General features: G+C 37.9%; 1 protein-coding gene and 1 long non-coding RNA gene across 4 annotated transcripts; one reads left to right on the forward strand and one right to left on the reverse strand.

Annotated features, from left to right (window-relative positions):
* Window positions 1-16,191: 16,191 nt before the first annotated feature.
* On the reverse strand, window positions 16,192-17,559 carry LOC145555953 (uncharacterized). The gene is made up of 3 exons (XR_014091636.1): window positions 17,319-17,559; window positions 16,750-16,804; window positions 16,192-16,565 (listed from the first exon to the last, which is right to left on the reverse strand). It is a non-coding gene; the product is annotated as an uncharacterized LOC145555953 (long non-coding RNA).
* Window positions 17,560-24,203: 6,644 nt separating this feature from the next.
* On the forward strand, window positions 24,204-43,134 carry LOC145641785 (nodulin homeobox-like). Of its 3 annotated transcripts, XM_081692744.1 has the most exons (17): window positions 24,204-24,350; window positions 25,230-25,355; window positions 25,919-26,077; window positions 30,319-30,396; window positions 34,051-34,179; window positions 34,341-34,559; window positions 35,779-35,910; window positions 36,082-36,177; window positions 36,939-37,100; window positions 37,420-37,711; window positions 37,818-37,943; window positions 38,030-38,099; window positions 39,915-39,978; window positions 40,077-40,269; window positions 40,348-40,625; window positions 40,721-40,755; window positions 42,267-43,134. In XM_081692744.1, the coding sequence occupies exons 2-17, from the start codon at window positions 25,239-25,241 to the stop codon at window positions 42,835-42,837; spliced, it is 2,721 nt and encodes a 906-aa protein (XP_081548870.1). In that variant the 5' UTR covers window positions 24,204-24,350; window positions 25,230-25,238; the 3' UTR covers window positions 42,838-43,134. The 3 variants fall into 3 exon arrangements, with proteins under 3 accessions (XP_081548870.1, XP_081548868.1, XP_081548869.1); XM_081692742.1 differs by having other exon boundaries at window positions 40,077-40,625; XM_081692743.1 differs by having other exon boundaries at window positions 30,319-30,363; window positions 40,077-40,625.
* The last annotated feature ends 28,955 nt before the right edge of the window (window positions 43,135-72,089 follow it).

Consider the following 72,089-nt stretch of genomic DNA (forward strand, 5'->3'; position numbering starts at 1 on the left):
TGTTTAAAGTTAATTAAACATAAATATATGTTTTTATTGAAGTTTTAAGTGTTGGAAATAGTTTCTAAGTACTACTTTTAATGTTTTATAAAGAGGGTTTAATCACCCATTAAAAAGGAAGATTTTTATGGGTTTTTATATAATTTTCAGATTTTTATTAGACTTTGAACTTGCTGTAATTTCATGTATAAGAGTGTATTTTAAGGTTTTTATGAAGAAAATTTAAAGAACTATATATAAGCCTTTAATTTTAACTAAAGGGAAGGTTTTAAAGTGTTGTTTGATTTGGATTTTGAAGGTTTTAAAGTAAGTTAGTATTGCTGTAAATTTGATTGATTGGGTATTGATTGAGATGTTATTATTTGGCTTAGGAGAGGAGTTTATTGAAGGTGATTTCTAGTTAGTAAAGTGGCATACCAATTCGTTTGCTCAAGGTACGTACAAGTTACGAAACCTTTCTTTTAGGTGCATGTTTAAGGACGACGGATCGAGAACTTAGTATCATGTATAGGGATGACTGAGTTAAATTGTTTGGTTATACATTGTGAATTTCGTATAACGTGCACTATTTTATATTGCAAGTATTATTTGTGCTCTAATTATGCAAGGTGCTCTTAGAGGCAAAGGTATATTATTGGTGTAATGATTAATTTATTACTCATTCATGATTATGCAAGCAGGATGAGTAAAGGAAGAATTTAAGTCTTCTAAGACGAGGTTAAGGTTTTGGGGTGCCTTATGCACTCAAGGTGTTTATACACCGAGGTAGTAAAGGAATAAATAATAAATGTTGTTTGCCACTAATAAATCAAGAATTGAAATTGAAAAGTTGTTTTACTTGATTGAATTGATATTGGATTGATTGTATTGTTATGCATATGAGTCATCACCAAGTCTAAACCTGTAAATCACGTAAAGTGCAAGATGGATGAGCAATAAAACTCTGGATTGGTGCACTTCTGGAGTAATGACAATCAGGGGTTGGGGTACATGGGGTATTAGTCGTGTACTTTTCTCGAGGCCGTCTGATCTACGAGTCTCTTATTTCAAATATTTTTCAAAACTAGGAGTTAGGTGAGATCTCATACTAACTACGGTCACGGAGTCGCGCCCGTGGTCGTTGGATGTTTATTGATGTTTCCGAAAGGAGGCATGGGGTTTTTCTTTTATTGATGTTCCAAATGGAGCATGGGTTGGACAACCTTGTCTATTGCGTAATCCAATGAATAAAAATAATGATTTACCTATTATTAATTAATGGAGTCTTAGTAATATAAATAGTTGAGTTGTGTGTTGAGTCTATAATTTAATGATGCATGATGATTGATTATTAGTAGCATGTTATGGATTTCTTAATTTATTTTGCAGCTTGTATGTACTCAGCTTTGCTGATTGCGTGCTTTGTGTGTCTTTCTTTGGTCATGGCCTTCGCCTTTCAATGACCCTGTGACGATCCAATTTTTACACTTGTAATATTGGGGAGCAGAATTACCACAGGTTCTTACACATGCAGCATTCATCAGGGTTGTGGGATCTTGAGTAGAGAGTTGATTGTTTGCATTTTATTTCTTTTGCAAGTTTGAATTTATTTTAATTCGATTTTATTTGACACTAATTCTTTTGGGTTTGAATTTATTCGAACACTGGAATTAATCACTTACTACTTTTATTGGGTTTTGAATAAGGGCCTTAATGGTTCCAAGTTGTACGATTTAGTTTTTCCGCTGCTATTTTCTGATAAAGCCTTAACGTTTTAACACGTGGCGGTAACATGCCAATAGTTCTCCTCTATTTTTATTTAAAGTAAGTGGTTTGGAAAAGGGAGAATTATTGGGGTGTTACAAACACAAGTCCTTCCGGCGCATTTTGTCCTCACTCATGCGCACCCCGAGAAAACTTCCCAGGAGGTCACCCATCCCAAGACTACTCCCATCCAAGCACGCTTAACTATTGAGTATTCTTAGCAAATGAGCTCCCTAAAAGGAAGATGCACCTTGTTGATATGAGTAGTATATCAAATCCTTTTAAAGCAATCATGAGGGGTATTACAAGATTGGTGTGACTGGAAGTAAGCTGTTGGTGTGGAGCAAGGACAAATTCGATGGCTTGGATAAGCAAATTGAAGAGGTTAAGCAAGCTCTTAATGATAGGAATGGTGTCCTTCGAACAAGTGTATTATTCCGATAGAGGGTTCGGAATTATTAGAAAGATTATTATTCAATGAGGTCAAGTGATCGGAATGCCTAGGTGGAGGTCGCTTCCGATCAGTAATATTAATGAATAATTAATGTTACAGCTTAATCTTGACCGAACCCTTCGGATCACACCCAAGCAACTAACGAACCGACACAACGAATTAATTCGGAAGGAATTAATGAATAACTCGAGTAATTAATATTTAGACGTCGAAAATTCGAGCTTGGAGCGTCGAATCCGAGCGTCGAAAGTCAAGTCAAAATAATAAAGGATGAGATGGTAAAATTACTAATTAATCAAAAATTTACCGAAATACCCCGAGCAAACCGATGCGTAGGGGCATTTGGTAAAGCCGAGGTGGCTAGCAAATGCACCAAGCCGAGCCTAGGCTGGCTAGTGCGTGCTAGCGCACCATGGCTAGCATGGTGCTAGCCACGGCAGCCGGCCAAGGGCAACAACCGCAAGTCGTGCCATGGTCGCAGCAGTTGGGCCTTGGCAGCAGCCCAACCGGCTGCCTTGGTTCTCTATTTGGGGTGCTACGTGGTAGCCGGCTATTGGTGCTTGAAGGGTATAAGTGGCCTGCTATTTGGAGCTCCTTGGGGATCAAGTTTGGTCCCCTCCCCTCCTTGTGGCCCTCACCTAACTCCTTTCCTAAATGTGCCACTTGTTGATTTATTAGTTGTTTGATAATTAATTTTATTTTTGATTTAAAAATAAAAGGAATAATCAATTCTTTCACATTGATGGAAGAGAAATTCTCACTCATGATTTTCCCTATAAATACCCAAGTTGGGGTATGGGAAAAATCACTTGAGTAAGGTGTTAGAAAAGGCATCTCCATTAAGAAAACCTTTAAACACATATAATTACTCAAGTATTAGGTCGGGCTTAGCTAACCTCTAAGCATTGGACTTGATTATACTTGTTTTGATTAAGTTTCCTTGAATTTGAATTATGTTTAGCTTTCTTAAGATTGAATTCATGCTTATATTAGTTTAGTTTTGATGGTTAATTTCCCTTCTCTAGCTTAGATTTCTAGCTAGGGAAGGGGGTGAAGATCATGATTGGCAAGTATTATATTGATGATTGATTGGATATTGCCTTGAGTTGATGATTTTGTGCTTAGATTGCTTGGAATTATTAATGTGCACCTTTAATTTCCATACTCGAGTACTAAATTGAATGCATGGGAATGATCTAGTTTACTTTTGCTTTATTTCATCAATTTTCTTGAGTAATTGCATGGGAATGAATTATTTGAGTAGAATTTGTATTCCTTGGCATGAATCCATGTTAATCATCATTGTTGCCTTAATTGATCATGATTAGAACCCCCTCTCTCTAGTGTTTATTTCTGAAATCTAGTATTTCATCTTCTTAATTTTAGATCCCTTGGTTTGATTTTACTTCATTTACTTGCTTTTATCAATTGTAGTAGTTTAATTTGCTCTTTGAAAACATAAAAAAAAAAAAAAAAAAAAAAAAAAAAAAAAAAAAAATCAAAATACCCCTTGTTACTTGCATAGATTCTTAATTCCATTTTGAGTGTGCATTTCCCCATTTCCTAGTGGTTCAACCCTAGCTTGCCACTATCGACTGTGAACTTGATATAGTAAGGTTAGGAATATAAATTGTTGATTTGATTTAGGATGGTAGACACGACTTATTATCCAGCGATCAGGTACACTATGTGATTGATAAAAATGGGCATCACGCCGTGCCGTGCCATCGCGGGTCGTGTCTGGCCGTGCCGAGGTGGGGCTCTTGTCGTGCCAGATTGGCGGTGGGTCATGCCGTGCCATGCCAAGTTTTGGCACACCCCAGCCCACGACACGACCCACCTGCCTAGTGGGTCGTGTTTGGCCGTGCCGTGTAGGGCTGCGGGCCACCATGATTTTCAACGATCGTGCCGGCGTGTGGACGATCGTGCCCGTGCTGTGCCGTACCAATTTTCAACATTTGTGTTCATGGCAAGGCCCACGGCCCACAAGTGGGCCGCCTCGCCGCTGGCCGTGCCGGGCCAGGCCGTGCCGGAGTCATGTTGGCACGGCCCGTGCCCATCTTTAGTGATTGATTTGCGTTTGAGTTTTTTGTTTGAGTTTGATTCTATTATTCAATCACCTCCGAACACTGAAACTCATAGTTGTTCAAAATAATAACGTTGTTAGTACAGAATATCCCTAGTTAAATAGACTAATCATATGCATCTAATTAGAAGCTAGTTTTCATTCATCTAATCTGGTGCTTTTTTATGATTTTGTTAGACCTTACAATGTATATAGGTCATACCTCAAACGAAATGCTTTCAAAATGAGTAAGCCACAATTACTACACATAAGAATGTAGGTAAGCGTATAATTCTTGCTTTTTCGTTCTATTAGTAATGAAAGTACTATTTTCTTTATTAAATTATTGTACTATGTCTATTTGAATTAGTGCGCTCAACAATGTGGTGGTATCGAATGTGCTTATTACGTAATGAGATATATGTATGAGATAGTTTCTTTCCATAGCGATTGCAAGGATAATTTGAAAGAGGTTAGTGATGAATTTACCTCTTATTTGCAAGCTAAATGTTTTATACGTATTTTGGCTGATATTTTAATTTAGGAAATTTTTGAAAATAACACCACATATTTTCAAAAAAAACTGGACTATAACACCACCTTTTCTCTAATTTTTATTATAACACCACATAATAAAATTAAATTCAGAATTCACCACCAGAAACAGTACTCCGTTATGAAACTGCTAATGGGGCCCACTACAACGGATAGTTTTTGGAAACCTTTATAAGTATCTTCGATTATCTTCATTAACGTTCATATTTTGCAATTGGGAAAAAAATTAAACCCAAGAATCTTTTGAATTGCAGAAATTAATTAACCAAAACTGATTTTAGTACTACGAATTAACATTCATTGAAGAATTCTTGGCTGGGAGAGCTGAAATAAGGTATGTACATCAATTTTGAATAAGAGTAGAACCTTGATTTTGATTAATGGAAATCTGAAATGCTATTTGCAATTTAATCGTTGATATACTCGATTGAGCATGCAATGGATGTATAATTGGAGGTAAACTTGTTTGAATTTCACCCATATCCACCCAATTTTTTAAAATTAGGGTTCGTCCTATATCTGAATTGGGGGTTTTTTATTTCGGGGAATGTATGAGGCTGAGTCCTATTATATGTAATTCCATATTTTGTTCAGATCAATTGGATTATAATGAAAGCTAATTTGTTGCAGGTGATGTCTTTCATGAGCTCATCTCCTTTGAAAGAGAAGAAGTGTCAATGTGGTGTTCCCTTAGCAAAGCTGACAAGTTGGACAAGGGAGAATCCTGGGAGAAAATTCAGAACTTGCAAGTTTTATGATCCAGTGACTAAGAGCAGGGGGTGTAAATAGGGGTGAAACAAACTCGGTTTAAAACCGAACCAAACCGAAAACCAAACCGAATAAGAAATTTGGTTTGGTTTTTTTCGGAAGTGGTTTGGTTTCGGTTTTTTAAAAAAATAAAATTCGGTGTGTGGTTCGGTTTCGGTTTGCAAAAATGGAAAACCGAACAAAACCGAACCACACCGAAATATAGGCCCAAACTAAAAAAAACCCTAGCCCAACATATTTTTACCCTTAGTATATATAGGAAAAAACCCTAATCCCCCCTCTCATTTCTCTGAGTTTCCCCTCTCTCTCCTCTTCTCTGCCCTCTCTACTTCTCCGCCCCCTCTCTCCTCTTCTCAATCTCACTCTCTCTCCTCTTCTTAGTCTCACTCGCTCTCCTTTCGTCTACATCTCTTCTTTCTTCCGCCCTTTCTCCACTTTCACTCCCATCTCCTCTTTTCCCCACCAGCTCAGCCCGCATCACCATCAACTAAGGTTTCGAGGTTTTTCGAACTCCATAAGGGCATAAACTATGGTTTTTCATTTCGTACAACATCAATTAAAGGGTTTTCAAGTCAAATTCGACCATGAAAACTCTAGATCTAGAGTTTTCATGGTCGAATTTGACCTTTAAAACCCAAAATCAACGTTTTTTGGTGGAATGTGAGGACGTGAGGTAGTTCTCTTTTTATTTCGTTTAATTTAATTTGGTTTAAGTTTTGTTTTTCTACATTATTTTTATGGTGGTTTGTGATTGAATTGTGATTTGTGGTGGGTGCGTAATTGCAGATCTAGGTTAGGGCCTTAGGGGTGTGGTTTTGTTTGGTTCGGTTTTGATTGGTGTGGTTTGGTTCGGTTTTTTTTGCTAAATTTGATGTTTATTTTCCTTGATAGGAAAATTCGGTGCGGTTTGGTTTTTTTTAGAAAACCGAAATTTAGGTGGTTTGGTTTGGCTCGGTTTCAAAATTAAAGTGGTGCGATGTGGTTTCCAAAATCTAGAAACCGAAATATGGTGGTTCGGTTTCGGTTTGGGCAAAAAACCAAACAGAAAACCGAACTTTCACCCCTAGGTGTAAAGCCTTTGAATGGGTTGATCACCCTGATGGGACAACATGGAAAACAGAGGTTATCAACAATTTGTTGTTTGATAAGAAGCTGTTAAAGGGTGAAGTTAGTGACTACAAAAGGGAAGTGGAAGATCTAAGTGGCCAAATGAGGTGCTTACTCAATGAGCTTGACAATTTGAAGCTAAAATGTAAGGCCCTTAACTCTGTCAAAAAGAGAATGAGCAAAGATGTTGAGGGCAGGGGATGCATGGATCAGCAGTTTAAACTATGGCTTGTTGTTATTATTTGTATTGCTTTTGCAGTTGTAGTGTCTTTTATCTTTAAGTAGGTGTAGTATGAGTAGGTTACTAATATATTAAGTAAGTTGTAATGGACAAGGGAACACTGGTTGTTATGTGTTGTAAATGAAGTGGGTTGAATCTCATCCACAGTTGCTTTTTATGTATTGTCAAGTGTTTGTTGGAAATGAATGAGCAATGTCAGAAATTACATCAACAACTTATATTAATCAGCAAAAACCATTTGTTTGCAAATGTTGTTATCCTAAACACTTAGCCAATATTTGCACAAAGTTTGCCAGGCATACAAAATACTTAGATCAAGTTATCTGTTCAAAAACTCAAAAACTAACACCACAACTAACTGAATTAAACAAACTAACACTGAATCATCTAAATTATTGTCTGCAGTAATACATATTAGTCACTGAGTGAGGTTAGGCTTGTTCAAATATTGAAGCTTCCCCCTCCTGGTTTGAACTCCACCTTGGCTGCTGGTTGCTTCTTTGCTTGCAGTTGGTTGACTAGAAGAAGGTCTTGTTTGAGTTGCATCCTGGGATGGTTGCTGTGATACTGGAGCCTTCCTTTTGCTCCAAGGTTCCCATCCCGGCCTCTCTTGTGGAAAAGTCCTGTTGCCAATGCTGTTTGGGCCAGCTCCAATGGCACTCTGTCAAGAAACAAAAAAAGTGTTATAGCTGGCCTATACTCAAATAAAAAACATAACACATGTGCTATGAATAGTGATTACCTTCCTTGCAGCTCTTTCCTCCTTCTTCTTCCTTTGATCTAGTACCCAAGGTGAGTTTAAGGGAGGCCTGCCTGCTGCTTTTTGTTCAGATGGTTCAGACACAGCTGGAACTTTGCAAGTCTTTGCATAGTGGCCATACCCTCCACAACTTTTGCATTAGTTCTTCCTATACTTGTTCCTCTGTTGCTGGGGCCCTTTTGATGATCCCTCATCTTGCTCCAACTTCCTTTTTTTCAATTTAGGTCTTCCTGGTTGTATCTTCACAGCAGGTGGAAGAGGTTCTCTGACATTCACCTTGTCCCAGTGCTTAGGACCTGGCATGGGCTGCATAGGGGGGGGTCATAAGCTCTCCTATAGGTGCTCATGCTGTAGTATGGGTGCACAAACTGCTCAATATCAGCTCTTTGGTCCATTACACATGCATAAGCATGAGCACAAGGGTATCCAGTAAGTTGCCAGTGGTAACAAGTACAAGTACCCTCCCCAAAATCCACTACAACTTGGTCATCATTCAGCTTAACTTCATAGGTATCTCCCCTAGATGCTTGAACAATACAATTTTAGGAAACAAAGTCCATTCTCTGAAATATTTTCCTCACATATGGGGTCAAGTTGCTTGTAATGATCTTAGCATCTTCCCATTTCTCATTATTCCTATTCATCATGTACCTCCTCATCCATTCCATTTGGGTGAGGATTGGTTTGTCTCTAGCATCCCTAATGACTGCATTAAAGGTCTCACACATGCTGTTCAACAACATGTTTGACCTGCAAGGGGTGTGAAGGTATGCCTACACCAATGATGAGTGGGAATATTGTCCAAGTATTCATAGGCTTCTTAATTTATTGTCTTTATTGACTCCATTGCAACCTCATACCCAAACTAAATCAAAACACAACAGCTATACTAATTACCATACTGTTTTGCAAAACCAATTTAGTTCTAAAGTAATAACTAGAATAGTGCAGAGTACTTACATGGGTAGTTGATCTGGCAGCACTCCAGAATAACTCCTTGTACATAAAGCCAGTGAATTTGAGCTTGAAATTAGACCAAATATGTCTGACACAGAATCTTGTCTCTACTGCAGGGACAAATGCATTCAAAGCTTCCACCAATCCCTGTGAAAGGAACAGTAATAAAAAAAACAGAACATAAAAGAAAACAAGTTAATTATCAACTCCATAACACAGATATCAAGTGAATCCTTTAAAAAAAAAAGACAACCAAGGAAACACATACCTTCTGTCTATCTGACATGAAGGTGAATCCATCTCCATCATCACTTCCCAATACCTCAATCAATGACTCTAAGAACCATTGCCATGTTTCTCTATTCTCTATTTCCACAGTTGCCCAAGCTAATGGGTAAATGGCATTGTTCCCATCCTTAGAAACAGCCACCAGAATTTGCCCTGGGTATGCACCCTTAAGGTGGCACCCATCCACCCCAATTATAGGCCTACAACCTGCCAAAAATCCATCCTTTAATGGCCTGAGGAAAACAAACATCCTCATAAACAAAGGTGGTTCTGGATTACCAAGGGAATCAACCACCACATTACACCCTGACCCAGGATTATGGTTAATCACAGCCCTTGCATAATCCCAGACCCTAACATATTGTTCACTTGCTGAACCATAAATTATGAGCTTAGCTCTACACCTTTCCATCCAAGCTCTGGAATAACTGGCCTGAATTCCAAAATCATTTAGAACCCTGTCCCTTATTTGCTTCACCTTCCATCCAGGGTTACTCCTAAAGTCCTCAAGATACCTATCTGCAATCCACTCAGTAGTCACCTTACAGTTGTCCTTTCTCCTCATACAATTATGCTTTAATCTCAGATTTCTAATTTGCCAAGTTTCTTGCCTAACCAATCTCCTAGCATAAACCTTGAAATTACACTTCACCCCACTTACACATGTAGAAAGGGGCATCCTGCTTATCCTAGCACTAAACTCATAGCCACATCTATTCTTACATTGAATAGTGATCCTAGTCCTATCATTATGTAAGAAGTAGTATTCATACCTATTTTCATTGGCATGCAACCTTAAAGCTTTCCTTAGCACAATAGCATCTATAAACTTCAACTTTGGAACCAGATTCACATCCTTGGTAAAGTTAACCTTCTCATTAAATATAGGACTATTGTCTTCTTCATCAGATGAACCATGTAAGCTTCTTAGCTCATCAGAATCTCCTTCATCTTCATCCTCAATCTGCACCTCAGAAACATCCAAGTTCTCACTAAGTTTACAGCTCTTTTTCTCTAACTACAAACCCCCACCATCTTTCTGTAGACCCTTTGCAAGTTTCCTGTCCACCTCTTGAAGAATCACCCCTGAATCTTGTATAAACCACTGCTCATCACCATCATCATACTCCTCTTTAGTTGGTTCCCAGTTTATGTCAATGTCACTACAATCATCACTTGAAAACTCATCACTCCCAGATCTCTCACCATCACTATCACTGTCAAATACCAAGCCCTTCTCAACTACCTTCCCTTTCCCCCTACCCTTATCCTTCTTACTACCAGAAGCTGCTTCAGACAACCCTTTGCAACTATCTACTTTCCCTTTTCCCTTATTCTTGGATAGCAGTGTAGATCTAGGTTTGGGTGAGGATTCTTCCGTTTGACTGTCCAGTAGTTCAGTCTTATGTAGTCTAGGGCTCTTCCTAAGCTGCAAACTCTTACATGCAATCTCCCCCTTTGGTAAACCAGTCTTATCTGGAGTGTGTTGGGCCTCAGGAGTAATGGGCCTCACTGTTTCATATGAAGACACAAAAACTTCAACAGACCCCTGCCCATTAACTATTTGTAAAAGTCCCCTAATTTCATCTTCATTAACAATTTCCCTTTTCCCAGTATTAAAGGTTTTTCCTTTTTCTCTATACCAACAACTGTAAACAGGAGGTACATTGACATGGAAGTTGACAAAACCATGTATTGCAGCTTCCCTTATATGAGGCACATCAAGCCTATTAACTTTCACACCCCTCCTCCAATAACACAACCCACCACAGTACACTATTAAACTCTTCTTTTTGTTCACTCTCTTAGGGACAAAAGCACCACCCACTCGAAAAACAATATCAACCACACCAACTGTTGTGGCCATTATCTAGACAATTAAAAAATGAAATAACAGTCAACACCACTTCAAAAGGCAAGATAAGTTAACATATTATATCCCAATTGCACAATCACAAAACAAGCATTAATTCCAACATTTCAGATTTACATCAATTTTCAATTACACTACAGATAACTATGCAACAAACTCATTACTTCAATTAAAACAAATCTCACACAATTAAGTTCAATTAAGAACTAACTAAGAAACATTACACAGTTAAACCTTAATTACCCATAATTCACAGTAATTCAAACACAAGTTTGACTATTTTATAGTCAGCGACATTTATCCCCAAATTAGCCCTAACATGAACATCATTATTGCAAAATTGACACAAAAAGTAATCTAAAAGTAAAATACAAAGTTCATGTGGTACCTCTTTCAGATTCTTCTTCCTGTCGATGTCAGTAGTAACCCAGTAAAGTACAAGCTTGATGTTTGGCGAAGATGGCTGACGAAATTGGCTGAGTTGTATCCCTCAAACACTGACACCTCTCCTTGCAATTCACTCTCCCAACCACACAAATTATCCTAGGGATTTCTTCTGAATTGCAATTTAGGTAGTTGAATGTATATTAATGTAGGAGTAGTTGAGCAATGAATGAGGGAGAGGGAGAATCGAATTCAAGAGCTGAAGAAATTGGAGGGTAAGTTAACCTGTAGGACCCACACACAATTTTCGTAATAGAAACTGTTATCTGGTGGTGAATTCTGAATTTAATTTTATTATGTGGTGTTATAATACAAATTAGAGAAAAGGTGGTGTTATAGTCCAGTTTTTTGAAAATATGTGGTGTTATTTTAAAAAATTTCCTTTATTTTAAGAAAGTATAATAAGCATGTGTTATATATATATATATATATATATATATATATATATATATATATATATATATATATATATATATATATATATATATATATATATATATATATATATATATATATATATATATATGGGACCAGGTTATAATGAGAACCAATCCTATAATAGGAACTAGGAACTAATCTAGACCGTCAAATCTAACACAAAAGGCACGTGATCTAACGGCCCAGATTCATCACGAAACTTTTTCTCACTCCAAATTCTCTCTAGTCAATCTCTCTCCTCCACTGAAGCAAGTGCACTGAATAATTCTCCATTGATGCGGCTTCCAAGCTTTCTCTACTCCATCGACGCAGAATCCGAGCTTTCTCTACTCCATTGAAGCAACTTTTGAGGTAAGAAGTTTTATTTCTCTCTGGTTAGTAATCGTTAAATTTCGATTTCATTATTGAGGGTTTATCGTTAATTCTTAAATCAAACTCTTTGAATTTCTTTATGCGTTCAATTTTGATATCAAATTTACATTTAGTATTACCAGTTCTCAATTAGAGAATGATTTTAGAGATTGATTTTGTTGCTAGATTTTACCTAATCAACTAGATAGGATGTTTTAGCTTACATTTTTGTACTTTTTGGAGCTTCGTTGCTACTTTGATGCTAGGTTGTTGTTGTTGGATTTTGTTGACTTATCCATGAAGGTGGATTTTGTGCTCTAATAAATTTATCAATTCCAGTAGATATAAACTAAGTAAAAGTAAACCAATTGGATTTTAAAGTATGAGTAATTCCTACATAGAAATACATATTAATTAAAACACTCTAAAGTTATTCAAAATAGCTCAAAAGTAAATCAAAATAACTAAAAAGTAAATCACATTAGCTCTAAAGTTATTCAAAATGCATGGTCTACTTTTGCCTAGGTAGGTAAAACCTCTTAGTAATCTGATTAAAAATAATGTGGGTGCTGCAATCATTAATAGGAAGGAAGTGGGTCTTGGGGTGGTTGTGCGGGACTCAAATGGAAAGATTTTAAACACTCTAGTAAGGAGAAGAACTAGCATGTGGGAACCAAGTGTTGCTGCTGCTTTTTGTTATGGGGTTGAGATGTCATGTAGTTTTGGCTATAGCTGGTATGGATGGAGAATGATGCTCTCATTATCGTTGAGAAAATTAAGGGGAAAATGTCAGGGCTTAGCTATTTGTTTCTCTTGACTGGTTGTGTTATTTATTCAATGTCTTAATTTGATGATTTTCGAAGAAGTCATGTTAAGGGAGTGGTTAATACTTTAGCACATTTAGTTGCTAGATCTTCCCAATGATTAAGTTGGGGCATTTTCTATGTCCAATAATTAAGTTGTTTGATCCTAAGCATGAAAGGAATGGTGTCCTTCGAACAAGTGTACTATTTCGTTAGTGGGTTCAAAATTATTAGAAAGCTAATATATTCAGTAAGGTCAAGTGATCGGAATGCCTGGGTGGAGGTCGCTTCCGATCAGTAATATTAATGCATAATTAATGTTATAGCTTAATCTTGACTGAACCCTTCGGGTCACACCCAAGCAACTAACGAACCATAGCAACTAATTAATTATGAATTAATTAATAAGTCAATCGAGTAATTAATATTTAGACGTCGGGAATTCGTTAGAGCGTCGAAACCGAACGTCGGAAGTCGAGTCAAAAAATAATAAAAGACGAAACATGAAAATAATAATAAATCAACAAAGACCAAAATACCCCTAGCATCGGAATGCCCCGAGCAAACCGAGTGCTAAAGGCATTTGACCTAGCATGGTGGCTAGCATGCGCACCAAGCCGAGCCTAGGCTGGCTGGTGCGTGCTGACACACCAAGGCTAGCATCGCAAGACTAGGCACATCCTAATGCGTGCTAGCGTTGCTAAGGGGTAGCCTTGTGCACGCATTGGCTAGCAGCCATGCCGCAACAAGCCGCAGCAGCTAGCACACAATGCGCGCCAGCTGCAGCAGCTAGCAGCAGCATGGCTGGGCCATTGCGCGCATGCTAGCACTACTGGGCAGCCACAACATGGCAGCCCACCTTGGGTGCCTTGGTGCCCAAGTGTGGGTGCCACGTGGCGCAAAGTGAGAGGAGCTTGATGGGGTGTGTTGGACGATTTTTCGAGAGGGAGTGGGGAGCAAGTTTGGTCCCCCCCTCCTCCAAATGGTCCTCACCTAACCTCTCACATGAGCTTGCCACTTGTTGATTTATTACTAGTTTGATTATTAATTTTATTTTAGCTTTAAAATAAAATGGAAAAATCAAATTCTCCCACATTGATGGGAGAGCTTTTCACTCTCTTACTTTTCCCTATAAATACCCAAGTTGGGGTGTTGGGAAAATCACTTGAGTGAGAGTTGAAAAAGGCATCACCATTGTGAAAACCTTTGAACTCATTAATCACTCGGGTTTTTGGTCGGGCCTTGCTAACTCCAAGGCATTGGACCATTTTCGGTGGTCGGGTTGTGGGTGGACTATCGTTGGAGGTCGTCGTATTTTCGAGGCTTGCTTTCAAAGTAAGAGCCCCTTCCGTTTGGGCGAAGCGCGCTCCAAAGGTAATTATCTTATCTTAATCTTGTGATTAATTTATTTATGATTATGGTTTTATTTATTGCGAGTGTGTTCTTGGTTTTGGGTTTGTTTCCGCGGTGAGTCGGACTCACCAAACCCCAACAAAGCAAAGCTGCTGTTTTTAATGGCATTGATGTGAGGTTAGGTGTGTGCATTAGAGATGATGGTGGGAGGCTGCTAGCTGTCGTTGTTAGAAGGGTGCTAGATGATGGTACGGTGAAGCTGGCAGAGGCTCTTGCAGTTAGATGGGGTGCTACTTTTGCTCAACAACTTGGCTTCAGAAAGGTGGAACTAGAATGTGATGCCATTGAAGTTGTTCAGGCTGTTTACTGGAAAAGGCAAGGTAGAACTCCCACTGATCTTATAATTGAAGACATTTGTGAGCTTGGGAAGGTCTTTGAGGTGCTCTCTTGCAGTCATGTAAGAAGAGGGGGAAATGTCGTCGCGCACTTAGCTGCTAGGCTTGATCTGATGGGGGGTACTAAACTAGTTTATACAGACTCTTTCCCGCATGGTATATCTGATATTGCGGAGCTTGATGTAATTTGATTTCTTCATCAGTTTTATCCCCCACGTTTTTCTCAAAAAAAAAATCCTAAGCAAAGCAATCAAGCGTTGAATAAATAATATCATAGCGAAGAAGATATTATATCAACCAAAAGATGAAAGCTCTGCGGAAGCAATTCTAAATGCAAGCAAGGTAAGACTATTAGCAAATTTGTGATCCCTTCCTGCAAATATGCAGAAGAATTAATAAATATATAACACATTAGCAGTATAAAATTTAAAACTTGTCCTCATTAGCATATTGCAGCATTGTATTGAGAGATGATTAGCATTTTAGTTGATTGTTAGCTGATTTATTAGAATTAAGTTGTTGAGATGAGAGTTAAGTTTGTTAGAGAAGCAGGAATAAAAAGTAAATAAAAACGACTCTTAAGTGAATAAAAAAAGACTTTAAAGTAAACCTATTAGCTCAAGTGGTAGAGCACTATGCAGATGCATAGAGGTGTAGGTTCGATTCCTACATAGGTTATCTTAAAAAGTAATTACAAACACTCTAAAGTTATTCAAAATGTTTGAGTTTTTCTGACTGTTAGTTTTAGATAAGTTGTTTGTAATTAACAAGGTTGTATGCAATCAAAAACTTAGTTGTCCTAAAAGTAAATAATATTGAATTTAAAGTAAATAAAAAAAAAAACCTTTAAAGTAAACCTATATTCTCCTACTCCTCTTTTGTCTTGATTCATCTAGCCTTGGGTTTGTGTTAGAGTTTTTATGACTGTTAGTTCTAGATAAGTTTAGTAAATAAAATCGAATTTAAAGTAAATAAAAAAGACTTTAAAGTAAATCGAAATATTCAAAAAGTAAATACGAAAATTTCAAAAATAGAGTGAATAAAATAATAGTTTTATCTAATAAACAAACCTACGTGGGATTCAAACCCACATCTTTTGTGCATTTGCACAATGCTCTACCTGTTGAGCTAGTAGGCTAGTGTATATTCAACATTCAAAGTTGAACAAAAGTACTCAAAAGTAAATCATAATAGCTTAAAAGTAAATAAAAAAACACTAAAAGTAAATCAAATATCGACAAAGTATATTACTAATATTAACTATATTAATTATTAACTCAAAAGTAAATAATATTAACTTAAAAGTAGGCAATATTTACTCAAAAGTGAGCTTGATTGGATAAGTGAGTTAATCTACATGTTCATATATTTAATCATTGGATAAGTGAGTTTGAATTTCTAGTAATAAAAGTATATTCAAAATAATTTAAAGTAAATAAAATATTTCTTAAAGTAAATAGAAAAGAAATTCACCTTCTATACTTCTGAAATCAGAGGAAGACAAATAAGAGGAGCGGAAGAGCAGGCATGTGACTTGCAAGAGAGAAGAAAGGAATTAGAGACGTTGAGAGGGGAGAGGGAACCGGGGTACTTGCCTTCACAAAGAATTCATTCAAAGGGAGAGCAGGGAAAACAAACCATATCACTACCAGTGTCCATATAAACATTGGATTAAACATAAATGATGAAATATTGGTAGTACACCCGAGTCTTTAGAAGTCCATTAGTCTCTAAGGCCATGCCCCATTGCCTGAATCATCATATCTCTCAAAACATGTACCATTCGCTTACCACCTTTTGTACATTATGTTGCCTCCTAAGATTGTTAAAACCGAACTGCTAAAACAGCCGAAACCCTTATTGCCCATCATGTAAGGACACGTTTGGTTTGGAGATTTTGATTCTCTTCTTTAATGGGTGGGATGCAGAGCAAGGTGGTAGGATCCCACCACAAAGGCCTTTGTTTCCTGCTAGATCAGCTAGGTTTATAACCAAAAAAGGAGCATTTAGACAAACTAGTCAATATATGACCAAAAAGGAGCATTTAGACAAACTAGTCAATATATTCTTTTAGCATAACTTTGACATATTATTCTTTAGAATTATACTTGTAATAGAGTTAAATCAGTTAAAATTCCAAGAGATAATACTCACAGCAAGGAACGTATCTAGCCCTTCCATTATAGGGAGTTGAATGTTCTCCATATAGCTAAACATCACCGCCAATAAAATATAGTAAATTAAATTATATAATAAGAATAAAGTATGACAACAAGAGCATACAAATTTGCAGTCTATCAAGCATATATAACTACAATAGAATTATGAAGGTTTTCCTACTCATAATCTTTCTTTTAGTGCGAGACCAATGGATAACAAAAAAAATGCAAACTGCAGGAAACATGCCTAAATCACTACCATTAATGACTTGTCAACAGGACAATCCATATCATTAATAATTGCACATTTTTTCACGCTCCCAATTCTGTTGAACCCTTTTCAAAGGCATCTACCTCTATCGGCTATGGGAGTCTAAAAATCTGAATCATGAGTTTGAAGATGGTTTCTTAGGCATTAGGGGAAGACAAAAGAATTCATGGTGTTGTTTTAGTAGAACATGTAGATTGGTTCTATACATTTAAGGTTCAGATCCCTGTAGTCCCTTTTTCTATACTCTATACATCCAATATGCCTGATATACTACATCGATGTAGAGAAGATACCTGACAAGCAGAAACCTTGGATGGCAGGGGAGCAGCATTAACCTTAGCTAGCAGGGGAGCAGCGGCAACCTTGGCTGGCAGGGGAGTAGCAGCAACCTTGGCTGGCATGGGAGCAGCGGTAGGGCAGCAACCTTCACAAAACAAATACATAGTATCACACTAAAAGTATATAACTAACATTACAATAGACCGTATTGTGAGGTTCAAGCTTGTGGGCATGGTAAGGAGTTTGTGAGTGTGATATAAGCTTCACACAGCACATCAAAGAGGTACCCCATTATGCACCAAATAATCACAAGAGACTACAACGACATAAAACCAAAACAACAAAGAAGTGCTATATGTTACCAATTCTAACAAAGAGATGAGTCACACAAAGCAAGGCACTGTAAAGCTTAGTTGCTCAATTAACCAAGCTACTTTAAGAACTCAAGCATCAGCTATATAACCCAGAGTATATCGCACACTCAAAATTCACTCAAAAATGAATAAAATAAAATTCACAAAATTTGATGATAAAACCTTAAAAGCAAATAAAAAAATATGTATAAAGTACAAGGAGTTTGGAACATTTATAGTTGTTTATATGACCCAGAAAATTGAAGATTGACCTAAAACTGAAGGCCGACTTTGGAAGAGAAAGAAACAAACCATTAATTGGCATAGACCTTCAAATAAACAACAATAAATTAATTTAGAAAAATTAAACAATACATTAGTTTAGAGAAATTAAACGAAAAATAAACAAAAAAAAATAATTTACTTAAACTAGTTTAAAAATCAAATCATACAAAATCAAACTGATTATTATAACAAAAAAAATAATAGAACAGAAAGTACAACAAATTGTGAGGAAAGACAACAAAAATGGCAATAAATCTGCATAATTTAAGCAAAATTGAAAAGACCCTAATTAAAAAAATTGAATTAAAATTTTCACTCAAATAATTGAAAAAACAGTAAGTTCAGCAAATGAAATCTCTAATACATCAATCGAAATCACAAATACTGGAAACTTATTTATGCAATTGAATTCGCAAAATCTTGATTAAAAAATCGCAATAAGTCATTGACAAAACAATAATCAAAATCTTAGAGTTAATTTACCTCTTAATAGATAACCAGCAGCAAAAATCCAAGAATAAATTCGGCGAAAAATGAGAACAAGGTTTGAAATCACAGGAGCTAAGTAAAATCACAGAAGATCGAGATGAGGGAGAAACATAGAGAAGAGAGATAAAGAGTAGAGAAAGAAGAGAAAAGAAAAATGCAAAACAGATCACAAGACATTCAAAAGGCGAAATTACCAAATTGCCATTAATGAAGCAAACGAAATTTCGTCCGTTAGATCAGACAAAATCAACGATTGAGATTGGTTCCCGGTTCTCATTATTCACAAAGGTTCTTACATGATCTTTAAAACAATATAGCACAATTCTATATATCTACTTTTATTTATCCTATTGGTTATTGTTATCACATTCCTAAACTATAAATCAATGGTTTTTTTATTCAAGTTTTAATTGTTTTGTGGAAAGTATAGTTTATTTTGTTGTATTGCTGTGAATGAATTAAAGGTGTGTTGAATTATTTGGAGTGTTTGATTATAATGTATGTTGTGGGTGCGTTTACGTTATGTGGAATTATTTGGAGTACATATTTTGTTGGTTGAATTGTAACAGTTTGTAACCCATTTGATGATGGGTCGTTCGTTAGGATATACTACCAAGTTTGTATTCGAATCAAATATTTATTAGTAATTGGCGTAATCTAATGCTAGTCACTAATAGATTTTTTATATATAAAAAAAAAACACTATTCGTACCTGACGTAGGCAATGCCAGTTACAAATAATACCCTAATTATAACCGGCATAACTTAATGACAGTTACGAATAGTACGATTTCTAACTTGAAAATAAGACTATTAATAACTGGCATTAGTTAAAGTGAGTTACGAATAATATATTATTAGTAACCAATATTATCCAGTTGCGAATAATTTTCACTAGTTGTAATGGTGGCAATAGCAACCAACAATGATGATTACAACAAGTCAATTTCGCCAGTTACAAATAGCATTTTTTTTTCTACTAGTGGGAGTAGTTTGAGTCTTGATATTGCCCTTTATTACCTCTCCTTTTTTTTTTAAATAAAAATAAAAAACTTTCAAAGAAATCTTTCTATAACTGATACAAGATTTGGTGTGCGAAAAATGATATTTGAGAAATCAGAAGGGTGATAGGGAAATTGATACTATACAAATTAAAGAGGTTTATTTTTAATTTAAGATCATTATAAAGTCAGGCCTACCCCAACAAAGTTCCATAAATGGACGATTGTAAGATTATATGTGCCTACGCCCAGTGTATATATACCTTCACCCCTAATCCCCTATCCACCCACCTACCAAATAAAGTAATTGTTGAAAGAAAAGAAAAAAACAATATACATCACCATTGTAACTTCCCAAAAAAATTCAACACCCTACCATTTCTCTGATCTATTTAAAAATTTTTATCCTCCATTTTCTCTCTCCAAAAACCTTCATCCTTTTCATTTTCTCTTGCTAAAAACCTACATCGTCTATTCGTCTTCATAATCTCTCTCTAAAACCCTTCAATATTTTTCCTCATACAAGTTTCATCATAATCTATTCATGTTACCACTTACTCTGAACTTCATCATCAAAATTTCATTGACGAGGTACTACTTTCTCTTCCCTTTCTATTCCCCTAATTTTTTTTCCCAATTTGATTGTCAAAGCATAGAAGGAATTCTTCGAATGTTGGTTGAATTATATTAATATTTCATAAACTCTAATGTTTTTATTTTATTTTATTATTATTTCTCTAGATCTAAAAATAATGGTAACAAAAGATATAATTATGGTTGAATTATGTTAGATTTTGGAATTCTCTAGTTTGTTTTTGTAAAATTAATTAAATTATGTTGTGTTTTAGATTATAAGATTGTTGGACAAAATAAGTTGAAAATTATGTACAATTGTGGAGTATAATTTTCTAGATTGTACTGATTGAGTTATTTCGTAGGATTATTATTAATTTTCTTTTTGATAAAGTATTCATTCTTATTTTTTTTTTTTACAGATTTTCATTCATAATATTAATACATACGATTATTTAAATAGAATAGATTATCCTCATTATTTTTTTAAGGTTTAATTTTATATACTTCGGACTTCAATTATTATCTTTAATTATAGGGAACTTCAATATCTTGAAATAATATTTTTAGAAGATATTAATTTAATTTTGATACATGTTCATTCTTATTTGAATACATGGTCAATCACATATTGCTAGTTATTCATTTTTTTTTTTGGAAAGGAAAATAAGAAGGTCAATCACATATTAAAAGTTGCCCATTTGAATTTTGTGTAAATTTAATCTATCGCAAATTTTCATTTTAGATGGAATTCATGTTCATTTGTAGAATTATTAATATTACTTGTTCCTTTAAATTTATTTGCTATTCAATGAATTTTGAATATGAAATATAATCTATCACATGTGTTCATTGTACTGTTCATTTGTAGAAAGAATAATATTCAAAATTTAAATTACTAAAAATAGATCTATATAGCAATTTAATTTATGGAATTAACGTCAATTATTAATTAATATTGCTTATTTTGTTAATTTTAATTTAGTTGGTGAATGTTAATAGTAAAATTAAGCTATAGTATATGTTCATTTTAAATGGGTTCATGTTCACTTATAGAAGGGGAATATTCAAATTATAATAACTAAAATTAAAGACGAATCGGTAATTTGATTAATGGAATTAAAAATAAAATATTAATAAATATCACTTATATATGTAATTAAATGGTGACTTTTGGTTAATATAATAAATCTATCGCATATGTTCATTTCAAATAGAATTCATGTTCATTTATGGTCTAATATTAATACAAAATTACAAATATATGTTTATTTAAATCTAATTCATTCTCATATTGAAAGATATTTAATAATTCATTCTCATATTGAAAGATATTTCATTGAAAAACTTAATGCATGTTCATTCTTATATAAAAAGATGTTCATTTGCAATCTATCTAAGGGGCCGTTTAGTTGGGGGTATTCAGGAAAGGGAATGTGAATCAACTGCCCCGATTCCCTTTGTTGTTGTTTGTTAAGCACTTTTAATCATTCCCTTCCCCCTCTCCATTACCCCAAATCCTTCCAACTTCATTCCCCACCCCTCCCTAGACTTTTCCATTCCCTTTCCCTACCCACCCTCACACCACCACATCACCACCTTAACACCTACCAACACCACCGGAAAATCAGCCCTAACCACCGCCGACCCTCCCCCGAGCCTCGCCGCCCTCCCCTCCCCCGAAAAAATTCCAGCGAACCTGTTCAATTCAGCCCCTCCGTTGACAAATTGCAAGAATTCCTTCACTCCAATCCCACTGGTAACCCTCAATATCTAAATTCATCTACACCAATTTATTAGTTTAATTTCTGCCATTATTGTTTGAATTCAGAGGCATTTTTAGTTTAATTATTCGGGAAACTAATCAATTTAATTGATTGACCAATTAACGTAGTATCACGAAAAGTTGGAAAATCAAACTTGGAATTAAAATGTATAATTGGTGAATTTATTGATTTAATCCAAGAAATTGTTAGGCTATTGAATTGGATTGATGTGTAAGCTTTTATTGTGTGAAGGAGTGAGGTGGTGTTGGGCGGTCAAGGGAGATCGGGGCTAGGGGTGGTTTTTTCGGGGGGAGGGGAGGGCGGCGAGGCTCGGGGGAGGGTTGGCGGTGGTCGGGGGAGGGGCGGCGGTATTCTGGGCTGGTTTTCCGGTGGTGTTGGTAGGTGTGAAGGTGGTGATGTGGTGGTGTGAAGGTGGTTGGACGGGTGACCTTTCATTCACTCCATTCCTTTGTTATTCAATACAAACAACACCCAAAATTGGGGGATTTTCATTCCATTCCTCGTCTTTCCCTTTGTTCATTCCATTCCGATTCCCCCGTGCGAACCAAACGACCCCTAAACATATTCATTTAGTTTAATTCTTGTTCATTCTCGTATTAAAAGATATTTGTTTAAATTTTAATGTTTGTTCATTCTTGTAATGAAAGGTTTTTGTTTTTTTTTTTGTTTTTTTTACACAAGGTTTTTATTTGACTTTTAGTACGCTGTTCATTTTTATGGTGAAAAAATGTTCATTTAGATTAAAATACTTGTTCATTCTCATATTGAACTATGCTCATTTTCTAGGAATGCGTTCAAATTTGTATTTGTAAATGTTTATTTAATTATCTTATTTTGTTTATGGTATATGTGTTTTAATTGTCACTAACATTTTTTTAAAAAAAAAATTAATCTCCTATTACACAGGATAATGAAATGAAAAAGTTGAAGACGATGATGTATATATATTGTGAAAAAAACATGTATCAAGGAAAATGATTTGGGTATTTTTATACCCGGCCAAGTGGCCCAATCGGAGCCTACCACGTGTCGTTGGAAGAAGCGCCACCTCAGACCTTCAAGATGGTGACACGTGGTAGGTAGATATCCCCTTGAATTGGGATGTTTGATGATCCAAAATGGACCATTAGGAGGGCGACACGTGTCACCCTAAGAGACGCCCAAATGGCCTTTTAGGATCAGTGACACGTGTCACTCATATATCACCTCTGAAATGGCGGCCTTCAAGGGCCCAAACCTTGAGGCGCCGTTTTGCGGCGTGCCCTAATCCCTAGGTCACCAGACCCTAGGGAGGGCACACTTTCCCAAAAGACCCTATAAATAGGGACAATTCCCTCATTTGAGGAGAGAATACGGAACACGAGACAACACGTCACATCCACATTTATTACAGAGCTGTCGTTCTCAGGAAACAGACAGAACCTTACTCGAGCTTGGAATCCGAGCAAATAACTTTATTTCCGCACGTTTTACTCTGAATACTTTACTAACTTAATCTTCGGAGGCGGACCACCGACCATCCGGTGGTCCGTTTGCTTTGCAGGTACAGGCGCCCCTTGCTGGATCTAGTCTTAGTGTTGTTACTCTCCCGAGGGACAAAAAACCCCCGAAACAGAAAGCACACAAATATCATAAGAGTAGAAGGGGTACAACTGTACAAAAAAGAAGATGTTTTTATGTATCTTTTACTTGTACCAAATATATTAATCAAAAGACGATGTTCATTTTGTAACACACATGTACATTTTTGAAGTTTAAGATTTACACTTTATTTTTAAAGCATATCTATATTTGAAAAGTTCTAAAAATGTAAAGAATATCTTTTTTTATTTGAAAGATAAATAATATCTTTATTTGGATAAAAAAAAAAATTGTAAGACAAATTATTAATATAAAAATGTTTAAAAACAAAAATAAAAAATATAATAATAATTTGGATATAGCACATCATATTAAACAAGATTGAACATTTACCTATATGAAAATGAATATTTTATATGTGATCCGAAAACGAAAAAGTTATAAGATGATGTCATTAATAGCGAGAAGGGGGTGCGGGTAATGCAATCTAGCACTGGCAATCTCCCTGACCCGATCCAAACCCGACCCAAAGTTACTAAGAGAAATCCGAACCCAACTAAAACTGAACCCGAACAATTCGAATTAGATTCGATTTGACCCAATTATCATATTTTGTAATAATTTGAAATTATATCCTATTTTTGATACTTTTTAATCACAATCCGAAACCAACCCCAATTCTCTGACCCAAAACCGACATGCTGACCCAAATTAGGCAAATATTTGTAACGATTATGTACAGACTCGACCCATTTATTTATTTGGACGGATCTGACCCATTTATAGCTCATTGAATTGCTCTGTCAGTGTGACAGTGTCATAGTAAAAAAAAAAAAAAAAAAAAAAAAAAACACCAAAAACACGGATGAACATAACCTGATAGCCCTGCCTTGCCTCCTCCTTCTCCATTGAAGCGCACTCAACATAGTACTTTGACGTTCTCCATTACAAACTATTTGTTCTCAGCAGCTTCTGAGGTAAGTTATTGTTTATCTTTAATAATCATCATATCAATTTCACAATCTAGGGTTTAACTTAATTTAATTTTAATTGTCAGTGCAGTAAGTGTAGGGTTCGAAAATCTCGACTTTAATACCAGCGATTATGTTGCTAGAAAAGAAAATTATGAGCCTAATTTGATAATTGAATCACATATCCCTTAAATTATGTGATTTTATAGCCTAATTTGATAATTGAATCACATATCCCCAAAATTATGTGATTTTTCGAGCTTTGTTTGATAATTGAATAAAATTTGGTTGCTAATTTATTGCACAACCTTTTAATGTTAGGATTGAACTATGAAATTAGTCCTCTTCTTCCGCCTCAAGGCGGCCGGCCCTCCCGGCTCAGGGATGGGCTGTTTATTTGGTTGGTTCTGTGCAAAATTATACCCTATTTAGGCTCTAAGAAATGATGACAAAAAAGTATTCTAATTTGCAAGTCTAGAATTAAAATTGATTTTTTTTTAAATGCTACTCTCAAAGTCTCAAGTTTTACTAGCATTAATGGCAGCATTTGTTTGCATGGCTTCGCGACTAACTTTCCAAACTCATAAATTTTAAAGCTTTCTCATCATTTCTTATTTCTGAATCTATTCAAATCAAGGAATGTCTTCATTGATGGTAAAAGACTTCGTGAATTTGTCTGTTTTGCGCGATTATTCTAAATTGTTGCTGGGTGACCTGTTTCAACTTCTCCATTTTTTGTTTGTCACGGGAAAAAAGTTTTTTGTTTTTTCCTTGTTGCAGTTGTGGTCTTTTACATTTTTTCGGTTTCCGGCTGTTGTGTCTTCTTTGGGTAATTCACTTGTTTCTTTGTCCCTTCATAATATATGTCATTTCATTGTTTGGCAGAATATTGACATGATCACAGAAGTAAAAGAATTACAGAGATTTAACTCTCAGGAGCTAAGTAAACTGTTAAAGGACTCGGAAAACTTCTCGCTTATCCACCTTACTGCAAATGGTTTATCTTTGCAGGTGAGTTGACTATCTTAATCCTAACATATTTATGTAAAGTGGATAGGAAAATAAGATAGTGGGGTTTGGTTGATTAAGAGTGAATAGAAAAAACAAGATGGGGTTTGCTCGATCAAAAGTGACTAAAAAAAATAGATTATAAGTGAAGAAAAAGGTGGGGTTTGATTAATTACAAAATTGACTAAAAAATAGAGGTGAAATGAAACTTTTATTTAGGGAAAATATTATTAGGTGGAGTGAGACTTTTATTTGGGGATGGAGGGAGTAATATTTGTAACCTCCCTTGGTTTTAAATTGTACTCGGACATGTGAAGTTGCCCTCAAATTAAGGTGTGGTTCAATTCTTTTCATTTATTTCTATTGTATATTTTATAGCCTTTATAAGAATTAAAGGTAGGACTACATCAAATTTACCATGATAAAGTATTGGTTTTGTCAAGTGACATACGTTACAAAACAATTATAGAAAGGTTACATGCCCTACTTTTTGGAAATGGAGGGGATTTTTCTTTCCTATTTTGATCGCTTTTGTGGATAAGGATATTTAAGGCAGTTGTTCTCAGATTGATATGGACAAACTCGTTCGAATCCTTCCTCCGCACCTTACTGCTGTGCTATTGTCCTCTCAAGGAGACGAAGCCTCGTTGAAATATTTATTATCTGGACTCCGGCTTCTATATTCTCTATGTGAAATAGCTACTCGACACTCTAAGCTTGAACAGGTCAGTAACATTTTGCCTATTAATACATTCAATTGCTAATTAACCTGCAATTTCGTCATCAGTTTGTGTCTAATAGCCTCTATAAGTTCTTAATGCAGTTATTAAATATGCTTCAGTTACTATGGCAAGATTATTTTTGTCAATTGATTTCTCATTTTACTGTATTAATGTTTTGTCTTAATCTATGTTCTTTGATGATTAAAATTATTTATATATTTATTTTGAGGAAGTACTCCCTATGTTTCTTTAGTTTTTCACTATGCATGTTTGCCAATGCACAATTATTTATTTGCAAGACAGCCTTGGGGCACACAATTTGAGGTTGGGATTATATAATATAAACGACCAAATTAATCAAAAGAGGGATACCTGATCCTACCCTAATCCTAGAGTTAAAATTATTTTGAATAAATTTTTCATTTACTTTCACTAATCACCTCCTAAAATTGTGTGTCTAAAGGCTATGTTGTAAGTAAAAGAAAACGGAGGAAGCAGTGTTACAAGGTTCGCGGGAAGTTGGCCCGAACCGCGACCTAGTTTGTTTGTATCGGAACGTGGTATAGACGCAACTTAGGTCGCTGGAGTCCGCGAACCGATTTCATAGCTTGGAAGCTGAACTTTTCCTCCGTAGATCTGTGTATGTAAGGATTTAGTTTCATATTTATGCGATTTTAGATTAAAAATTTGCTGATATATGAAACTTATGGTAGAGGATGGAAGGTTTTTATTTATTTTTTCACAGAGAAGATGAAGGTAAGATGATCGGTCTTTTTTTTTTTTTTGATTTTTTATCTACTATTTTGTCTATTTTTATTAGTATGGCGGCTTGGGTTTAATATTGTTGAATGGGCTTTGAGCCTTTGACCTACAACAATAATTTGGGCCTATTCTATTGGTTAATAATAATATAATATTAATTATTTATTTCGTACCCAATCGTTCCGGATTCACAAATTCACAATTCACTTATCCGTTTCCGTACCACGTTTCTAATCGAACCCCGTACCTTGTAACTTTGGGAGGAAGCAGTGGCAAAGCTAGCAGGGTACAAGGGGGGGGGGGGGCAGCTGTCCCCCCACTTTAAAAAAAATATTAGCTTATAAATATATTTGTGTGCAGTATTAAAACATAAGAACGAAGGTGGTTCAGTGGTTTAATTCTGGATTACAGAGCTTTTTCCTTACCAATCAGCAGTGGATCAAACCCCCTGGCTGTCATTTTAATTTTTTAGCCGTCATTAAATTTTGAACAAAGACAAAGTAACTATAATTATTACTAAACTTGCTATTGTAATCATCTTGGTTAGTGGAATGAGCTGTGTGTAGAGGATTAATGCTCGATTCTTTTAGTAGCATTTCAGGGTTTTTTTTTTTTTTTTTTTTTTTTTTTTTTTTTTTTTTTTTTTTTTTTTTTTTTTCTCTTCTGAGGAAATCAATATATATCCCTCCATTTTTTCTTAACAATTATATCTATTTAAATGTTTTTAATTATAATTGTGCTTGAACGAACCTCTCAAATTACGGTTGTAAATCTTGTAATAGAAAATTATGACTAGTGCATTTGATTATAATTAGCTATATTATCTTATGTTCGAAACCTTCAAAAATTTTGAACCCGGGCAATAAGCAAATATTTCTTGAGGAAGAGTTGGTTAATGATCTATTTTTTTTTTAACTAATTTTTTAGGATTTTTTTGGTTGTAAAACTTTAACTATTTGTGTCATCGATGCATTTCAGCACTGGTTTTTCCCAAGATGTTTTTCAAATTATGCGATGTCTATTTGTCCAACCAGTTTAAAATTTCTGGCTCTGCGCCACTGGGAGGAAGTACTAGTAAAATTATATTTTTTATAGCATTTATTGAGACGAATCAATAGGATCTCACTTGACTACTCCCTCCATTTTTTTATCTTGCCTTTTGCACAATTTCCAATAGAATGTTGTAATTAAAATATCTCAAGCTACGTATTATAAAAATTACATATTTAGAAACAAAAATCGAGACTTATCTTACAAGATCCCACATGATTATGTTTTGAATTATAGAAAACTCATTAAAGTGCAAGATTCCATTTGCTTTGTATAGTAGCAAGATTTTATTTAGAACAAACATGAAATAGGGAGGGTGTATATCTATTCCTAAATAATTAATATAGTCAAACTTGGCAAATATCCCAATATACCAGTTTGACGTTAGATATATATAATTAAATTCTCATAAAAAAGTTTACAATTTTGTAAAGTATACCAGTTTGAACTTAAAAAATATATGCTCATAAAATAGTTGATATTATGAAACTATTTTTTAATACTTATTTGAATGCATATTTCATTATAAAATTTATTTTTAATACGTTACTAATAAATTATGGTTAAAGTGTCAATTATTCTATACTATGACGGAGGGAGTATATTGGGAATAATTTGGAAACATTTACATTGTGTAGAGTGTTAAGATTTTAAACCAGGAGAGCAAAAGTAACGTAAGTACGTTGTAAATAATTTTTTTTAAGGAGGCTACATTCGCTAGCATGCATGTTTCAGTGTTGAAAGCTTAAATTTTTGAGGGTTATACTTCCTCCATTCCTTTAAATATTGTAACATTTACCTTTTTAGGAAGTTTCAGTGTTTTACAAATATTGCCTTTAGGTAAACAAATATTTCCTTTCACACTATAAATACCCAATATACCCCTACTTTTTCATACTTCTAGCTCATCACTTGTACTTCCCCACTACCTAAAATCTTGTGCACTTCCCCTATGTTCCAATATTAAAGGAGTGAGATTTGTGGGGCTCTCTTCCTAATAGCAAAAAGAAGATAATCACAGGCCACAACAATTGATGATTGGTTAAGCTAACTTGATAGAAAAACTCATTAATTCAATTAAAATTCAAAACTGATATCTTTATTAATGTAGACATCAACCTTTATATAGGCATTATAGCCATGCCTATAAGAGCCCTGATGCACTTAGGGAAGACTAAACCAATCAGCAAACCAAGGTAAGATTACTTGCCTAAGACTTGGTCAACACGCCTAGCATAAAGCTGTTGATGAAATCTAACTCCAAGTAGAATCCTAATCCTACAAGGATTCTAGTTACAAAAATAACTTTGAAAGTAAAAGAAGTGCTAAAGTGCTTAAACCACAAAACACCTATACCAAGTATGATTTTAAACTGTTCAAACCAAATTTGACACAAACACTAATTAAACTAGGATATGAAGCCTCCTGTTAGAAGTAGGAATCAACTTGGAACTATCCAGCAACCTTTGGTGCCCATGTAACCCCAAGTCTGCCACCTTTTAGCTTGTTTGACCTCCAAGAGATATCCAAGAAGGAAAAAACCATGTATGCAATACGTCACCTTTGATTCACATTTCACAATGATTAAAGAGAAAGGAAAGGAACTATCAAGAATTTGATGGCTTTTTGGGAATGCTGGTTCTGCTGAACTATCAAGAATTTGATTGGTTTTGGGAATACTGGTTCTGCTAGGTGGTTAGCTGGCATTTGGCAATATGTCTTTTCTTTTGCTTTCACCCCACTCTGTGTTATTGAATCTCAAGTAATCAGATTTTAAATGAAAGGGAGATGTCTGAGCCATCATGGTTTTCCATAAACAGGAGAAAAATAGATGAAGAAAGTGAAACAAACATTTAATAGGGAAATCATAATGCTGTCTTGTTTTTCCCTTACTATGTCATCTCCAACATTCCAGCACAATGTTGCCTTGTTTGATTTTGGGTACTATCTCTGCAGTTGCAGTATAGAACATCAATTCCACATCTGTGCTGATCTAGATTTTACTTTAAAGCTAATATGAAGTTAATCCTCTTTACCAAGAATATTACCCATTAAGTTTTTTGTTTATATCTGACCCTTTTGTTAAAACTTAACAGTTTAAAACACTTCTTTCATTTTAATCAGTTTTGGAGGGAAATTAAGCCGGTTTATATTTTTTCAGTATGTTATTCATACTAAAACATTGAGTTGATAAAACCTCTGTGTCTAAACATGGTAATAATTTCTCTATTTTCGCCCTGTGACCTTGATTGCCTACTGTTTTCTCCATTTCCAGTACAGCTTATATTTAGACCTTTAATATTCTCTATTTCCTGTATCTGTTTTGAGTTGTGGTCAAGTCGTACTGTAGCTTCTCTACGAATGGCTTACAAACATTTAAATATGACTTTGTTTTCATCCTTATGTGTATTAACCGTTCTTTTATTCTACAGATCTTGCTCGACGATCTGAGAGTGTCAGAACAGCTACTTGATTTGGTGTTCTATTTACTCATTTTCTGCTGTAAACAGGTTCTCTACCTTCATTGACTGAATTAACTATGCTCTTGTAAATTCTACATGTACATCATGGCCAAAATGCTGCAAGGAATCTCTTAATTGTTCCATCTTATTTTTTTCCATATTCTCATTTTGGATTATGTTCCTAACAAGACTCGTGGTCTATGTTCTGCTGATGTTATTAACAGCAATAAAATACAAAATATGTAATGTATGCGATGAAAAAGAACTAAAGCAAATTAGAAAGAAAATCTAAGTCAGTGCATTCCAGCCTCCTGCCTTCTTGTCGCTTCTAGTAATAGTTGTTTCTTTGTGGTAGGGACAAAGGTTACTTATAAGCCAGTGGCAGCTCCCACTGACCTATATTTAGCAAAAGCCTTCTCTTTCTCTCTCTCCTCCTTTCAGGCATTATCTTTAATCAATCTCTCTACCCCCCAGCCATGCTTATCAATTGCTTAGAACTTCCTAAAGCCACTGCCATGGGCTTGGTGACTTGGGTTTGTTAAATGGAAGAGGAAGAACATGAAAGATCTAATCAGCGTTTCAAATTTGCAAGTTTGGGTAATTTGAACTGTAAGTAGACAACTCAAAGTGATGTTTCTACAAGTCTTTGAAAAGTTTTTATGGCCACTTTTGTAGGATAGCGGGAGTATGCATACCTGTTCCCATACTACCTCTGGAGTAAAATCATGTACTGTACTACCATGTAAAATTGATACCGTCTCCTCAAAGCTCCATAAACAGCATATTTGAATGCTAGAGGCAACGGGTTCAAAGACAAAAAAAATTAGCGGCTGCTTCTGACACATGGTTGGTTAGGGACATGGGTGTGTTGGGCCATGGATCTATGTTAGTCAGCCATCAATTTATGATATATCCCCACCTTGTTGGTCCCTGGTTAATTGTATCTCTCTTGTTCATCCATTTCCAATTTGGTCAGCTATTGATTCTTTAATTACTGTTGATGTTGTGGAATAAGGAAGAGGAGGAAGCTATAAGGAGTAGATGTGATGAGGAAACAGGAGAGGAAGATGGTATGATGGTTGCATGGATGCTGCAATTGTCTTGGTGCTGGAAATTATGGAGTGATTGGTTATGAAAGTTTCACCATATGGGGTATCAGGTATACGGGGTGTCGTTTTAATTTAGAACAGCCTTTCTGAAAATGAAATCAAAAAATGCAGCAGCTGATTGAAATTCTTAAATGTTTTGCAAGCTAGATAAAATTTGGAAAAGCTTGTTCTCCATATATCTCGATACTAATTTGACCACAAATTTTTAGCTAGCTTAAATGATTGCAAACACAGCAGAAGTGAACATTCATGATTTCCTTTACTATATACTTAATTTTTTATTGAAACATACTATATACTTAATTAATTCCTTAACCTAGTGGCCTCGAGTAACTTATGCATTCAGTGAGGATAAGCGATTTATATTCTTATCCTCATTCTATGAATCGGAATGAAATGTTTCGTATTAACATCCAGACTTAAGCCAAAGGGACATTATTGTTGGGAACTAAGGTTGTCAGTGTTGTAGCATCTACAAGTCAACATAGTTCTCTACAGACATGTCATATGCATGCCTAGACATTAAATATAAAATATGCCTCCATGTACAAATGTTAGACCTAGGACACCATGTGAATGATGCAAAACAAAAGGGTATGTATAAGACTATTGCCAAAATAAACCCATAACTGATCAGGTACTAAAATAAATCCGTCCATGGCTCCATCGTAAAAGAAATTTCAAATTTATGAAAATCTACTTCTACCATTTTTCTCTAACCCATTCAATTTTCCAATTCTCGACTTTGAGTCATTGCTGCCCCCGTGATCTCCTTCTCCTAAGTATATGTTACTTTCTTACTAACCCACTATGCCATTGACGTGTTTTCTCTCTGCCAAAAGTTGCCTGGTCCATTGAGTCTTAGATTTGGTCATTTGATTTTAAATTCCAACTGTCAAGGGCTCTGTTTTGGAGCTTTGATGGTGAATTTCCACTACCTGGATTCCTAGAACTATGGTGGTTCTATCTTTGAACTTTATGCTCTATCCATTGTTTAGATTATGGGCCTAATAGCTTTGTGTTACAGAAGGCAGATTAATAGTGGTACTATCTTTGAACTATATGTTCATAAATATTGAACTATGTTTCTCTGGACCAGGATGCACATCAAGGTCCTAATACCATAATGTAATTTTCGGGTTGTAGTGGTGGCTGGCATCAGTTGGTAATTGTGCCAGGTGGGGTCTGTTCCCTTTGTTTTTTTTTTTACATATTTTGGAATCATCTGTCTTTCAAAGTGGCTGCTGATGTTGCTAGGTGGATTCAAGATAATGCAAGATTTTATGGTTGTGAATTTGTGATAGGGTAGTGGTGGTAGTTCTGGTGTGGTAGAGTTGGTGTTTCTAGTTATAGAGTTGGTGATGGAGATTATTAGTGATATTGGGGTGGCCTCTCCTCCTACACCACTTCGGATCCACTTTCTGTTATTTAGTACTCCCTCCGTCCTTTTATTATATGCCTACTTTCCATTTTGCACGGGAATTAAGAAAGTTAGAGAATCCTTAAAATTAATAACTAGGAGTACAAATATGCATGTGGGGTTAGAGAGAGATAGATAGAAAGAAAAAAGTGGTTGAGAATTAGGAGAGTGAAAGTATTGGAAATTGATGTCAAAGTACAAAAAGAAAAAAAGGATGGCAAATCATCAAAAAGAGAATTAAGTACAATCTATAAATAGAAATAGACACTTAATTTTGATGACCCAAAAAAGGAATATAGGCATATAATAAATGGATGGAGGGAGTACTTTTTTTTTATAATAGCAAAAATATTTCATTAATTAAAAGTCATACGACATCTACAATAGAGATTTGACGTTAACAAATACATAAGATATTGAATCAAATAAAATTTCCTTCATAAAAACTACGATCGTTGAGTAGATCTTGCACTGTGGAGCATCTCCCGCTTATATCCCTTGAAAATACAGCCTTGTTTTACAGAGACAATCTAACGATCCTTTGTTGTCGTTAGGATGTTTTTCTTCTGATTCATCTGCTTGTATTCAAAAACTTGATAACTTTTTCGCCAACGAAATAATTTCACGACAATCCATTAGATCTAATATTATGGATTCAAAACCAAGAAATTTCACCCCCGAAAAGCGGAGATAAACTTTGTCTTTCGAAGGAGGTCGAAAAACCCTTGTCTTTCGAAGGAGATCGGAAACCCTTTCTTTCGAGGGAGAAAAGTTTCTCCTAAAAGGAGGAAGCATTATTATAAACCTAAAAAATACTTTAAAGAAACAAGAATTGGGGCTTTCCACCGGTTGCTTTCCACCGGTTAAAACCGATGGAAACCCCTTCAAAATTCAACGATGGAGGCTAAAATTTTGGAGAGAGGAAGGAGGAGAGAAATTGAAACAAACTAAAATGACTAATCCTGTTATTTAGTACTTATTGATTGGCTTATAGTGCCTAATTGCCTATTAATCAATCAGTACAATGTTTCATAACTGCAGGGGTGCTGACTGAAATGTTAAATAACATATAGTTGTTAACTAGGAAGCAATTTTGAATGTCTGTATTTATTTATTATAATATTTGATTATGTAACTGATATTTAAAATTGAATTTTTTCTTGCATGATCTAGGGATACAGTTTTTCTGGTGGTATGCCACTTATATACTCGGCACTTGTAGCTTGCAGTATGTATCTAATCACTGCTTTCATTTCATCACAATGGAGTGAACTCATTTATGTTCTCCAGGCACATCCTAAGGTATAATATCGTACTCCGTCAATTTGTTGTTGTTAATCAATGTAAAGCTGGTAATTTATCCCAGTTGTTATAACTTTTATGTGTTCCTCCTGGCATCGGTTCTGAACTAGTGGTTTACCATTTTGACATTTAGAATGGCTGAACAAGTCTTTCTTTGGCAGGTTGACATATTTATAGATGCAGCCTTTGGAGCTGTCCGAATGAATATCAACTGCCTTCAGATAAAGCTGTCAGCAGAGGAAAATGAGTTTCACTCAAATTCTAGTCTAGGCGCTGAAAAGGCAGTCAACTTCTGTTGGCAGCAGTGTGAGGCTTCTTTGCAGTTTGTCCAGTCGTTATGCCAAAATAAGTCTTTTCGCGAACGCCTTCTCAGGAATAAGGTTTCCACTGTTTCTGTATTTTTGTAAAAACATTTGTTATGTATTATATTATGTTGTTCTCTTCCAATCATGCTTGGTGGCTGGCTTTTAAGATGGAGAAGTAGACTGTTGACAATGATCCACATCTAACAAGTACCATCTCACATGTATATTTGGCAGTCTACACGAACAAGGAGCTTTCCATTTGCATAACATTTTGTTTTCATTTTAAAGTAGTTACTTTTTTTCCCCCCCTTACAATAGACATTCTCCCTTTTTGTACATAGTGTGCTGGGCCTGCTGGCCTCTTTATGATGACTGAAGTAGTCAGACTAGTCACATGACCCTTCCCCTTTCCTCAGATTATTGTACTCCAGAAAAAAAAAACTTCAAAATTTGAAAAAAAAAAAAATTAAATGTGCCTCATGCATGAAAGATTGAAAGGTGTGTGCCTTCACGGATCCAGGTATTGCTCCTCGGTGTGCCTTGCGCCATTTGAAACTAAGACATTAGAGACTCTAAGATCTTGAAGTAGTTTAAGGCCTTGATTTGGGCTACTTGTTTCAACAAGCTCAACATTGATGACAAGGTGTAGATTTGGAAACTAAAGGTGTGTGCTCTGCGTCATTAGGATAGCCTATATATCATCTTATGTTTATCTTTGAGGCTTGGGGTTTTCACGGGATAGATTTTTTAGGATGATGGAGAATCTGCAGGTTTATTTACTTCCTATCATGTGCCATGGGTAGGTCATCTATTGAACATCAGTGTGATTCTCTATTCATTTGATTTGATGGTTGCCGAGGCATGTCCAAACATTTAAAATGTAAATGACTAATTGCTAGTTGGGATCTGTGCTATAGCGTTGTGGGTCTAGCATCTCTTAAATGTCACATTGGATGTTTTCCTGGGTTATATTTTGCAAAGAAAGCATGATTAGTAAGCTCATTTTTTTCCAGTGCTCTTCTCTAGTGTACTTTTTGTCAAAGTAACCAGGGAGCTTTGACTGTGATGAAATTTTATACATTTAAATATTGAGGAAGGTAAGAGGGAGCCATGGTTGCTGGATCAGACATCAATTTATTAAAATAATGAATGAAAAAAAAAACTTGTACATTAGTGGCATTTGTAATCCTTATGATATTTGTTTGAAGTGATCTTGCAGATATGTATTGTTATTATATTTGGTTTGCCATGATTCAATTTTTCTTACAAAGTTTTGTATTGTGTATCAATGTAGGAGTTGTGTGGGAAGGGAGGAATCCTTCGTCTTGTTCAAGCCACCTTGAAATTGAATATATCACCATTTCTCAAGGAGCCTCTTGCAGTGATAGCTGCTGTTTCTAGGCTAAAAGCTCGAGTTCTATCAATTGTAAGTCCAAAAAGTGTTGATTTTCTCCAAGTGATCCTATAGAATTGGACTTATTATTGCACTTTAGTTAGTTCAGAATCTGTAGTTTGGCTGAGAATGGTAACCAGTGAACTTCAGAATTGCAATTGCTAAGAGGGCTACTAATTTGACTTACGAATTGGCTTTTTACAGCTGTTGCATCTTTGTGAATCAGAAAGTGTGTCTTTTCTGGATGAGGTTGCCGGCATTCCAGAAAGCCTGGAGCTTGCAAAGTGTGTTGCTGTAGAGGTAAGTATTAACAGAGCAATTCTGTATTCTATAAGTTCTTATGGGAGGAAAAGCATATGTTTTTCATATATTCACTCTCTTTTACAAGATGGTCAATCATATAGGTATCGCCATCAGCGCTTTCTTTCACAAACTATAAATAAAAACTTAATAAAAAAAATAAGAGAATGTTTATTGGTGAAATGTTTACTAGTGGAATCAATCACCTTCCTTTCCCTGAGAACATTGTCCTACTATTTATTTAGGAATCTTTCCTTCTTATTTAATAGAAAGATGTTCAAAATGATATATATTGATATGCTGCATCTTTTACTTTCTGTAAGCATCGTTATGTGGCCCACTTTTCAGTAATTATAGTAAATTTTTCTTGAACTTAAAAGAATTTGAGTATCACCTTCTTCTCCTTCGCTGTATATTATGGATTTTTAACTTAGGAATTTAGGATTCAAATTGGTCGCTAAATTGATAATAATCTAAAGTGATACAAAAGCACAATACTGGTGAAATTGTGAGAATATCTGTTATTTTACTTGCCTATGAGTTGAGATTGTTGTAATTTTAAGATTCTTACTCGAGTTTGGGCTTCATTGACAGATATGAACTTCGACTATAGTTTTTTATATTGTCATTTTTATTCTGGTTCATATCTTGAGTTGAACTTCTCATTCAAGTATTTTTGAAGGAATTTGCTTTACTCACATATGCCTTTTAGAACCAAGGGTCTTCTAGGTAATTCACTAATGATCCATGTATTGATCTAGGTTATTACATTACTGAAGACCATGCTCAGCAGAGATCTTAAGCTGCTGGTGAATCACTCGGGTAAAATATACCCAAGGGGGCTTTTGCAGCTCAATGCATTGCGCCTGACAGATATCTTCTCTGATGATTCAAATTTTCGTTCCTACATTACAACATATTTCGTAAGCTCTCCTGCAATGCCTTGCGGTTTTATTAATTATTCAATAGTGTACTTATCACATGGTTTCCCCTCTACCCTTGGTCATCAGTTTCAGTTGATTTGGCATGTAAGTACACAGTTATTTGCAGAATATAGGGGCCAAATTTGCCATATAACATGTTTCAAACTTATTATACTTACATGTTTATTGTCTTAGATCACTTTGTATTTGTATATTCCATTTGATGCTTATTTTTCTCTATTCGTGTCATGCATATCATTTGTTTATTTTTTTTAAAAAATTGCCATACTTATTGCACAGGCTTTCCATTTTTGTCCAGGCTGAAGTGCTGGCAGCAATCTTGTCAATTCCTTACCAACAGTTTTTGGCTGGTTGGTGCTCATCTGACTTACCTCTAAAGGAAGAAGATGCTTCACTGGAATACGAGCCTTTTATTATGGCTGGGTGGATTTTGGACTCATCTTCAACACTAGATACGATAAATGTAAAAACATATGAATCCAACTTTATTCCAACCAACAATGCCCAAGCATCTTATGCCCATCAACGAACTTCTCTATTGGTTAAAGTGATTTCCAATCTTCATTGTTTTGTGCCTAAGATTTGCAAAGGTTAATTTCTTAAATTTGCTTTTCATGTGCATCAAGCATTCATCTGAAAATGCATCAACTTACTATTATTTGTAATTAACAATCTAGCTTTCACCCTAAATTACAGAGCAGGAGAGGAATTTATTTCTTCACAAGTTTCTTGAACGTCTGAAGATGGATTGGCACGATCCAGAGGCTGGATTTGAATTCAACTCTGCACCTGAAAAAGCTGCTACAATATGCAAGAATCTTCGTAACTATACCTCCCTGACCACCTCTTTCAGATTTTGATATAAAAACTTCTGCGTAATTTATGAGTTCCTGGTACAATTTGTGTAGGTTCATTATTGGGTCATGCGGAATCCTTGATCCCCACTTTTCTTAACGAGGAGGATGTACAGCTATTAAGGTAACGTGCAGTATGCTCTTTAAGCTTGTATGATTTCTGTTTATAATGTTTTTATTTCAATAAAATTGTAAATTGTAAATTGCTCAAGTCAAACTTGATTGTAACTTATACAGAGTACTACATAATCATACATGTATTGGTTTAATGTTTTTTTTTTCTTTTTCTTTTCATATTAGTTTTACAAGGCTGGAATGAGTATAATAATCATATGAGGCTAGTATATTTACATGTATATGTATTATATTATTTTTATATTCTAAAGGATTTTTTGACTTTTACCACAAAAAAAAAAATCACGAAATTGTTTTTTACTACCAAAAATTTTAAAAGTTGTATTTTACCACCAAAAAAATTTCTAAAAATTGTTTTTTACCACCTACCGTCAAGAAAACCGTCAAATTTAACGGTTTAAAGAAAAACTCTTTGATTTTCTTGCGTAAAATATGTTGCTAATACGTTAAGGGGGCATTTTGGTCCTATGGGTTCAATTTGAAGTCGGAATTGACAAAAAATGATCGAAAATGCCTCATTTTGCGTGTTTCACGCAAACCGAGGTATTTTTAAACGCACAAAAAGAAGCATTTTCGATCATTTTTTGTCGATTCCGACCTCAAATTGGATCCATAGGACATAAATGCCTCCCAAAACCCCTAAATGTGATGTGTTTGGCACAAAAATCGAAGAATTTAAAATATTCCGTTAGGGTTTTTACGGCAGGTGGTAAAAAACAATTTAAAATTTTTTTTTGGTAGTAAAATAAAACTTTTAAAATTTTTGGTAGTAAAAAACAATTTCGCGATTTTTTTTTTGTGGTAAAAGTAAAAAAATCCTATTCTAAACTATTCACAAATTGAAAAGTTAAAATATTTTTTTTTTAATAATGTTATTTTATTTGATATTATTTTGAATGAAATTAGACTTGTTACACTTAATTGATTTAAATGAATCATAAGTAGATCTTGTTTAAAAGTGCTTTATAAAATGAATTTAGATGATGTAAAAGTTACAAATTTACTAGTATACAATTTGTATTGAAAAAACAAATTTTTTTATGCATGTGAAAATTTTAAAGTTTATCAAAATTAAACGTCAAAATAAACATATTCATCTTGAAAAAATTTATCTGTTGGCAGAGTTTTTAGCTGCTAAGTCCATATATAGTTTATTTCCTCATATGGGATTAGATGGAAAATTCTGTATATGAATGCTAAAGCAAATCAACTATGTACCTACTTTTATTTGGTGGTTAATTTTCAGTGCTTACTGCTAGGGGAAATTAGCTTGAATATAAATTTATATTGCCTCCATTTCACAATATATGCATCATTTTTAATTACATGCTCTACCCAATTGAGTGGACAAAATGGTGAAATTTGACACATTCCTTATGTGATTAGAAGAGCGAGTGTGTACAACAAACTTACAAATGTGGTAAATTCACCCCAAAAAAAAATCATTGAAGGAAATAATGCATAAGTTGTGAAACATCCCAAGTTGCACGTATTTTAAAACAGAGGTAGTATTAAAAAAAAAAAACTAAACCGTCAAGTTTGCTGAATGAAGTAAAGTCTGAGGCATCCCAAGTATTTGCTCCTTGTGCTTCTATTTTCTTAATCAATGCGCTTAATTTACTTCCAAACAAATTTTCAACAAGGAATATCTATGTTAATTCTTCCTCGTGCGCTGTTTTGGCTATGTTTAGTCAAATATGCCAATGTGGAGATGAATTCTAGCTCAAAGCGAAGAGTCATAAACCATGAAGACATTTTGTTAAATAAATTATAAATTCCTTTTTTTTTTTGGTTTCTGTTGCAGGCTTTTTTTCACCCAATTGCAGTCACTTATTGGCCCGGTTGAATATGAAGTCAATAGAGGACTGGTAAATGTGTATCTTTGACATGAAGTGGAATTGTTTGCAAACTTGACCTACCTATCTTTGGCTGCATAATTCTTGACAACTGTTATTATTGTCGCTAGGAGCTTCAAAGTTCAAGGGGCTGTACCGCTTCTCTTCAAGAAAATGTTGATTTTGATCATAAGACCAGACACTCTAACCTGAGAGAAGGTATGTCAGAAAATTCAGCTTTTCCAGGAGTGGACAATTCTTGCATTAACGGTGAGGCTACTGCTGAAGCTGATGGTGCAATGCATGATCAGAAGACATGTGAAGGTAAATCTATTAAAGCTTTAGCTGAGTGTATAGTCGAGACTGAAAAGGAGATTCATAATGAAGAGACAAGTGGATCAGATTCAAGTACTACAAGAGGACAGAACCCCAATGATAAAGTTGGTGATGGTGAATATACTAAGCCAAATGAACATTTCCATAGAAGTGTAGTTGGAGGTGTTCAACAAGATGAAAGGGTTGAAAGTGTATTTGGTGGAGAAAAGCAAGTAAGGAAACGTAAGAGACATATAATGAACGATAAACAAATATCGTTAATTGAAAGAGGGCTGCTGGATGAGCCTGATATCCATAAGAACTTGGCTTCTTTACAATCATGGGCTGACAGATTAAGTTTACATGTAAGAGAATTTCAGCTAGTTTTTATCAATTATTTGATGTTATAATGCGTTGATAAATGGTTTTTATATGTGATTCTTATCTATGGTCCTTGCAGGGTTCAGAAGTCACATGTTCACAGTTAAAAAATTGGTGAGACAACTTTCCCTTTCCAGGTGTATATACATTATCAACTACATTCTTTGTTTGTGTTGCTTATTGAGCATTAGAGATGTCTGTTTTCTCTTCAATTTTTTTGTCCTGCGTTGTTCAGCTAGTTTATTAAGATGCTGCCCCTCCTTACCTGGCCTGTTTCCACTCTTAATATTATGTGCTTGCTTAAATGCTGCTTAGGATATGTTTAGTTCACTCTATTTTTGCTAATCTGATCTGTTTTGATCCGAACTAAAAAAAGTAATATATATTGTGCTATGTATCGATATGTATGTTAAGAGAGCAATGCTTTTCCATTAATGTCTAAACTTTCCATGAGAGAAGTCGAGGTTTGCATAGTTATGCTACATGCAGAATACTTTCGATTATTAACTTTTTAGACTTTGAAAGTGCTTCTAAGCCCATCAATACCTTCTTATGGACTTCTTTGGTCAGTAAAAACAAAGCAAAAGAAAGAAAAAAAGAGAGATGAGTTTGTGATTTTTCTACTCAAACAAATCAAGAAATTCAATCACATTCTACTCCCTCCGCATTGTTTTAAGTGTTACACTTTTATCGGGCACGTAGTTTTAGGCAATTTAATTAACTTAAATAATATAAGAGGTAAGTAGGGTAGTTCGAGTATTTGAAAAATGTAAAAGAAATATAGTGGGGTTACTAGTTTATTAACAAGTAATGAATGTGAGAGTAGAAAAATATTAAAAAAAAAAAAGAAGTAAAAATGGGTTTGGGTGGGGACCATGAGAGGAGAGATTTAATATTAAAGTGTAGTTTTTTTGCCAAAAAAGGAATTATAACACTTAAAAAAATAAGGTTGTATTTGGTATGTGTAATACTTAAAATAACACGAAGGGAGTAATGTAAGATTAACCACACAAACATTCAACCTCAAAGTCGAATAAATTGAATAGTTAGAAGAAAGAATGGGTAAGGATTTTCATTTAGAAAATTAAGCAATTATGTTACCAATCTTTAATTACCAATATGTAAAAATTATAAACATTTGATATTAAAATAGTATAAATTGAGACGAATTTAATAAGATCCTACATGACTATATTTTTTCTTAGCTATAAATCACCAATGCCAGTCAAAGTGAAGCAAATAAATAATGTAAAAGTCAAACTGTTGCAAGTATAAAATATGGAGGAAGTATGTGAGAATAGCCCTTATGGTAAGTCGTGGGCCATTAGGTCGCGTAGATTTGATGGCTATGATATGAGGCTTCATTAAGGGTATCTTTGTAAAATTAGGTTCGAAGTTCCATAAAATTATGAAAAATGCCATCAATGAATATTTTGATATTGTAGCCGACGATGTGGGTCACACCGTGGGAAGTTCTCACCGAAGGGTGGTTTTGATATACTCCCTCCATTCTGGAAAGCTCGACTCACTTTGCATATGTGTGGTCTTTGATGTGTGTCTTTGATCATTTATATCTTCAGATACATATAAGTGAAATTTATTTTGGTGGTGCTTCTTGTAAACAGGTTGAACAACAGGAGAGCAAAGCTTGCAAGAGCAGCCAAAGATGGTCACCCATTATCTGAGGAGAATGCTATAACTGACACACAAGTTGGGCCCCTTGTGCAGACAACTTCGGATTCTCCTGAGAGTCGTATGGAGGATCTGCCTGCTTCTGCTGCTGCCAATGACCACAGTCAAGTACCGACAGTTCTGAGCACAAGTTCAGGGATAAATATTAACCCAAGTCTTGAGGCTGCCCACCCTGAAAGTTCAAGCAGATTAAGCGTCGAAAATGAAGGTCTGGCAACAGATACAAGTTGTGTAAACTTTTTGGCAGGTCAAGCTGTTGTACTTACCGATACACTAGGGAAAGAAATTGCAAAAGGAACTGTATATCAGGTAGAAGGTGAATGGCATGGCTGCAATCTGTCAGATACTAGAACTTGTGTTGTAGATATTACAGAACTTAGGTCTGAGAGGATTGTAAGGCTTCCCCATCCATCTATTGAAGCTGGAGCCACATTTGAACAAGCAGAAGTAAAGATTGGGACCATGAGAGTGCTATGGGATTCTGGTCGGATGCTCAAGTTATAGAGACTAGAGAGTGTCATATATGTCGTCTCGTTTAGAAAGGGGAGATGTCTAGGAGGTTTTTTAAGTAGAGGTAGCTGGTAATGCTGATCCAAGACAAAGCAGAGCCACAAATTTGGCAGAAACAAACTAACAGGATTAGGTGGGTGCTCTTTTTTAAAAGTTGAGCGCCATTTCTTGTATAGCATCTTTTATTGGAAAGTTGTGCTCTTAACAATGTCATTTGTAAATGACTAATGTCTAATGATGTCCGAGATTAATTATTATGTATGCTTCAGAGTTCTGAGCATGTTGTATAGCTCCTCCATCTTATACCTGTGACCATTAGCATTTTTGCAATTAATTCGGAGTTTAAGAGTATTTGAATTAAATCGCATACAATGTTTTAGGTAAGATTATCCCATGAATTGTCTAAATGAAATAATTGTCTAAATGAAATTCATGGGAATTTTGAATTCCCATTAGAAATTAAATCAACCAAACAGCACCTAATTTTTATGTCTTTTATCTCCCTAATCCAACTTACAGCATTACGTCATCTTCAATAACTATCTTTGTAATATATGCTCGTAAATTTTATCAATGCAATACAATTCAACCTTAAATTACAAAATAATGATGCCTGTACAAAATTTAAACTAAACACCATCTTACAATGGTTAGTGGCCGTTAATGTGGGCTATGCGGTCGGTGGCACACAAGCACGGCATGCAGATGTTGGTGTAAGTCAATAGTTTGTGTAGGTGTGGCAATTGGTCATTGGTTTGCATCTTAGATAGATAAATTCAAGAGAAATGAATGTCGAAAGGTGGATGGATGATCAAACTCAATCCAAGAACAAGATTTTCTTTTATCAATGTAAGCCGCCCCTTTTTCTCTCATCTCTCTCCTCTCTCTTCTAGGGTTTTAATTTTCTTGGCCGTTTAGGCCAGAAATAGTCTAATTTCTTCGGACCCTTTTTCTTTAATTCAATTTAGTTTTTAAGTTTTGTTATACGTTTTGGTTTATTTGTTTTGTTTTGTTCTCTCCATCTGTGAGAGTTTGTCCCAATTTTCTGGGTTTTTCCCAATTTTTCTGGGATTTTGATTCTCATCTATGGATGAGAATTTTATATTTAGGGTTCTTACAATAATTGGGAAGGTGATTTGGATTCTTATGGGTTTGGGATTTGTCATCAACCGGTCGATTAAAACATCAACGCAGATTGCGAAGGTTTCAACTTGGAAAGATGCAAAGACATCGAAAATCATTGCTCGCGTCAAGCTTGAAGCGGTGGAGTATGAGCTATGCCAAACATGCAAATTAGTTATGATTTTGATCGTAAAAGTTACGATATTTTCTCTAAATCTGTGGTTTACAGATCCTTATTATTGTAGATGCCGTATGACTTTTATTTAATGGTATTATTCTTCCCGTTAAAAAAAAAAATGTAGTTTTACTAAAATGAAAAAAAAAACCCCCACAAAAATGGATCGGGTTGGATTTGACATGTAAATTAACAGATTTATTTGGATTTTGGGTCAATTTGTTCAAAAACCACAAAGAATAGGCCGGTCGGGTTAAAATTGACACGTCTACCTAAAATTCTTAACAAAATACAGCTGGACAAATGTAAGAATGAAAGCTTTGGCCCCTAAACTACCGAGGGCTGTTATATACACCCAGGTGTATCGTACACCCATGAATATTTTGTTTTAATTTTGATAATTGTTTTTTTTTTTTTATTTAATCATCAAATGAAAAGCAAACACTAACTTTGGGTTAGTTGGGTGTACAATACACCAAAGTGTATATAACAAATTTTAATAAATTACCAGTAAGTGTCATTACCAAGTGGGTTCAATTATGCCTAATTGGGCCCAGTCCATAAATGATTCAATCCAAGTCAAGGTCAAGGCCCAAGCCTCCAACCCAGCCAAGTCAAGCTCAGGTCAACGGCCCAAGTCATCATGGTCAGCCCATATGGCTCCAAGCCCATCTCTTCTCCTTGTCATGCTAAGGTATAAAAGCCTTCAATTACATCATTTCTCATTCATTCACATTCAAGCCTCAAGCAATTAATACTCTTGCATAGTTTTCTCTCTCTAAACACTGTTTGACTTCGGCATCGGAGGGGCCTTCCTCGGCACAACCCCCGGGGCCAGTTTACGTGTGTTTGCTGTGCAGGAAACCCTCGGCCCAGCATCACTTGGACTGAGTCAGTCTTCATCCACATCTTCGGACCTTCGGCAAGGTCCCATTGTTTCACGAAACAATTTGGCGCCGTATGTGGGGAAGACTTTCAAAAAATCTTTAAGCCAACCTAAATCGTTCTACCAAAATCTTAGTATCAATGGCTAAGAATCGCAAGAACAAAAATAGCGGTGTTTCCCCCTCGCGGAAGCGCCGAGCGACGCAGGGAGCGGCTAAGAGGCCCTTGGACCCTCCTACTCCTACACCATCACCTTCTCCGGAGCGGAACTCTTCTAAGGGTGCCAGCTCGGGAGGAGTGTATCGGGAGGACTCTCTTTCTCCCGTAATCCAATCTCAGCACAGGCCAAGTCCTCCTCGGTCCAACGCTGAAAATCAGTCCGATCACAGGACTCAATCAATAGTTCGAAGTAAACCTTTGAGCACCCATTCTCGCTCTCACACTCAACCGAGGACCCCTTTAATGGGGCCCAGTTCGGAAGAGGTAGCAAAGGCTTTGGCAGTACTCATGGACGCCATGAAGACCCAGAACATGCCACCTCCACGCGACCGAACTCCTCCGTAAACTAGACACCAGCGGAGAAGGCTCGGCCAGGAGGGGGAGAAACCTCCCTCCTTTATGGAGTTGGCAGAATGGGAAGAGGACACTTGGAGAACCGAACGAGAAAGGAAAAGGAATTCTTACTTCTTCAAGAACCCTCTACCCAGTTCACCTAGAGCAAAACTCACAAAAGCAGCAGCTCTGCCTCTCGGCCAGAGACTGTCCGCCGAAGCGCCCTTGACCGGCTAGGCGGTAGGGAACGGAGTGTGCACAACCGCCTCTCCTTCCCTGTAGCCGAAGCTCGACCTTCCCAGCCGGGGACGAAAACCACTCATACCTCTCTGATAGGGCAGAGCGCGGTCCCTTCGGCCAGGAACAAGGGTAAGGCCGTGATGCTTCCTACCAGTTCTCCATTTGAGCAATGGATTCTAGAAGAACATGTGCCGACTGTTAAAACCCCGTCGCACATTACTTACGATGCGACTTTGGATCCGAAGGATCATATTGCCTCCTACGAGGGGCATATGCACCTGTGCCATAGGTCCGAGGCGACCTGGTGCAAATATTTTCCCACCACTCTCAAGGAAGTCGCGCAAGCATGGATCTCCAAGGGAGTAAAGGAAGGCTCCATAACGGGGTGGGATAACCTGTCCGCCAAGTTTAAGAGAAAATTTTCCACGGCAAATCGCCGAGAAAAAACCACTGCGGAGCTCATGGGCCTGCAACAAAGGGAGACTGTAAGTCCCCGGGATTATCTGACTCGTTTCGGCAACGAGTCATCTAGCGTTTCCCAGCTGGATCAAGGGCTGGCCATCTTCGCCATGCAAAACGACCTTCAGCCAGGGAAGTTCCTTGACTTCATGGTCATACATACCCCGCAGACCTTGGAGGAAGCTTTGAGCGCTTCGGATAAGTTCATCCGAGCTGAAGAATGGAACAAAACAAAAACCCAACCTCAAACTGGGGGCGGGAAGCAAAAACAACAGCCGTCTGAAGGCCAAGGCCAGAAGGCGAAGGGAAAGGCGAAAACCTCGGAACAATTTTCGGCCAACGAGCCGAAGAAGGAAAAGTCTGCTCCCTTCACGGGCAGATACGAATCCTATACTCCGCTCGCCCTTCCGCGCGCTAAGATCTACAGCGTGACGAAAGAGGAGCAGAGTTACTGAAAGCCGAGACCACTCCCAGAGTGGTATCAGTGAAAAAACAAAAATCAGTGGTGTGAGTTCCATGAGTCACCGGGACACAACACTGAAGAATGTGTCCAACTGAAGGACCAAATCGAGGATATGGTCCAGAAGGGGTACTTGAAAAAATATGTCGCGGATCACCGCGAGAAAAAAGAGGCTGAGAAGTCCGAAAAGGACCCTCGGCAAGAACTTGATTTCCCCCGAAAGAACAGCAAGACTGCGGAGGGAAAATTTCCTCCAATCCATGTTATTTCGGGAGGAATATGTTCTCGTAGGGAGCACAAGCGTCACCTTAGGGCTCTGACCCACCAGGTGAACAATGCAAGTATTCAGCCACCCCAGTCACCGGTGCCGAACATGACGTTCACATCCGCTGACTGCCGGGGGGTGACGTACCCCCACGAAGACCCGTTGGTGATCATCGCCACAGTGGCCAACCATGACGTCAACAAGGTTCTTGTTGACGGTGGTAGCGGAGCAAACATTTTGTTCCGAAAGGCCTACAACCAAATTAAGCTGAAGCCCAAGCACCTCACGCCGGTACCCTACCCGGTATCCGGATTCAATGGGGCCTCAACTTATCCAGATGGGAAGGTGACCCTTCTTGTCACCATCGGCTGCAACGAAGCAGCTAGGAACGTCATGACTGAATTTTTTCGTCATCGACGCTCCTTCAGTGTACAACGTGATCATGGGGAGACCCACCATTCACGAGATTCAAGGGGTAGTCTCGACATACCACCAGCTCATGATCTATGTTTCGAATGCTGGCTACCACGAAAGAATCGAGGGCAGCAAAAAGGAAGCCTGAAGGTGCAACTACCTCAAGCCATCCACCAGTCGTTCAGAAGATGACGACGAGGATGAGGAGGAGAAAGAAAAAGGGCCAAGTGCGAAGAAGCCGAAAGGCCTAAGTGCTTCGGCCCAAGGTGCTCTGGCTTAAGAAAAGGGGCCAGAGAAGGAAAAGGCTAGCTCTTCATCTGAGTTGAAAGACTCAGAGAGCTAGCCGAAGAAGAAAAAGTCTAGGACACCTGCTGATATAGACAGCAGGCCAGATAATGAAGAGTCCGGCCCCACGGCAATGGAGCTAGACCAACAGAATGAAACGGTCGAGTTCACCGAAGGAGACACCGAAAAATGTGTTACAATCGGGCTGGATCTTGATCCGAAATTCCGCGTTGAGCTTATCCAACTCCTTCGGGACAACCGAGATGTGTTTGCTTTCTCGGCAGCTGATATGCCCGGGATAAGTCCTGACCTCATCTCTCACAAGCTTAACGTCAACCCAACGTGCCGGCCAGTTAAGCAAAAGAAGCGGAATTACTCCGCGAATAAGAACCGAGACATCGCAGCCGAAGTCAAAAAGTTGCTGGATGTAGGCTTCATCGAACCTTGTCAATATCCAGAATGGCTGGCCAATGTGGTGATGGTTCAGAAGGCAAATGACACCTAGAGAATGTGCGTTGACTTCACAGACCTGAATAAGGCTTGTCCGAAGGATTTCTATCCCTTGCCGAGGATCGATCAGCTAGTCGACTCGACAAGTGGCCATGCCTTGCTTAGTTTCATGGACGCATTCTCGGGGTATCATCAGATCTTCATGCACCCCGACGACTGAGCAAAGACGGCATTTGTCACGAACGCCGGGGTGTACAATTACAAAATGATGCCCTTCGGATTGAAAAATGCGGGAGCAACTTATCAAAGGCTGGTGGACCAAGTTTTTGCCAATAAAAAAGGCCGAAACATGGAAGTCTATGTTGACGATTCTATCGTCAAAAGAAAAAAAGATGAAGACCATGTTAAGGACCTGGCGGAAACCTTCGCCACCCTAAGAAAGCACCAAATGAAGCTAAATCCAAAGAAGTGTGTCTTCGGCGTGAAGTCAGGGAAATTCCTTGGATTCATGGTCAGCAAAAGAGGGATTGATGCCAATCCCGCCAAGGTGCAAGCAGCGCTCGACTTTCCCGAGCCTAAAACAAAGAGGGACGTTCAGCGACTCATCGGAAGAATGGCAACCCTCTCAAGGTTCATCTCTAGAGCCTCGGACAAGGGGTTACCTTTCTTCAAAGCCCTGAAACTCCCAAAAACAAAAGAGTTCGTTTGGGAAGACGAGCAAAGAGAAGCCTTCAAGCAGCTTTGGGAGCATCTAGCTCAACTCCCAAAACTGGCTAGCCTAGTAGAGGGAGAATCTCTGTACTTATACGTGGTTGTTAGCTCGGCCACCATCAGTGCAGTGCTGCTGAGGGAAGAAAATAAAATTCAGCAACCGATCTACTTCGTCAACCACACTCTGACGGATGCCGAGACCCGCTACCCCCTACTCGATAAATTTGCTTACGCAGTAGTGGTAGCCGCTCGGAAGTTGAGGCCCTACTTCGATTGCCATCCAATAGTGGTCTTAACTGATCAGCCGCTGGAAAAAGTTCTCGGCAAAGTTAAAAAATCTGGTAGGCTGGCCAAGTGGGCTTTCGAGCTCACAGAGTTCAGCATCAGCTACTAGCCGAGGGCAGCCATCAAGGCTCAAGCTCTAGCGGACTTCCTGGACGAATGCTCGTACCAGGAGACGCTAGACGTTGAAAAGAAAATCTGGAACGTTTTTACGGATGGATCCTCCACCGTAAATGGTTCGGGGCAGGGGTAGTTATAGCCTCTCCCGAAGGGAAGTCCTTCGAGTATGCACTGAAATTTTCTTTCAAAGCTTCGAACAACGAAGCCAAATATGAGGCAGCAATCGCTGGCCTAGAACTATGCATCTCGTTGGAAGCCGAGCATGTCTGTCTAAATACGGACTCTCAGCTAGTTGCATATCAGATCGGTGGCAGCTACGAGGCCAAGGAGCCCTCAATGATAGCCTATCTTGCCAAGATCAAATCAGTTATTGCAAAGCTGAGAACTTTTAAAGTTCAGCTGATCCCGAGGGGTCAGAATGCTCAAGACGACGCACTCTCCAAACTTGCTAGTTCAACTCTCACTGAGCTGAACCGATCTGTCTACGTGGAGGTGCGTCGAGAGAGAAGTGTTGACGAAGCACCTGAAGTGTGTTGCGTTGACCAAGAGCTAAGCTGGATGGATCCCATCCTAGCTTTCAACCTGCGGGGAGAAATTCCCGAAGATAAAATTTTGGCCTCCAAATTGAAGCGAACCAGCTCAAGGTTCATCGTCTTCGAGGGAGAGCTCCTGAAAAAATCCATCTCAGCCCTATTGCTGAAATGCGTGAGCCCAACGGATGTAGATTACATCCTTCGGGAGATTCACCTTGGCATCTGTGGGAACCACATTGGGGGAAGGACCTTAGCCCACAAGGCGTTGAGGGCCTGATATTATTGGCCCACCATGTTCTCAGATGCTAAGGAGCTGGTCAGAAAGTGTGAAAAATGCCAAAAATTCGCACCAGATATCCATCAGCCAGCCATAAACCTTCAGCTAATCCTAAATCCGTTTCCGTTTGCCTAATGGGGGTTGGATATCTTGGGTCCCTTTCCGGATGCACCATACCAAAAAAGATGGTTGATAGTCGGCATTGTCTATTTCAGCAAATGGATTGAGGCTGAAGCAGCTTCGAATATCACAGAGCAAACTGTCAGGAAATTCATCTGACAGAACATCATCACTCGCTTTGGAATTCCGAAGGTTTTTGTCTTCGATCATGGGAGGCAATTCGATAATTATCCGCTGAGGCGGTACACTGATCAGTTCGGCATCAAGTCGGCATATTCAGCAGTGTGTCACCCACAAAGTAATGGCCAAGCCGAAGCTGCAAATAAACAAATCCTCAACGCTTTAAAGAAAAGGGTTGAAGATCAAAAGTCCAAGTGGATAGAGGAACTCCCAGGAACCCTCTGGTCACTTCGGGCAACTAACCGAAAAAGAGGCAACGGGCTATTCACCTTTTGAGCTGGTGTATGGCGCCGAAGCCGTCCTTCCAGTGGAAATCGGTTCTAAAAGTCTACGAGTGCACCACTTCTCGGCTGAGAACGAGCAACTTATGAAGGAATCCCTTGATTTCCTCGATGAAGTAAGAGACTCAGACCGATATAGAATGGCTGCATACAAGCAAAGAATCAGCAAATTTTACAACCGAAGAGTTCATGCGAGGCCTCTCAAAGTTGGAGACCTCGTACTTCAGAATGCTGCCGCGGTTCAGAAAAACCGGATCCATGGGAAAATCTCAGCTGCTTGGGAGGCACCTTATGAAGTTTATGATGAGCTTCAACCAGGAACATACCGACTTCGGCAGTTGGATAGAACTGAGTTAAAAATTCACCGGAATGCCGATATACTTAAGAAATATCATGTGTAAACCCTGCGAGGCGGAACAATCTTTGTAAGTACATTATGAATTATTAATGAAAGGTCTCAGAGCCAATATTTCTACAAGTATTTGCAATTTTTATTTTTTCATTTTTTCTTTGATTCTATATACTCCTTAAGGGTTTTCTTCAGCCCTGTCTGAAACCTTCGCCTTTAAGGCACCAGGTTTCGGATTGCTGGTAAAGTTGCCTTTTAAAGAACACTAGTCTTTCAGCTGAGGTGAAAACTTCAGCAAGACTTGTTCTCCCAGGCAATGAGTCCATGGACAAATATGGGATATTGCCTTAATTGAGCCTTGTATACCAGAGGGCCATTATCTGAAACATTGCCTTCAGTTGGCCCTATGTTTCAGGTATCCATTCTTTTAGATAAACAAAAAATCAAGAGCAATAGCATAACTGTTAGTAATTTACTTTGCTTCACCCGAAAGCGAATAAGACAAGAAACCATCTCAGAAATCCGAGGACCAAGTCTTCAAATTTCTGGGGGGACAAGAGGCACTACAAGTTCAGGTATCTTCAGCTGAAATCAAGAGCCGAGGATTTTTACTGAGCAAATTTTGCAAAAAATTTTAAAATTTAGAAAAGCAAAGACGCAAGTTCAAAGCAAAGCAATAGAGAAAACGCATCAGATGCATGATAAAAAGTTATGCTCGGATTACGGGATACAAAGATAATTGTCTGAAAACATAGAAAGAAAATATAGGCAGTCGCCCACAAGCGGAAAATAACAGCTGCCGAAATGCGTACAAAGGCAAAAATAAAAAGGTTTGTACACTAGGCAAGCTGAAGCAAAAAAAGAGGCAAAAAAATTCAGAGGCGACATCTGTCATTTTAAGAGCATGTTGATCCGCAAGATTCTGAAGACGACTGCCCGAGTCCCTAGGCTTTAGCTGAGGGGTCAGGCCTTCCAACGATGTTGGGGTCCACGGCGACATCAGCTCCAGCTGCTGAAGAAGCGGGCCGAACTTGAGTTTGGGCTTCACTCTCCTTTCTCTCAGCTTCCTCAGCATCCTCGGCTTGGAGGCGGGTCTCCAGATCGACCTCAGCCTGGCTGGCATATTTCATATGAGGATCTTCAGGGTCTTCAGCCCAAATCTCACACTATTACCAGTCCAAATAAGGAGCTGCATGGAGAGCCAATCTCCGAGCCACCCCATAACCGTTCCCGTAGGCGGTCGAGTATTACTCCTTGGAGTAAACTTTGACGGCTAGCTGAGCCTCAGCATCAGCCAACTTCTTTTGAACCTCCTCTAAGGTCTTCTGGGAAGACTCCTGTTGCTCTTTCAGCTTGGCCTTGGCATTAGTGAGTTGTTGCTCCGTTTGCTTAGCCTTATCCCGAGCCTGAGATAACTCATCCTCCTTGTCATTCAGCTGAGTCTCCAAGCTGGTGACCCTCTGCCTCTGAGCCTCAAGTTGGACTCCAGCCTCAACCAGCTGGTTCTCTCTATCTTCGTAGGCTTGGCGGTGGCGATTGGCGTCAGCTTCCAAGATCTTGTCCTTCTGCCGAAACAGTTCTTCCCGAGCCAGCACTCGGGATTGGACCTCAGTGTCAATTTTTTGCTCGATCTTGGCCTTGAGGCTTTTGACATCAACAGCGCCGAAAGCTTTGATGAGAGCCTCACCCTCGTCCATCATCGGCAGGACTTCCTCCTCCATTTCCTCGCAGAAAGTGTTAAAGGAATCTACCACTTGCCGAGCCTTGTCTTCAGCCTTCTCCTGCTTCAGATGAGCAAGCTTTGCCTCTGCTTCAGCGATGTCCACTCTCTCTTGTAGAGTGTCAATCATCTCACAGGTCAGATTATGATGGTAGACAACCTGCAGAATTAAGGTTCAGTTCGAAATAAATAAAATAATAAACAAATGAAACGAGCTGAATCACTGAAATAAGATATAAAATACTTTCAAGTACCTGCATCAGCAGCCTCTGGTTGTCTCGTGTGGGGTCTGGGTTCGAAGGTCCAGGCTCGGCTATCCCAGCAGTTGCCCGGACAGACCACTCTCAGACCTGCTCCATCTCAGACAGTTCGGAGCACCCACCGTAATAAGCCTCAGCGCTCTCTTCATGTTTTCCTCAGATCTTAGCCCAAGCGCTGTCAGGGATGGAGACTCGGCGCGCTGAGAAGCCCATGTCCCCAGACTAAAAGGTCTTAAAGGAGGGGAACGAGGTTGAAGGAGCTTCTTCAGCTTTGTTTGGATCAATCGTTGCCCCTCCCTCTCCAGTGCGGTCCCCATCAGCGTGGACCTCTTCAGCCTCTCCAGTAGGTTAACTTGTTAGGGCGTCAACCTCTTGCTGAATCTCAGCAATAAAGCCCTTGGGGGCTGCATCTTCAGTGGCAGCCACTTCTTCAGCCACTATGGCAGCTTCACCATCAGGGAGCTCAGCAGCGCTCCCCTTGTTTGATACCTCCTCGGGAACCCCCTCCTTTGGGTCATGGGTTCGCTGATCCACCTCCATTTCTCCAGTATGGGGAGGTGGTTGAGGGGTCTTCAGTGGCGAGGGAATGGGTGGTGGTGGCTGAGTTGGGGGCGGAGGACCCCTTGTACCTCTAGGAACCCTGCCCCAGCCAACGGCAAGTTCCCTTATTACAACGTCAGGCATCGGCCTCAGCGTGAAATCGCTCGGACCCATTACAGCTGGGCCCGTCCTTCTTCTCTTCCTTTGATTCAAAGGTTGCTCATCCATATCATCAGAATCTGAAGACTCAGATTCCGAAAGATCTTCTGATCGTGCAGGAGCCTTCCCCTCTCTCCTTCTACTCTCTTCTTCAGACTGCAGAAGTGGGGGGTAGGAAGGGTTTGAGTAAAAAAAAAAAACAACAAAACAACAAAAGCAAAGGGCTAAAGAACTTACCAAAGTCCTCAGCCAAGCCTTGGTTGTAGAAGTCCCTTGCTCGACAGCACCAGAGGTCCCTTCACCTCCTTCTAAGGCTTCGATCGCCCTAGTGACGTCTTCAGCTGTCCGAGCAGCTTGTTCTTCCTCAGGTAGCAAACGCCTTAACGGATCTTGTTTGGCCCACCAAGGCTTTTGCTTCAGATAATCTGTAGTAGCCTTAATTTGAAGGCCAGTCGAATGCAGGTGTAGTGGATGGTCCTTTGGATTAGTGATTGCGGGAGCCCGGTCTAGGATGACCCTTTTAGCGTTCACTCCTAGTCGATCCCTGAAGTGGCCTCGCTCAGCTCTAAAAGGACAGAGTGAAGGAGTTAGCTTAATGAAGCAGACATTAAAAATAAAGCGAAAAGGAAGCAAATAAAGCAAGTCCTCGGCCCCAGCCGAAGGTACTTACCGCCTCTGTGCCTTCGGCTGAGGCCGACAACTGCCAACATCTTCTCTTGGAAGACATAATGTTTGTTCGGAAGCCATCTCGTCGGGATAAAATTCATTCGGCCGATCCCCCCGGGATTTTCTTGCTTCCCGAAGAAGTGAATCTGCTCGCAGCTGGGGTGGCGAGCGGCATCACGGTCTTCAGGACCCAAATCTTGCATGTTCGGGTCAGGTCTGAAGAGATAGCGGGGAGCCCCGAAGAAGTGGGGGTGCTCCGAATCCGCTGGAGCCCTTACCCAGATCCACTAGCCTCTCCAATCCTTATCCGAAGAATCGTTCGGCCAAATAGTCAGATATTGCGGATGGCTCTCGATGTGCCACCAGCCAGAGCCATGCTGACCGTATTGGCTCTGGGTGTTCGGCACCAGCTTATGTAGCCTTTGGAAGCAGTGTAGGTTCGGCTCAAAAACAAAGAACCGGCACACCAGAGATATGTCATCACTCGCCGAATGCTGACAGGCGTCAATTGGCACAGGGAGATCCTGTACTTTATCAAAATATCCCTGATGAAGGGATCCAAAGGGAACCAAAGCCCGTATTGAATCTGCCAAGTGTACATCCCCACATACCCACGGGGTGGACGATGAATCCTGTCATTAGGCGCGGGCATTCGGCACCAGTACCCATCCTCTTCAAAAATGCCATAATGTAACTCTATCTGTTCGGCGAACCGATAGGCTTCAGCGTTCCCGACCCACCAAGTATAGGGCGCGTTTCTCATCATGGATGCAATTAGGGGTGTGCAGGAATGGACCTGGACCGGACCGGAATTGGACCGGACTAGCCCTGACCGGTTGATTCCAGTCCGGTCTTCGGTCCTCACAAATTAGGGATTCCGAGTTTCCGGTCCGGTCCGGGTAAAAACCGGAATATTCCGGTCCGGACCGGAATGGACCGGAATGTTTATTTTTGTAATTTTTTGGGTGAAAATTTTAAATTTTATGTTTAAATTTCTAAAAAATATAGGTACAAAACTTGTAATTTATAAATTCTAGGTGTAAAATAGGAAAACACGCAAACAAAAACAAGACGTTAAAAATATATGTATATATTAAGATACTAAAATGAAAAAGAAAAATAAAAAAATAATGTAACCGGTCCATTCCGGTCCAAAACCGGACCGGACCGGAATAAACAGGTCTGGACCGGAACCCGGACCGGTTGATTACGGTCCGGTCCCGGTCCCCAAAAAAACTCGATTCCGGGTTCCGGTCTATTTCGGTCCCGGTCCGGTCCGGTCCGGTTTTGGACCGGTGCACAGCCCTAGATGCAATGGCTCCGTCATTCTGCCATTCAGCGTGCCCAGGGAGCAAATCCCATGGTGCAGCAGGCAGAACCTCCTTCTGCTCGGCGCCACCAACCTCAGCCTCTTCTCGGGGTGCTGCTGCATTCAGAGGAGGGGCCGGAATACCCTCTTCCGGGTCCTCCCTTACTCATTCCCCGTTCTAAACGTCGGCGCGGTCCCTCGGGTCCCTAGCCTGACCTTATCGTAGGGGTTGGCATCCTCTTCCTCTAACCATTGTCGGATTTTCGAAGGGAAAGTCGAAAAAGGGGGATTCTTTCAAAAATTCAAAGAAAGTCGAAGGAAATTCGAAGAAATTTACCTTTATACGGAGCGGAATTCGCCGATTCAACTAGTCGGAGCAACTAATACTGACTTCGAGCCTTAATTTCGGGGTGTTAAGTGAAGTTTTGATGCGGAACTGGGTGTTCTTGAGGGAATTCGAGTGTGGATTGATGAAGAAGTGAGGAGAGAGAGCGCAAATCCGTCCTTATATTTCCGGAAATAGGAAGTTTGAGGGTCAGTGCACTTAATTTCTCTTAAATGCCTCACTAAGTAACCGTTAAACACACTCCCCTTTAATTAACCGCCCATTATCCGTTGAACTTTCCACTAATTATCCTAATTACATTTATTTCGTTAATGACTGTTTAAAATTTAAATCTCTCTGATTTAATTAAATCATTTACTTCCCTCCATTTTTATTAAATTCAAACCCGACCCGTCATCCTTCCAAATCGGGTCTGGGGGGGCAAGTTGTTTGGGTTCAATTATGCCTAATTGGGCCCAGTCCATAAATGATTCAATCCAAGTCAAGGTCAAGGCCCAAGCCTCCAATCCAGCCAAGTTAAGCTCAGGTCAACGACCTTAGTCATCATGGTCAGCCCATATGGCTCCAAGCCCATCTCTTCTCCTTGTCATGCTAAGGTATAAAAGCCTTCAATTACATCATTTCTCATTCATTCACATTCAAGCCTCAAGCAATTAATACTCTTGCATAGCTTTCTCTCTCTAAACACTGTTTGACTTCGGCATCGGAGGGGCCTTCCTCGGCACAACCCCCGGGGCCAGTTTACGTGTGTTTGCTGTGCAGGAAACTCTCAGCCCAACATCACTTGGACCGAGTCAGTCTTCATCCATATCTTCGGACCTTCGGCAAAGTCCCATTGTTTCACCCGAAACACCAAGGTTGGATTGCAAAATTTTGATACAGGTTTAATTTGAAGGTACTGCCGTATTAGTGTTGTTCGGTTTGGATTAGTGTATATCATTGTTGTTTTTGAGAGTGTATTCGTTATTAAATTGAAATTAGGTGTGAAATATATATATATATATATATATATATATATATATATATATATATATATATATATATATATATAATATTATATATATTATCAATTTAACAGAAAGGTCTTGACTGTTGAGTATTGGCTACTGGCTAGTATACTGTTATAGTGTTTCGAACCACATTTTTTTTATAAAAAATACGACGAAATTATATTAATGCATCATTATTTTATTACAAAAGATAGCTTCTGTTTCGTAAACAAAATGTGAAGCTATAAGCCTATAACTAGAATACTAACAGCCAGCTTGAAGCTAAGCACAAAATGTGAAAATTGACTAGAAATTAAAAATAGTGTTTTGAACCACATACTCGGCATCTTTCAAACATTTTAATCAAACCAGCAAGCTAACCCTAGGCCTAGCAATCCAAATCCGACCTGATTGACTCGACTCACAACCCGAAATTTGATCCGAAATCATTGACCCCAAAATGACCCGGACTCGAAGTAACCCGACCCGACCCGACCCGAAAAGGTGTTGACATGAACGTGACCCGATGCTCGGTATGACCCAACTTGAATGACTTGACCAGAAAATTGACCCAAAACCCGAACTTATCTCAACTCGAAGTAACCCGAATTGATTGACCCGAAGTGAGCTGACCCAAAATGACCTGATTCCTAAAGTGAATAGGGTGAAATATTGGTGAATTACTTCGTTCAGGGCTTCTTTCTTTATTAAGTAATAGGTACTAATGATTTTTTTTAAAAATATAATTTTAGCGATTTTACTTTATTTTTCAAGCTATTTTTTTAAGTGAATTTATTTTGGTGACCCGACCCAACCCGAATTGACTTGACCTGAAATAGACCCGAAAAATTTGATCCTAAATGACACGACTCGAACTTTACCCGAATTGCTAATCCGACTTTGACCCATAGCCCAAATTACCCGACCCAACCCGAACTCACCTGAATTTTGCTGACCCGAATTGACCTGACCTGAACCCAATCCGAATGACGCATTTACCAGGTCTAGCTGGCAGTTTACACACATCAAAACATTGACCAAAACCCCTGATCGACCGACTAACCTCTAATCAAGTAATCCTGGCCACATGATGTGGTAGTTCATGAATTACTTAGTTAAAAATTACTCTGTCCGTCAGAGCTTATTCGATAAGTGTTTTAATATATATGTGAGAATGAGGGATAGCTCAAGTGGTTAGAGCTTTCCTCCCGGCTCCAGGAGATTTTGGGATTGATTCTCACCCTGCCTCTATTGCTCTCTAAACACAATATATATAGTGTACCAAACCAAAAAAATGATGCATGTAGAAAAAATAGTGAAGGTCAAGCGATATTTATTAAAATAGTTTATTTTTCCATCTTTGATGAGTGTCAAAGTTGTTATTGTAGATTGAAAAATTTGCACAACATTCAATACCAAAATCAATTTTATAATTTGATGGATCAAAATGCATGACTAGAAACATGTAATGGTTTGCTGAATATAGTGTACATTAGACAATAGTTGACACATGGAAAAAGCGAGAAAAATGAATTTGGATAGAAAAATAAGCATTAGGATGTGACACATGTCGTCCTTCTTGATTGTATTTTGGTATTAAAACTATAGATAGATTATGTTAATTGTTGCATTAATTTAATGTTTTGCATTATTTAAAAATGATTAAAAAAAAAAAATTAGTATATAATTTTGACAAGTAATATGCTTTGTTAAAAATAATATTTATTTTATAGTAATATTTGATATGATCTTATTTTATGATAATGATAGTAAAGCTTGTTGTCAAAATTATCATTGTAACATCACTACAATGTAGAATTTAAATGTATTTGAATATTTAATAATAATAAAAAAATATTAGCCATATTTATGGAATAATATTTTGGAGGTAATTTTGAGATATTTGTTATTACAATATATAAAAATGGCATGCATGAATCTTTATTATTGTTGGAAAGAAACATGCTGGTCAACAAGCAAGCAGCTCTTCTTTTCTCTCAATTTCTAAGTCGGTTCCTAGGGTTTCTAGGGTTGAAGTCTGTTCTTGATTTTCTACAATAATTTCTTCCTTTCTTTCACTTTTAGGATCCCCAAGGCTACGTTTTTTAATTAATTTGTAGCCAAGGCCCTCTTTGTTGTCAGCCAATCAGTTTTAATTGTGTTTTAATAAAACACAATTTCTAGTTTATGTTTTGCTTGCTGCCAACGTTTGTGTTCTTCAGCCCACTTCACAAGCATTAACCACTTATCAATTCTCCTTATCTAACACGTGTAAGTGTGCTCGGCTTGAGAGTGATTAGTGTCAAGAGTTTTTTATAAGGAATTTATAAGGATTTTCCTTAATCCCTCTGTTTCTTACCTTCCTTAGTTTTTACTCTCATTCACTGTTCTTTTCAATAGCATTTACTCCTCTCTTCTCTTTAAACCAGCCTTTTTTGTCTTCTTCATAATGGCGCATAACAACTATTGGACGGTCTACCGATCAGGGGTTTATTTAAATCAGCCACTGGAGAATTACTTAACAAATATCGAGTGGAACAAAGCGGTGGTAGTCCGATTCTTTGGGCCCTCCCCTCCATGTAGAGCGGTTCAACAGATGGTCGATACTCAATGGCTCACACGAGGTAATATTATTGTTCATCGCACTGGTTGTTACTATGTTTTTTGCATGTTCACATTTGGCGGACGTAGAAGCTTTACTTGAGCAACACTCTTTCGTTTTGGATGGCCGTATTTGCAACGTTCGTAGGTGTAATAGGTAAACCGTCCCTGCCAATGTAAATTTTGACATTACTAGACTTTGGGTTCGTGTGTATGGCCTTACCTTTGGCCTCCTAGACCCGAAATGGGCTGTTGAAACGATTAAACTGGTTGGAGTTGTTGAAACCCTTGATTATGATGGGGATGGGCTTCCTAAGGAGCCGGAATTTCGGAGACAATTGTTGGTTGATTTGTCTAAGCCTTTAATACTAGGGTGTTTTGTTCCCGGTGAATTTGAACCTATTTGGGTTTATTTCCGATATGAAGGGGTTTTTTTGTTCTGTAAAAAATGTGGTGTCGTGGGTCATGATAAAGAGTTTTGTCACTATTCGGACTATGTGGCTGCTAGAAGGGTTCATGCTCGTTTGGAAGCTTTCGAGGCTCAAGGGTATACAATGCTCTATAATCCAAACAATAGACCGTTATATACTAATTGATTGAGGGTACTCAAGATGTTTTCACAACCCGTAATACTAGGGTTAATCTTCTTGTTTTAGCATAAGATTTTGAGTACGAGGATAGTAGCTCGGGTAATGATGATGCAACTATGGATGGTGATACTGATAATTCGGATAATAACGATGGGAATTCTGGTGCGGATGGTGATGAGTAGGAACCTCCGGACAATAATGCAGAAGGGGACGATAATCTAGATTCAGATGCAAGTGCAGAGCCCGATAACTCTGAAGACTCGGACTCTGCTTCTTCGGCTGCAGGGGATAATGATAACCAAGACGGTCAAGGGAATGCTGCTGCTCCTAATGCCGATAATAATGATAATATTGAGCCGAAATTCATTCTAATTAATGGGATTTATGAGAATGGGTATATGTCGTATCCAATTAATGAGCCTTTTTATTCTTCCTCGGAGCAGTCAGTGTACTAATCTGCTTCAGATCACGGAAATACGAGTACCAATTCTTCTGAAACGGACCCTACTACTCCTGAGTCCTACCACAATCTGCACTCACAGAGGTTTGCTGAAGAAAATTGAGCTATTCAGGATCAGGAACAATATCAGAGGACTGCCATTCCTTTTGGGGATCCTTATGCTCCCTTTACTGCAAATCGATCTCAAGCTAGGATAGGGGGAGGGTTCCGAATTTCTGCAGCACTTGAAGATAGCTACTTATCAGAGGATTCAACCTCTGATTCTCCCCTGCATCAAGCTAATAATGTGTCTACAATTTTTTCTGATGCACATTATTCAGCTGCTCTTAATTCTACTTCTCCTTTTGCTGATGCTATTAATTCTGATGCTTCTAATTATGTTGCTAATTTTTCTAATGTCGTTGGGTATTCTCATGCTGCTGTTTATTTTGAGTATATGCAGGTCGGGGGTCAGTCAACCCAGCTACCTGATGCTTCCATTCCGATGGATATTGTCGTGCCTACCTTGTTTGCATCTTTCTCATTATCGGATAAGTCAGTGCCTGCCCCTGATGCTCCTAATTCGCGTCAATCTAATGGGATGCACAACAAGGGCAGAGCGTATTCTGCTCAGTCTTCACCCGGGGCAGAAGGTGGCTCACCAAATAAATGCAAGCACCATGCTCAGGCAGTTAGCTATATGTCTTATGATCGACCTCCTTTTCTTGGGGTATGAAGGGTCTACCTGGTTCCAAAAGAGGCGTAAGATTTGAAACCTTAACTTATACAGGAAAGGGGGGGTTCTCTTTTACCTCTCCTTCGCCTACTGGGTTTATCAATCAGCAGAAATGCTTCTCTGATGTTGACATTGCTGCTGACTTGGGCTTTAATGGATCTTTATCTTATGCTTTCTTGAATGTTGAATCAAGGAAGGCTCATTCTGGTCATGTTAAATATAAGAGGAAGCTAATAGATAGCTGGGTTTCTTCCTCTCTAAAATTTCAGAAAATTAATGGTTCTGCTGATTCTTTTGGTGCAGGGAACAATCCGTATTTGAATGCTACTAATGCTACCTTTGCTTCTGTTTTGCGTGCAACTGATGGTTCAGCGGCTGGCCCTTCACAGCTCCCAAGGGATTCATGATTGTTACATCATGGAATTGTCGGGGTCTCAATGACGTTAACTCCCCCAAACTCCCTTATGTTTTTTGGTTACTTCACTCCTTTGTTCCTAATTTTTGTTTCTTAGTGAAACTAAAGTTCGTGTCTCGGTAGTCACTAGCTTACTTTCTAGTTCTAATCCTTCCTCGGTTTTTAGGGTTGACTCGATTGGTAGTAGCGGTTTTTGGGTATGGATCGGAAGATGTTTCTTGTGTTTTTTGTTGTTCTAATGTTGTACTTTGTAATATAAAAGTTCCTAATGAAACAAGTAGGTGTGTGATGTTTGTCTAAGGTGCTCCTGTTGTAGAAGATAGACCTCAAGTATGGGGTTTGATTTTATATTTACTTGCCATTGCTCCTAATTGTTTGATCATTAGTGATATCAATCAAATAGAGCATAACTATGACAGGTTGGGGGGATTCAACTGTTATTAAGGGTTGGGAATCCTTTATTGATTTTAGGTTAAAAGCTAGCTTAATTTCAACCCCTTTCAAAGGTCCCCCCTATACCTGGACAAACAATCAAGATGCACACAAACTCATTTTACAACTACTAGATCGCTCTAATATGACCTCAGATTGGTTTCATAATTATCCAGATAGTCGTTTGATTAATCAACCGATACTTATTTCTGATCATGCTGCTATAGTGTTTGACGACTCTCCCTTTCACCATACGTCAAATAGGCCTTATCAATTGGACAATTGGTGCCTCAACTTCACCCAGGTACATGACTTTGTTCGTGACATATGGCAAAGAAATACTCTTGGCTCGCTAATGTTTATCCTCTCGACAAAGTTAGCCGATGTTAAGGTTCTGATTCGGAAATGGTGTCTTAATAACAAGAAGTTTTGGGGTGTGGATTGGAAGAAGTTTTCAAAAGAACTCTCAGTTGAAGGGGAATCAATTCTGTCGGTCCCTGATGCGGCTTAGTATATGTTTAATATTGTTACTTCGAAGGAGAGTATCTTCCTACAGCTTCAATTTTGGAGACAACGTTGTAAGAAGAATTGGATTCTTCAGGGTGACTATCCCTCAAAGATTATGTTCTCAAAAGTTAAAAGTCGCCAGAAGAAGAATCAGATTACCTCTTTACTTGATGACCAAGGTGTTCTCTAGCTTGGTCAAACAGATGTTCAGAATGTTGTACTGCATTCTCTCAAGAATACCTTTAAATCTGATGCCATTCCTTCTTATGATCCGGAAATTGATACGGTCCTGAGAGAGCTTGATCTTCCTCGTTTCAATGCCTCCCAAATTGCTAATCTGGAGCGTCCCTTCACGACCGCTGAAATCCGTATTGCCATGTTCTCCTTAGGGAATTGTAAGTCTCCAGGTCCAGACGAAATTACAGTAGAATTCTTTAAGTCTCACTGGGATGTTGTGGGAGACTCGGTGTTCCTTGGCATTCAAAGTTTCTTTCAATCGGGGTATCTCTTGAAGGAATGGAATCAGTCCCTCCTTGTTATGATTCCTAAGATTGGCACCCCTACAGAGATGGGCCATTTAAGACCGATTAGCCTTTGCAATGCAATTTATAAATGTGCGTCCAAATTTTTGGTGGCCAGATTACGCCAGTATCTTCCTCTTTTGATCTCGGATTCTCAACATGCCTTTGTTCAAGGGCGCGTAATGACGGATAATATTCTTCTAAGCCATGAATTGATGGAGAAAATCAATGGCTCAAAAACTGGCACTAATTGGCTTGCTTCGATCAAAATTGATATGAGCAAAGCTTATGATAGAGTTCATTGGAGTTTTCTTCTGCAGGTCTTACAAGCCTATGGGTTTCCGGCTCGCTAGTTACAGATGATCCAACAATGCCTCGCCACAATTACTTACAAATCCTTGGTTAACGGTAGTACCTCGGACACCTTTAAGCCACAATGTGGTCTTCGCCAAGGTGATCCTCTCTTTCCGTACCTTTTCCTATTCTGCATGGATATTTTCTCTCGTATGTTGCATTTGGGCCAGGACTTGAAGCTTTTTCGGGGAATCAAGCTCTCTCGTACAAGCCCTACTATTTCCCATATATTCTTTGCGGATGATGCCTTTATCTTTTTTCGGCCGTCAACTGTGATAGGCTCAAGTCGTATTCACCTAATAAAAAATAAACCTAAATCCACTAACTATGTAGATAGGGAAGAAGGGTCGAACCACAGGGAAACAAGTCAATTTACTCCTAATTAATTAAATGCAATCTAAATTATCAAGTAACGGTTTGTTGTAAAAATGTAATTTAATACTAAAAGTAAGAATAGGAAAGGAATAAAAAGGGTTTAAATCAATAAAGGGAAACCTAGGTCATAGGTCCACTAATAAACAATATTCCAGGGCAAATCATAATAAGCAATCATCAAGCATCAATTAATCAGATTATAAAGGGCTTTCGCTACGTATTATAATCACAGAGTTAATTTACTGGTATTAAATCTCATCTGTCGAATCTCGACTTAACCAATTATAAATTAGTCCGCCTATTGAAACAAAGCCTAAACATCAATTCTCATCTGTTTAATCTCGAATTAATATTGCTAAACTCATATTATTAAATCGGGCCAAACCTAATTGCATATCATTAAATCAATCAATAGGAAATTAATCATGATAATCAACAATCACAAATTTACCCCTTCATATTATTTATTAGATCCCCATAAACCCTAGAAATAAAACTACTCAACCATAATTAAATCTAAACTAATCAAATCAATAAAGCAAGACAAAATGGAAGGATTAAATAAAATAATTGAAATTAAAAGAGAAGAAATTGTTACAGGAAGAAATCTAGATTAAGGAATAGAATTAAGAACAATGTTGAGAGAGTTTAAGAGAGAGAAAATATTCCAAGTACAGAGAGAAAGTCTAAAAAAGAAGGTAATCCAAAATTACGTACAAAAATCTTACTTAAACCTCCCTAAAACAAAACCCAAACGAAAACTAATCAAGTCTCTAAAAAACACGCACCTGTAGACACCCATTTGTGTCTCCCCAAAATCAAACCCAGTGATGAATACCTTTCACGTCGAACCATAATCGAATGAGGTAAAAGTGTGAAAAGTCTAGTGTTGCGGTTAGTTTTTGTTAAAATTCTTTCTTTCTGTTTTCGAAAACCCACTCTATTTTATGAAAACGTCCATTCCGGTTTTTTTTGGTCCATGATAAGGGTCCAATAATGGTGTAGTTGGATGGGGCTTGAAAAGACCTTTCCAACGATATATTATAAGCCCAATTCCGATGAATAATGAGGTAGTTATGGCCAAAATACTAAACTGGGCCCAAACCGGATTTTACCTACGACCCAATGATCATGAGGAGGGTCCAAAGGTTTAATCCTATTCCTAAACTAATTAGGATTGATTAGAATCTTCTATAAGTTTCTAAAATATCTTAATTATCCTTTTTTGAAAAGATAAGATTAAGGAATTTGAATTAAATATAAACTTTCCTTTTTTTTATATAACTTTCCTTTTTTAAAGTCCTAATTCTATTCGGATTTAAACATGTTTAAAGACAGTCAGATATTATTTTCGTGCCTCATATTTTTTATCCAAATTTTATATGGTTGGATAGATCTTTAAATTATCTTTCCAATGATATATTATAATATTAAATCCGAGCTATAACGAAAAAGATATGAATAAGATATCAAACTCTATCCAAAACTGACATCGTCTCACTATTTCATTCATATCTTTTATTCTACAACATATTTTAATCTGATTCTAATTGGGTTAGAAATTAGACTTCAAGATCTTTCCAACGACATCTTATTCATCTTATTCCGATTCCTGGATCAAAAGATATGATAAAAACAAAATCCGCAAAAACTGCTGTCTACGAGTTTTATTTCGATTCGAATTTGGATTCTTTTCTTAATTCTTCGACCCTCTTTTTTCCTATAAATAGAGTTCATATCTCCCCTTTTTCAATCACCAACTCTCATCAAGATTTTCTTGATTATTCTCTCTCTCTTTTCTAAACTAGCCTTTTCTCAAATAAATAATTCCGCATTCGCAAGATCTAGAAACACTTAGCCATATTCGAAGTTGCCTTCGCCCTAGACGTGAAAGGTTTAATTTCTGAGGGTTTGGTCCCAAATCTCTCTTTCAACTATTTAATTTAATTGTTTGTTTATTATTTTCCTTGAAGTTACTAACGTGTGTATTTTGTTATTAGAAAGAGGTACGAGGCATCAAAGTAAGTACTTTAATTGATTTATTGATATTATTACGATGTAGATATCATGTTTATGTTGTTGTTATGATTCCTATTATCATGTCTAGGGTAATTTTAATATTAAATATGATTGTTGTGATGCTTCCTATGTTCTTTCTAATATTAATTCATGTTAGTATCATGTTAGGGTTAAAGATTTGATTTTTATTGCTTAGTGACATGCTAGGGTTTGTTATTAATCTTGTTAGTATCATGCCTAGGATCTTACTATTTCTATTATGCTTTAATATTAACATGAACATGAACATGATTATGATTATTATTATTATTTTTATGATGATTATGAATATTATTATTATTTTGATGATGATTATTTATAATTATTATTCATGATGTTGATTATTTATTATGTTGCTTGATTATATTTATTGTTATTGCTTGATCACCTTTATTGCATGTTTAAAGGGAATTGGTACTTGTAATCACGCTTAATAAGATAATTAATAATCTTGTTAGGGTTAATTGTGATTATAATTCAAGTGATCGCCAATAATAGTTTATTTGTGCATTAATATTCAACCAACATAGATTAAACAGGTTTAGGGTTAATCCTATTGATTGTATGTTAGTCAGAAAGCGCATATGAATACGAGCAGAATAAAGTAGAGGCTTATTATTAGGGCAGGTTCAATCTCTTTTAGGTTGGATTTGTACCATCATCCCCGAACCCTATTTTGGTTCATGACCTTGTGGAGTTGACGATCTCTTAGATTGTTAAGGGGTGTAACCTTCACCTCGTGAACGGTTTACAAGTTCCTTAAAAACTTGTTGGCGACTCTTTTGCTCTATCTTCTTCCCTTTTGGACGCCACCGTACTTTAGTGTATGATCACAGTGGGGTTCAAGATAGTGGGATTTTAAAGGCTTGAAATTATTCCCTACAGTTTTTGGCGACTCCACTGGGGAGGATTTCTATTTTAATTCCTGAATTTGTTTCGGCAATGATTTAGAATGAGTGGATGAGACTCGAAAAGTTCTAAGTATTTCATGTACGTAATTTTGATTAACATTATTGTCATATGCATAAAAAGGTTCTCATTGGAAAGACCATCCGTAATGAGTCAAAAACATAGGATTTTACACGTAGGAAATTTGAGAAATGTCTTTCACAACTAGGACTGAAATAACACCGCGCGAAATTGGAAGATTTTATCGAGCACAGAAAGCTGCTGAGGCATGTGGGAAGTAGCGTCAGGGGCCAGAGCTTGGCGCCACACTTTTAGCCGTAGCGCCAGACGCCAGTATTGGCGCCAGGCGCTACAGTTAAAAGTTGGCGCCAGTCTCTGTTTGCTGGCGCCAATTTCCCCCAATACCGAGCCAGAAATATGCGTTCTAATTTCGACCGGTTTTTCGTATTGTTTGCTCGACGAAGACACCGACATACTGGTTTTAGCGAAAGCAAAGTTCAGGCGAGCTTTAGAGATCGACAAACGTTGGTCTTCGGAAATTTTTCTTCAGAACATTATCGCAACAAACATTCAAGCACCGAAGCTCTATTGTTCAGAGACACGTGAACATTTCCATCAGAAGCTCTTTTGCTCCAGAGACGCGTGGGCATATCATTCAAGCTCTTTTGTTCAGAGACGCGTGGACATTTCATTGAAGCTCTATTGTTCAGAGACGCGTGAACATTTCCATCAGAAGCTCTTTTGCTCCTGAGACACGTGGGCATATCAATCAAGCTCTTTGTTCAGATCCTACTTCCTGATTGAATTTTTTCTCACTTTTCTGAAACCCATATGTGTTCTACATATGGACATAACCCTCTGGGAATTCATGCTCCATCTACCCGATTGAACGCTCCTGGCAACAAAGGGTACATCCGAGATGTTGAATTCACCAAACCATGGAAGCGAGTTTTTTTCTAAAACTCGCGGTGTCCCATCCACTCGCGCCAACCCTTCACGGTTAGGCTTCCGCGCGGTGCATCTGGAAAATTAACCATGGACCCTCTATTGACTAACCCATATCCCGAACTTTAGAGAACTAGAGCCATGGTTAGGTTGCAAACTCATTGCATCATATTGTGCCTACTTGACTAATTGTGCATTATTTGTTGTGCATACTCTATGTGATTTTTCATAACCGTTTGTTTGACTTGTGTTAAGACTAAATAAACTGATTAATGACTAAAGGACTTTGTTTAATTAATTAATTAATTAATTTGAGCTAATAAATAAACATAAAATCGAGTCATAGTTCCTTTAAGTCAACCCGGATTTTTATTCCCGTATACTGCACAAACGTCAAATTGTTTTGGTCATAGCTGGAGTTCTAGGAAGAACTACGAGTCGTACAGCCTATGGATCTGTAGCCCGGAGTTTTATCTTTAATTTGGCGTTAGTTTCATCCCAATCAGAGTCGCAGATCAAAAGTTATGACTAAAATACCACAGTCTGTCCAGTTTAATGCATATACGTGAAGTCTTAACTTAGTCTTTGCTTGAGTCTAGTCACATAGTCTAGCCACATGGTCATGACAAAAGTCTCAACATGTCACCTACACTCACTAGTCTTAGCACACACTTTGAGTACATATCACCATGGCCATGTCTTAGGTTCATGCATGAGTCGGTCTTTTCCGTCGTTTAAGTTGGGGGTACATTCTATCCCTAATTCTTCATATCCCTCCATCACTTTTCTTCACATTCTATTCCAATCTTTCTTCACTCCTTCCATCCATGTGTTTTGAATCAAGTTTGAGTCATATGATTGAAAAACAAAAAAAGAGGGTAATGATGAAACAACACAAGACAAGAGGCGAGCTTCAACGGTAAGATTTCATGACCTCTTTTTTCTATTTCTTCTTCATTTTTTCCTTTCCCCAATAAGTCTAGCATAGGCACCTTTTTTTTTTCTTTTAGATTAATTTTATAGGATATTTTCTTTTTCCTTTTTAATAAAATGAGCATTTATTTCCTTACCTATGATCATTTCATTATATTGCATTAAAAAAAAAAAAATCCATGTCGAATTAAGCACAAGGTATACCAATGATTTAAGGCACCCCTCGTAGCCACATCATATTACCTTTCACCTTTCAAATATACAATCCTTTCTTCATAAGCCACTTTGAGCCTCGTCTAATGATAGACCCTTCATTTTTTCAACCTACATCTACCTAACCTTGGGATGGGATGGTGTGTAACTTCTGCAATTCTAAAAAGCTTGAGTGATTTCAAAAGATCAAAATAAAAATAAGCCAAAAAATAAATAAATAAAAGTGTACAAAAGGGCAAGTGTTCCAATGTCTTTGATATGAAAATGTCTTCGATATGAACACGTCTTAGATTGCGTCTCTTATCGAGTGCTCGGTACCGTGCCTGAGAAACATGAATGCCAAGTGAGTGATAGACCGCATGATCGAGATTGCTCACACTTATAAAAATAAAAATAAATGCTAAAGCAAAGAGAGCTAAAAAAAAAAGTAGAAACTCAAGCATGAAAATACAAAGATTCAGAAGCAAGGTTTCACACCTTGGGGGCTTATCTAGGGTCTTGAGCCTTTATCCCCTTCTTCTATAACCTTTAGCCTAACCACGTTACAACCCTTAAAAGACCTTTTTGAGGTATACACACACTTGTGCGAGGTTTGGCTAGAGCTACGTTCGGCTTGATTCCTAACGGATACGTAGGCAACCTCACATCGAGGTGCGGCCGCAATAAACATGCATTCATATTCACATTCACACACTTACACCATGATCATATCAAGGTATCCCCTGTGCTCATCCCTATTCATTTAGAGCTAGACTTGGGGGCTTGATCCCTACATCATTAGCTTACCTAGCCTAAGATATATTTTTCAATACACTTAGCTCTTGTGGCCTAGCTTTAGTGTCACTATCACACACATCACGCATACATGACCAAATATATTTCCCTTAGGACCCCTTTGTCATGAAATCTTAACGCTGAAGCATGCTTCGTCAAAATCACTCATAATTGTCATTGCATCACGAAGTATGAAGTGCTTAGCCTCCGTGCCTAAGTTACCCAAATACTTTCATCATGGAGTCAACCATTGAGATAGCCTAGGATGGATTAATCCTTGCTCCTTGAGAGATAGTATCAAACAACATTTGACTAAGCTCATTCAACATGCATCTTCAAACTTTTGATTTTCTTTTTCACGTCTTTCTTTTTCGGGAGAAAGTCGGTACCCTCCACAAAATTGACGGAAATTTTTTGCTTTTTTGCATTTTTCGAGTCGCACGATCACATTACAATGCACACACGAGTCTTGTACACATTGAGTCATGTCGTGCCAGATCACTTTGATTTGAGTCTAACACATGTTTCATTACACTTCGAGTCGAGTCAACCTCGAGTTAGTCAAACATATGGAGTCAAGTTTATACCTTGAGTCGTGTCAAGTCGATGAGTCAAGCAACATTAGGCCTTAGGTCAACCCTAAGATAATTAAAGATTGGAAAAGTTCTATAGTCAAAATAAATACAAGTGCAGCAGAACAGGGAAGACCCTATCACAGCGTTCGGCGACAGAATCAATTCTTGGCGCCAGAAATATCTCAACAACAACAGAGCTCGAAGCCTCTCAGAAAGGTGATTTTGACTTCATACAGCGATTTCGGGTTCCTTGGTACGCCAGTTAGCCCCTATAAGCAATTTGACATGATTAAGTAGTCAGTTTGATTACAATTGCAATAAGTGATCGACCTGATGAAAGATCGTCTCACTTAGCTTAAAGCGCCTAATCACGGAGACACCGACATACTGGTTTTAGCAAAAGCAAATTTCAGGCGAGCTTTAGAGATCGACAAACGTTGGTCTTTGGAAATTTTTCTTCAGAACATTATCGCAACAAACATTCAAGCGCCGAAGCTCTATTGTTCAGAGACGCGTGGACATTTCTTTCAAGCTCTATTGCTCCAGAGACGCGTGGGCATATCATCAAAGCTCTTTTGTTCAGAGACGCGTGGACATTTCTTTCAAGCTCTATTGCTCCAGAGACGCGTGGGCATATCATTCAAAAGCTCTTTTGTTCATAGACGCGTGGACATTTCCTTTCAAAGCTCTTTTGTTCAGAGACGCGTGGACATTTCCTTTCAAATCTCTTTTGTTCAGAGACGCGTGGACATATCATCAAAGATCTCTTATTTTCAAGATCTTTTGCTCAGAGACGCGTGGGCATCCTATTATTAAGCTCTTCATTCAGAGACGCGTGGACACATCATTCAGAAGAACATATAAAAAAGAAGCTCTTTGTTCAGAGACGAGTGAACATCGAAACAACAAGGTGGCGTTCCCTGGATTATGGAGAGTTGTCACAAACATCTGAAGATTGTTTCAAGAGAAGCAATCTTCGATAGTATTCCTTTGGACGCGGAATATTATCAATACGGATGAGGATTGTTTCGAGAGAAATAATCTTCGATGATGTTCCCTTGGACGTGGAATGTTATCATGGCGGGGAGGATAGTTTCAGGCGAAGCAATCTTCTAATTTGGAAGCAGTTACGGGCGTAGCGGTTTTCAAGCGGGATGTCATTCTCTAGCTTGCAGGAGGTCATCAAAACAGTAAAGCGGTAGCAAATCGGTTACTTTCAGAGACGTGTGCTCGACGGTGCAAGATACGCGTTTCTTAACTCTTTTACTAACGCTAGTTTTGCAGATATCGGCGTTACAAGAGTGATTTAGGATCGCAGAACGTTCTGAATCATTCTCCGTCCCTATCGATACTTTGACTTTCGTTTTCGAAACTTGCGTTTCTCCAAACTCAGTCAAAGTGGGGGCTTCTGTAGACACCCATTTGTGTCTCCCCAAAATCAAACCCAGTGATGAATACCTTTCACGTCGAACCATAATTGAATGAGGTAAAAGTGTGAAAAGTCTAGTGTTGCGGTTAGTTTTTGTTAAAATTCTTTCTTTCTGTTTTCGAAAACCCACTCTATTTTATGAAAACGTCCATTCCAGTTTTTTTTGGTCCATGATAAGGGTCCAATAATGGTGTAGTTGGATGGGGCTTGAAAAGACCTTTCCAACGATATATTATAAGCCCAATTCCAATGAATAATGAGGTAGTTATGGCCAAAATACTAAACTGGGCC

Source organism: Chenopodium album, chromosome 8 (genome assembly GCF_948465745.1).
Source record: "Chenopodium album chromosome 8, dcCheAlbu1.1, whole genome shotgun sequence".
NCBI classification, from domain to species: Eukaryota; Viridiplantae; Streptophyta; class Magnoliopsida; order Caryophyllales; family Amaranthaceae; genus Chenopodium; species Chenopodium album.

Excerpts from the sequence above, each read along its gene's own strand:
- LOC145641785 (XM_081692742.1), top strand. The coding sequence starts at position 25,239 with ATGATCACAGAAGTAAAAGAATTACAGAGATTTAACTCTCAGGAGCTA. Across the intron at positions 30,397-34,050 it reads TCATTTTCTGCTGTAAACAG|GGATACAGTTTTTCTGGTGG; the intron begins GTTCTCTACCTT and ends TGCATGATCTAG. Across the intron at positions 35,911-36,081 it reads AAGCTCGAGTTCTATCAATT|CTGTTGCATCTTTGTGAATC; the intron begins GTAAGTCCAAAA and ends GGCTTTTTACAG.